Source organism: Cajanus cajan, chromosome 7 (assembly GCF_000230855.2).
Source record: "Cajanus cajan strain Asha chromosome 7, NIPB_CcT2T_4, whole genome shotgun sequence".
Lineage (NCBI taxonomy): Eukaryota > Viridiplantae > Streptophyta > Magnoliopsida > Fabales > Fabaceae > Cajanus > Cajanus cajan.
In genome coordinates this window covers 56,120,406-56,177,750 of record NC_138523.1, presented here as the reverse complement: position 1 = coordinate 56,177,750, position 57,345 = coordinate 56,120,406, and the positions used below count along the sequence as shown (strand labels likewise).

The window sequence follows — 57,345 nt, the reverse complement described above, 5'->3', positions numbered from 1 at the left end:
GTGTGTTCTTAGAGAATTCAATCAATAACCTGGCGACTTGAATTCTCCTTATTAAGTGATGTGTAGTGTTCGGCCCAATCCTTGGTATGGAAAATACATTGCTAGAGCGAATGCATCATAGATGACTGGTTGTCAATGAATTATGTTTGAGCATTGATTCTAGACCCTTTTTTTAAGTTAGTATTGTGAATTTTGTGACAATTTTACTTGTTTAGTCTTTTGGTTATACATTTTGAATAAGATGATAGATTCCAAATATGTTGTCAGGACACAGTTGTTCTTCAATCTCTATGCATTGCCTTTGGTTCACATCTTCCCATTTATGCCAAGGGAAAACCAAAAATGTATGAACCTCTTGTTTTTTGTTTATATTTTGCAATATTAGTGTAGTGTAGTATGTAACTTTGTTGACTTGAAGGGATTTGGATCATTGTGATTACTTACCAAGTACTGACATAGCCCATTGACCTTATGACAATGGTATGAATGCCTTAAAGAACAATCTTGCTTACGCATGATTCCTCCCGTTGGAAAACATTGGCACGCGCACATCTTTGATGAAAATTCTCTCCTGCATGTTTTTGTCTCCAGCACATTTGAAACTATTGGATTAATCTAACCGTCGAGGTAAAAGTTGCCAATTTTTTAGGACAAAATTCCCTCCAGCATATTTGTACACCCTTGATTGGATCAATCTAATGGTCAAACATTAAAACTCAACTCTTCTTTCCCTGTTGTGCACTGCTTCCCCCGTCGCCGGAACAACTTGACCAGTGTATGTGCCAACGGGTGTGAGGTCCAAAAACTTGAATTCTATTTTTATGCAGATTATTACCATCCATTTGGTCTGTGTCTGTTTTCCCTTCGGTTTTTCATTTCCTTTTCTCGTTAAAAATTTTCAATTTCGTTTTATTTTATTCTTAAGAATTGAAATTTGCAGATAGCTCATTTGGCGATTCAAAGGCCATTGTGTGCTTTTGAAAAACATCTAAGTGATGTTTTTTTAGCATGCAAGTCATAGTACTTGATGATTGCTTACTTGTATAATGCTTTGCATTTGACTGAGTTCTAATATTTAAGTCATTCTAAAAACTATGAAATACATAACTTAGTGATAGGAATGCAAATAGCTTAGGTGAAATTTTGAATATATAAGTTTGATTAAAGTTCAGCCTATTATTTATCATAGGTTTTTTATAAGTCTAGTCTTAAAAAGTCTGATATATTAATCTATTTAAATTATTAATATTAACTAGGTTAATGAACTTAATTTTTAAAAATTAATAAATATTTTTAAAATATTTTTTATTCAGTATTATTAAAATTTAAATTTAAAAAAAAAAATAAGAGAAAAATTGAATATTTTTTTTGTTGGAAGAACAATTCATGTGTTGTCTAAGGTACACTTATATATATATATATTGTAAGCTTATAAATCTATGATAAAAGAATTATATAAAAAATATTTTAAATATTGGTATTTTTTTGTTTTGAGTTTATTTATATTTTTAATAATATATATATATATATATATTATTGTATTATAAAAATAGATAAACTGACATATTAGACTTTTATAAGTCTAAACTTCACATTTTTATATAAATAATTTTTTTTAAAAATTTAAATTTGATCTTTTTATTAAATAAGTAAGACTTTAAGAAGGACAAGTTATAGGTCTTTATTTAATATCTCGCGTGTTCTCATTCCTACTTACTCACATGCATGTCCAAATAACATGAGTGTTTTACTTGTTTTTTCCAATAAAAAATTCCATCCAAACACAGAAGGAATCAAATCAACGACTAAAAAGGGTAATCAACGTTTAATTTGGCACTCCAATATGGGATTCAATGAATTTGCAATTCTGTCTTAAAAAGTTGGCAAATTTATTGGCCTTTTAATCTCAACCCTCAGTTTTTTACTAGGGCTGGGGAAAAAACATGCAGTAAAGGATCTAGTTCCAACTTTTATGTGTTCCGGGATAGTTTTACAACAATGGCACATTTGTGTCGCCTGCCTATAGAAATAGTTGAAGAACATTATTTTGAACCTGAAAAAGTACCATGTTTTGGTAAATGGAGAAACCATATTTATTAAAAGTGAGGCAAATTTAGTCAATGTTTATAGGTTGCATGCTGGATGTGTGATTTATATACAAATTTAAATTGATGGACAGACGCAATAGATAGATAGAAGACTCTTAATTGTAATCTGAGAGGAGTAATGGAGCGTTAAGTGCATGGACTTCGTGGTTACATTATATCCCTGTATTATTTGTTGGCTAGGAGAAATCAACAAATGGTTAATCACACTGATCATAAACTCGCGGTTCTTGGAATTTCTTTCAAAACCTTACAAACATTGGCTGAAATTAGTTAGTTGTAGTATGAGAGTTGTTTCTCGCAATATCATTTCAGTTTTTCTTACTGTTTAAACTACATAATTATATATTTCAGCTAAAGGACATAATAATTAGTTAGTCATCTAGAGCCATGTGATTCTACGGTTGTTTTTACCTTTTAAGGTTATTTAATGTAATTATTTCACAAAAATGAAAATATAGGAAAACTCCGTTTAATGAATTTTGATTTGAACATTGTTTGGTAGCACGGAACTTGTGTGGAGAGAGAAGAGAGGTGTAAAACATCGTTGTTGTGTTTGGAAGTGTAAAAATAATGCGGAAAAATACAGGATTTTTGTGGGACTCACGTCAAAAAAACTTTTGCATTGAAAATGCTAGATTTGTGCAGAAGTTATTGTGCAAAGAGTATTATAAAATGATAATAGACATAAAATAATAATAAACATAGTTTTAAAACTCAAACCGTGACCAACACAATTAATATTACACTAGTGAGCCGTTGATTGAATTGTATAAATTAATATATAATTTCAAATTAAAGATATGCTATAAAAATTATTTAAATAAATTATATAATTAAGCATGTTAATGGTCATTAAGCTTTCGATACCCCACTCATTTGAGTGAGTTTCATCTTACTCTAAAATTCTTAATTTTTAAAGAAGTAATACATGGGAAAACAACATTGCATATGCGAGTAAGATATTTTGGGCACGAATAAGGCAAATTTTGAGAGGCACATGATATTTTGGACATTGATGAGAGTAGAAAGTGACGGATGGTACATAAGACATGAACCACAAATTAAAAGGGGGGACTCTTAGTAGACATTTAATGGGAAAGGCACATGGATGAGACTTTATAGTTGATGATTATTTAACGAAATTGATTAGTCCTATTTAATACATGTGGTAACACTACGCATTTAGTTTTTTTATATGAATTATTTTTATAATGAATTTAAAAATTAATTTATTATTTTAAATTTTATTTTACATGTGGATTAAGATTGCTAAAATAGTCTTTTTATAATAAATTAAAAATATTGGAGATTGTTTCATCAATCCAAATCAACCTCTCATATCCTTAATGTAGATTAATAAACATTCGACAAATACTAACCCTTTGTGGTTAGGATAGAAAGTAGTGTCACTAACAATGTTTGAAGACTGAATCTAGTTGTTTGGATTTGAAATTCATTTGATTTTGCTAGTAGATAGTGTTGGGCATTACTATGTTGTGTTTGTGTTTTGTCAAAACTTAGAGAAGATTGAGCCAAAAATTGTGTGTTCTCTTGTTGGAGAATTCTCATATAAATACAAAGTAATTACAATCTGTCAAGCTGATTTTCAGCCCACTAAATAAGCTAAACTGCCATATATACATTTACTACAACTAGTTATCCTAATTAAGAGAATAATCGTTACAAATAAATGTATAATTGCATATCTTTTGCCATTCATTCTGTTGACATCTCCCCTCATATTGATGCTGGTGAATCTACAAGCATCAATTTGCCAAGTAGAAAATTGTGACGTTATAATGGCAACATTTTAGTGAAAATGTCAGCGATTTGAATAGATGTTGAAACATGTGGTAGATTGATGACTACGATCATACGCATCTTGGATAGAGTGACAATCGACCTCGATGTGTTTCGTCCGTTCATGGTAAACCGGATTTGCTGCAATTTGTATGGCACTGGTGTTATCAGCATGCAATGGAGTGGGTTGTGCTTGAGACAATCCAAGCTTTGTAAGAAGACCACGTAGCCATATTATTTCTGAACAAGCAATAGACATTGCGCGATATTCTGCTTTAGTGGATGACTTTGATACTGAATCTTGTTTCTTACATTTCCATGAAATAGGAGCATTCCCAAGGAACATACACCAGCTAGTAGTTGATCTCCTAGTGTTTGGACAGCCAGCCCAATCAGCATCACTATATGCTTGGAGTTGAAGAGATGAATTTTTAGGAAAGAATAAACCACGCCTTGAGGTGCCAAGGAGATATTTAATGATATGCTGCATTGCTGAAAAATGGAAGTGTCATGGAGATTGCATGAACTTACTAACGATGTGTACAACAAAAGAAATATCCGGGCGAGTGATAGTCACATAGATGAGACTACCAACTAGTTTTCGATATTGAGTGGGATCGTCAAGAAGCTCTCCTTCATGTCGTCTATATTTAACATTAACTTCCATTGGAGTGTCAACAAGGGTAGCATTTGTGGGTCCAACTAGTTGGACTAAATCTTGAATATATTTGTGCTGATTTACGAAAATGCCTTCAAGATGGTAATGCACCTCTAAACCTAAGAAATAATTGAGATGACCTAACTCTTTCATGTGAAAAGTTGAATGCAGCATTTGTTTGATTCTAGAAATAGCATCTGGATCAGAACCAGTGACCACAATGTCATCCACATAAACAAAAAGGACGACGATGCCTTTAGGAGTCCTTTGTAGGAAAAGTGATGGATCATACTGACTTTGAGTGAATGAAAAACCAAGTAGAGTGGAGCGAAATTTCTCAAACCATGCTCTAGCGGTCTGCTTTAATCCATATAGAGAGCGTTTCAATTTGCAAACATTAGGTGGGGAGAGAGTCGACATATCACCAGGAAGTGTGATGTAAACGTCCACCTTAAGGTCACCGTGGAGGAAAGCATTTTTGACATCCATTTGATGTAGTGGCCAAGATTTGGATGCAACAAGAACAAGGATAGTACGTACAGTGGTCATCTTGGCAACTAGAGCAAAATTCTCGTCATAGTCTAGGCCATACTCTTGCTTATTTCCAAGCACAACTAGTCGCGCCTTGTAACGGTCGATGGATCCATCCGAACGCAGCTTGATAGAGAACACAAACTTGCTGCCTAAATGTTTAACAGATGGGGGACATGACACTATATCCCATGTCTGATTTTCTTCCAAGGCAAGAAGTTCACTTGTAATAGCTTTTTACCAACATTCATTCTCCATTGCATGTTTATAAGAAGAAGGAATAGGAATAGATGATAAAGTTAATGTCATGGAATTGATATACCTCTATAGGGGCTTACGAACGCGTGAACTGTGTCGTAAAGGAGCTGGTTCTGGTGCTGAAGCTTGTACTGGATCAACAACCACGAAATTATCTTGAAGGGGCCCATGGGTTTCTGCTGGTTGATGTTGAGGGGTAGTATTTCGCCTTTGATAGGTCAAGAGAGGTCTAGATGATGATTGACCGGCAGAAGAATTAGAAAACAACGACAAAACAAAAATTGGAGAAGAAAACAAGTCATGATGTTTTGTAAAAAAATATACATTTTCTAGAAAAATGACATTTCGAGAGACTCGAATCCGATGCTGTAACACCCCGAATTTTTCTACTAATACTACGAATAATTATTATTTATTTTTATATTTATGAAGATTATTTCCTTATAATTATTTTGATTAATTAAATGGATTTGATTGATTTTTTAAAGGTTTTTATTAATAATCATTTATGAAAATTATTTTGTATAATATTAATTATGATATTTTGTTATAATTATTATTTGAAGAAAATTATGTTTTAAATTGTATTGATATTTTATTTTAATTTGATATATATATATATATATTATTTATTTATTTATTTAATTATTAACTACTAATTCTGGATTCCATAGCCCCGGAACGGGTCGTTCCAGTTTGGGAACGGGCCGTTCCAACTCAAGCATTCATGAGTAAAATTTCAACCCAGAACGGGCCGTTCCACTTTGGGAACGGGCCGTTCCGGCTGTGATTTAAAAGAACGATGTATTGACTCAGAACGGGCCGTTCCACCTTGAAACGGGCCGTTCCGAAAACCCCAAAACGGGCCGTTCTGGTTTTGGAACGGGCCGTTCTTGGAGAGGCTTTTGTACGTGTTCTACGAGCTCAGAACGGGCCGTTTCGGATTCGGAACAGGCCGTTCTGGCCGCGGCCTGATGCCTATAAATGCGTTCCGGCACTCCAGAAAAACGCATTTTTCACTTTTGACCTTTTTCCTCCTTCCTTTCTGAAGACGAAGGGGAACCTAGAGGGGGCGACCAACAAGATTCAGCTTCTGCTTATCGAGGTAAGGGGGGGAGTAAGAAATCTTGCTCTGGGTGTGGGAATATATGTTGGGTAGTGGGATTGGCCCCAATCTTGTGTATTGCTGTATTTTTGTATGCTCATGTATGAGGAGTTTCTCCCAATTGTTTCTGTTTTGCTTATTATTTTTCTTATATGCAATTAATTATATGATTTTAGATTTCTATAAGTTCCTATGGGAAACCTTATGAAAAATAGGCAAAATATGAATATTTTCTGTTTTGATTTCTGATTGCTCTATTGTATTCCTTGTTAAATGTAATGTGTAAGTATGTGATTAATTTTGAAAATAAATATGTTTTGATATGATTTAGAGTGCTCTATGGGTTCCTGCGGGAAACCCTATGAGAAATAGGCAAAATATGAATATTTTCTGTTTTGATTTCTGATTGTTCTGTTATATTCCTTGTTTGATGATATGTAAAAATATGTATTTAATTTTATAAATAAACGAGTTTTGATATAAATTAAAGTGCTATGTGGAGGCTTTGTGAATATGATAAGATAATGTGAAATGTGATTGAGATATGAGATATGAAATGTGATAATGAAATATGATGACGAAATGTGATGATGTGAAATGACCATGGGAAATGATAATGTGATATGAGAATGCATAGAGTCTTGATTGACATGCATCATTTGCATAAGTGTTTTAAGGGTACGATATGGAATACACCGCCAGAGAAGGCCCCCTAGTGTAAAAGCTTTGGGGATTAGTCCTTGGGGATAGCTCGGTTTGGAAGTCCCAGTCTCGCCCATTGTGTGCATGGGATGTATCTTGCGCGGCTTAGCTATCCTGACGAGACTCTGGTAGTATATCCTTCTAGTAAGAATGCGCAGAGGGTGTGACCCGGCATGTACTCCTAGACTACTCTTCGTGTATTGCTAGCGGCAATATGCCATGTGATGTTTTACTGGCGCCACATGCATGATAATATGTAGTCCGTGTCCATACATGTGCATTTTCAATGTTATATGATAAAGTGATGGTTTATGTCTTGGATGAGTGAGATGAAATATTGTTATTAATATATTTATGCTATATCTGTCTTGTTTGTGTTTGGCTATCTGGCGTATATTTCTACACCGTGAGCCAGAGTTTCTCGTGTTATTTTGTTTTGACTGTTATACAGGTGATCATCAGCGTGAGGCTGAAGATGTTCGTGATGAAGCTTAGGCTTCTATGTTGGGTTTTGCTCTGATAGGACATGTGACATCGGGACATAGATAAGATTAGTTTAAGATGTTCTTATTAAATTATTTTGGAAAATTCAGTTTTATTTCTTTGTAATTTTACCGGCATGTTATTTAGATTAAATTTATGAATGTGAACTCTTTACCTTTACGTGGTTGGAAATTTGATTTTTATTGATGAAAATTTTTATTTTTTTTATAATTACTGTATATGTATGTTGGGGTAGAGGGTGTCACAGATGCAGGTTAGGATCATATCATAGAAAGTCCTTTTGATGAGGAGAATAGCCAAGAAAAGCACATTCAACAGATTGTGCAGTGAGCTTGGTGCATTCTCGTGGAGGAAGATGGACATAACATGCACAACCGAAGATACGAAGAGTGGAGTAATCGGGTGGGTGACCAAATAATTGAGTGAAAGGGGATTCATTACTTATGGAAGAAGATGGCAATCTGTTTATAAGATGAACTGCAGTGGAAAGGGCTTCATACCAAAAACGTGATGGGACATGCGACTCCAGCAAAAGAGTGCGAACAACATCTAGCAAATGGCAATTTTTTCGTTTAGCTACCCCATTTTGTTGGGGGGTTGATGGGCATGATCGTTGAGATAAAGTGCCATTGGTTTGCAAGAATTCCTAAAATAAGTGCGAGGTGTATCCCCCATTAGCAGAGCGAAGAATCTTGATTTTGAAGGAGAATTGGCCTTGAACATAAGCATACAAAAATTTGAAAGTAGGAAAGACTTCATCTTTTGAGCACAGAAAATAGACCCAAGTGAAACGACTATAATCATCAATAAAAGTTACAAAATACTTGTAATGAGCATGAGATGTAACTGGTGCTACCCCCCAAACATCACTATGGATGATATCAAATGGTTGTGTGACATGCGACTGATGTGTTGGAAAATGTAAAATTTTACTTTTGCCAAGCTTACAAGGAAAGCAATCAAAATGAATATCATTAAGAGATGAGGTGTGTTTATTTCCAAGAAAACCAGATTTGAGCATGTCATGGAGTACATTTGAGTTGGGATGCCCAAGATGCCTATGCCATACTTGATAATCAACAATAGAAGAATTACAAGAGACTAAAGGTAAAGAAAGTCTTGGAGACAACGAGAAATGGATGGGAAAAAGACGTTAAACTTTAGGCCCCTTTGCGATTATCGTCCCCGAGTGTTGATCCTGCACAAGACAACCAGATTGTGAGAATTGAACTCGACAATCATTGTCGACTAATTCACTAATAGAAATGAGATTACTAGTGAGACCGACCAGGAGCGACAAAGACATTTGTTAGAGATGAAGAAATATCACCAGTTGCTGTTATAGGCAATTGATTTCCACCAGTAGTATGTATGTTGAGATTCCCCAAATATTTTTTTATATTAGTAAGGAATCGAGTATTGTTGGTCAGGTGGTTGGAAGCCCCATAATCAAAGTACCACAGTGAAGAGGATTTACCTGAGAATCCCAAAGAAGAAAATGCTGAAATGATCATTTGTTGAACCATTTCAAGTGTCAAAGTTGGAACAACAGTAGTAGCATTTTGTTGGACAGGTGATGGATTGGCAAAACTGTTGGGAATAGAAGAATCAGTGGTGGTTGTAAAAGCTGTTACAGTTCGCCTTAGTGGCCTTATTAGGCATTCCTTAATAATATGTCCATCCTTTTTGCAGTAGTTGTAGAATTTTTTTGGACAGGAGGAAGCATAGTGTCCAAATCGCTTGCAACTAAAACATTGAATAACACTCATGTCATGGCGTCGTGACTTCCCTTGTGCCACGTATGCTACGGTAACAATAGACAATCTCTATTCTTCAATGATGGACTGTGTAAGAAGACGTTGTTCTTCACGTAACAAATCGTTGAGACACGCATCCAATGATGGTACAGGATCTCTATGCATGAGATGGGACCGGATACCTTCAAAGTTAGATCGTAATTTCATAAGAAATTTGTCACGTTTAGTAGTTTCATGAATTGTTTGTACGGAACTTAGACCTTTAGAAGTCAAGTTTGCATGAACTATATCAGTGTATTCAATCCAAAGATTATGAATTGAGAGTACAAATCAGAGATGGAAAGACTATCCTGTTTAAAAATAGCTATGTCGTGCTTAAGTTGGAAACGACGAGCTGCATTCTTTTAACTATAAATTTTCTTCAAGTAAGACCACATTGTTGCTGCAGTATTGTAAGAGCGAATATTCAGGACAATGTTCGAATCAACGAAACCAAGGATCCAGGCCATGACTTGAGCATTTTTAACTGCCCATTTAGCATGAGCAACCATCTCTTGGTCTTTGTTAGGGGCAGGAATGCTGCCATCAACATGACCCCACGAATCTTTTCCGGTGACAAATATCTGAAATTGGAATGCCCAAGCTGAGTAGTTTTTTTTCAGTAAGGCGAACCAACAAGACATCATATTTTTCGGAAGCCATGGAGCTAGGGAAATAGAAATCAAGAAAAAATAACCAAGAAAGCAGGATTAGGAATCTAGGACGAGACTGAAAAACAAGGAAAAAAAACACAAACTAGGTTTTGGGATCGTAACCTAGTCTGATACCATGTCAAAACCTAGAGAAGATTAAGCCAAAAACTGTGTGTTCTCCTGCTGGAGAATTCTCATATAAATACAAAGTAATTACAATCTGTCAAGCTGATTTTCAGCCCACTAAATAAGCTAAACTGCCATATATACATTTACTACAACTAATTATCCTAATTAAGAGAATAACCGTTACAAATAAATGTATAATTGTATATCTTTTGCCATTCATCCTGTTAACATGTTTTGTCTTTTTTTTTTCTTTCTCTTTAATGTTGTATCTCCTTTGTCTCAAAATTGTAGCCCCACCCGTCGCCTCTCCTTACATGTTGTGATCACCAAAAATGAAATCATTCACTTGAATAACCTTATCTGTCAAGAGTATCCCAATCAAAAACTCTCCCTCAATAATAACATCACATTTTGATTTCATTTTCTATTATCCAAATAAAATCTATAATTTTTATGGGCGCCAAATTGTGAAAGACATTCTTGTTGTCAACATCTTAGTGAAATACATATGATATTAACAAGGGGCATTTGATGCATGAGTTTGATTTTTCCAAGGTTGTGGTGGGATGTTGCCAGGTTTTCGCAGTGCGAATTCACCAACAATGGACATTAACTCACCACAATGGATTGCGTCTTGGGCTTCTTCATTGAACTTCCCTGTCATGTCATTTTTTATGGTAGAAATGTAGACAAGTGTGACTACCTTGACCCTTAGAATGTCATTTGAGTATTGAGCAAGTTTTCCAAACTATATTTATTTTATTATGCAATGTAAGTTTTATCACTCAATGTTGTAACCTTATTTTACAAGATTTATGTGTTGCTTATTTTTAAGAACTAATTTGGTGCTTTTTTTAAACAAGAATAAAAATGTCAATTCAATTAAAAAATATATATATAAATATATAAATAAAATACATCTCGATCATATTATATATATATATATATATATATATATATATAATTAATGATTATATGTAATGGTTATAAATAATGATACATATGAATACCACTTAACTTCATACTTTAAATTGATTAAAAAATTTGATGGTTATAAATGTTTTATGTTAGAACTTCTCAAATTTCTAATGTATTTATTTATCTTTTTTATACTTTTTTTTAACATTGATTATCTTTTTTTTTTTTCTTTTGATCAAATACAGCGTAAATGAGCATTTGTGACTATTTGTGATTTGTGAGTAATGTAAAAAAAATAACTTGTTCTTCATTTTGATTATAAATTAAAAATGTTTTATTTATTTTATTTATTTTTAATAACTAAACTTACCGTTGTTCTCTTTTGCCATGTTGGCCATTTTGAAAATCAGAAAACGGCAGTTTGGACGGGCCTCGGGCGGCAAAAAATATTTTAAATTTCGAAAAAGAAAAGTAACCGTGGTTACCAAGTTGGGTTACATTAGATACAGACAGCTCAACTATTCCTGACGCACCGTGAACCAACCATGGTTAAAGAAAACGACAGCACAGCAACCTCATATATCTCCCTATAAAAAGTATCCCAACCCTGCAAACTCTCCTCACATCCAGATTTCTAAGAAGGCGTCTTCATAAACGCCTTTCTTTTAAATTTTCGTTCTCTCTCTCCTTCCCTTTCATCGTTCAAATTCGCTTTAACCTTTCTTTCTGCGAAAATGAGAGAGTGCATCTCAATCCACATTGGTCAGGCCGGTATCCAGGTCGGAAATGCTTGCTGGGAGCTCTACTGTCTCGAGCACGGCATCGGCGTAAGTCTCCGATCTGAATCTTATTTCGCTTCATTTTATTCATTTTCATTCAGATCTGTCACATGAGGCCTTGTTTCGTGCGTTTTCGTTGTTGATGTTTGTTTCATTTCTCAGATCTAAAGAAATCTGAACGTTATTTTTGTAGTTTGATCTGTTTATTGATTTTCTCTTCGATGTAATTCAAACTTATAGATATTGTGTCTGAAGCCTGATATTAATCCCTTTAGTTTTCCAGATCTGTTTTGTTTTATTATTGCTTTCTCGTGTTTTGAATTTTTATAATGTTCCGTTTATTGTACCAGATCTGTGTTGTTTAGTTATTGCATTCTGGAAGACGTTTACAGATCTGTGAATTTTGTTGTATGGCCGGTTTATGCATGTTATTTTCAACTAAAAAATGTGGTATCGATTTCGATGTTATGGTATGTATGTGAAGCTTGCGATGATTTTGAGTAGATTGTTCTGTTTAGCAGTTAGATATTAGATATAATGTCTTTTTAGTTAGATATTAGATATAACTGTTAAATTTATGTGATGTTAAGCATTGTTATGAATAACTATGTATTATTAGCACACTTCTACTTCATCTTGTAATTTTGAGGCATGTAAATCTCACTACGTGGTAGTTTTTTAAATGCGATTTTTAAAGATTGTATGGAATGTTGATATTTATAATTTGTACGCAGCCTGATGGACAAATGCCAAGTGACAAGACAGTTGGAGGCGGTGATGACGCTTTCAACACTTTCTTCAGCGAGACCGGTGCTGGAAAGCACGTGCCACGTGCTGTCTTTGTAGATCTTGAACCTACTGTCATCGATGAAGTGAGGACTGGAACCTACCGCCAGCTTTTCCACCCAGAGCAGCTCATCAGTGGCAAAGAAGATGCAGCCAACAACTTTGCCCGTGGTCATTACACCAGTAAGTCACATTACATTATATATATTGCTTTGCTTTGTATAATTTCGTATATGCTTTGCGTGGGTCCTGATGCTGTGTTTGTTGCTTTTGCAGTTGGGAAAGAGATCGTTGATCTGTGCTTGGACCGCATCAGAAAGCTAGCTGACAACTGCACTGGTCTCCAAGGGTTCTTGGTCTTCAATGCCGTTGGAGGAGGAACTGGTTCTGGACTTGGTTCTCTTCTGTTGGAGCGTCTCTCTGTTGATTATGGCAAAAAGTCAAAGCTAGGTTTCACCGTCTATCCCTCTCCTCAGGTGTCCACCTCTGTCGTTGAGCCATACAACAGTGTCCTCTCCACCCACTCTCTCTTGGAGCACACTGATGTTGCTGTGCTTTTGGACAATGAAGCCATTTATGACATCTGCAGGCGCTCTCTTGACATTGAGCGTCCCACCTACACCAATCTCAACCGTCTTGTCTCTCAGGTAGTTTTCTTTAGGTTAGCTACTTTGTTTATGTGCAACTAATGATTTGGTTCGGTGGATTAATTGTCGTTTCATTCTCCGCGGTTCAGGTGATTTCGTCTTTGACTGCCTCCCTGAGGTTCGATGGTGCCCTGAATGTGGATGTGACTGAATTTCAGACCAACTTGGTCCCATATCCTAGAATCCATTTCATGCTTTCCTCATATGCCCCGGTTATCTCTGCTGAGAAGGCCTACCATGAACAGCTTTCAGTGGCTGAAATTACCAACAGTGCTTTTGAGCCATCGTCCATGATGGCTAAGTGTGATCCTCGCCATGGAAAGTACATGGCCTGCTGCCTGATGTACCGCGGTGATGTTGTGCCCAAAGATGTGAATGCTGCTGTCGCAACCATAAAGACCAAGAGGACCATTCAGTTTGTGGATTGGTGCCCTACTGGTTTCAAGTGTGGTATTAACTACCAGCCACCTACCGTTGTTCCTGGAGGTGACCTTGCGAAGGTGCAGAGGGCAGTTTGCATGATTTCCAACTCCACCAGTGTTGCTGAGGTGTTTGGCCGCATTGATCACAAGTTTGATCTCATGTATTCCAAGCGTGCCTTTGTCCACTGGTACGTGGGTGAGGGTATGGAAGAAGGTGAGTTTTCCGAGGCTCGTGAGGATCTTGCCGCTCTAGAGAAAGATTATGAAGAAGTGGGTGCCGAGTCTGGTGAGGGTGGGGATGATGACTTGGAGGAATACTAGAATCTATCTGTGGCCCGTTCTCTGTTGTTGTGTGTATCGTGTTTAGATGGCCATGTGCCATTGTGGTTTGTTACTTTGGATGCATTGCTTTTATGCTTCGCTGTTTTTGTTACAGACCTAAATTTATTGGCAATATATCTTTATATTGCTTTTATCGATTGTTTTAATTGTGTTAAAGCTGATAATTTCGGTAAATCAATATTCAACGTTGGATTCAATTATGGTGAGGTTTCGCTAAAAGAGTGATATTGCCAGTAATTTATAGTAATATGTAAAATATTGTCATATTGTTTTAAGTAATTATAATTATTAAAAAAAGCAGTTTAAATTAAAAATAAATAATTTATCGTGTTTTCACTGTTTGGTATTGTTTAGTTAAATTTAAATATTATCTTTGTCATACTAATTAATAAGCTTTTCTTTTTTTATTTAAACTAAATAATTACCATGTCATGAATAAATTATTTTTGATAAGTTGTGTAATATAATATTTAATTTTTTATGATAATTGTTATATAAGAGCATCTGCGAGACTTGTTTATAAGTAATATTCATTATATTTTTATAATTTTTGTTTTAATAGAAATTGTTTATAAATACTTTTATTTTTTTACAATTCATACTAATTTTTTGACAATCCATACTACACTTTATAATAAATTTTTAAAAATTAATTATTATAGATAATATATAAATATAAATAACAAATAAAAGAAATTACATGATAAAAAAATTACAATAATAAAAAGAAATTATATAATAAAAAGAACTACATAATAAAAAGAATTACAAAAAATAACAACAAAATTAAATATAAAAAATTAAAAACGTACTAATTTACAATAATTAAAATTACAATAATATTTATTATCTTAATTTGTGCCTAATAAAATTTCAAGCCAATTTATGATTCGAGTTGCTTCTTAGTCATTCTAGATGTGTCTTTCATGAGAATGTCATACATTGCACTAAAGTTAGCCGCCTCCTTCGCTTCAACCAATTTCTATATTGTAGTACTTCTTTCTAACATTATTGCTTTTGTCATATATATTACCCAACTCCTTTTTGTCGGAAGATATTTTGTCAACCTTTGTTTTACTCTTTCTTTTAGTTGCTTTTCGACCTATTGGACGAGACATTGATGTTGTTGGATCATATTCTTGACAATCACTGGCTGCATCTGTGTTAGAAGACATTGAGTATTGTCCAGATTTAGAGATCTTTGATCTTTTAGACGAGCTCTCCATTGATTTAGATTTCCATTTTGGATCATCTCTTAATAACATGCATGCTCAAAATTGAATTTATCACCTACATCTTGTAAGTAAATTTTATATGCATTTGCCATGATATCTTTTTCTGAGTGGAGGTGGAGGTGGTGCTTAATTTTGTAAATAATTAAAATAACTTTGAAAATTATATTAATTGGGATTCATGTGTTATAACACAAAAATAATTTACAGATGAGTAACAATAAAAAAGGAAGGAGAATTTTTTTTGAAGTGAACAGTTATCGTAAAGAGTAAATTTTTTTAAAGTGAATAGTGAACGTGAACAGCGAATTTGAAGTGAATAGTGAATATTGAACGTCAATTTATACACACCGACACCATTCAATGTTCAATTTTCTTCCAACGTCTCTCAACTGCTACTTTTGCAACGTCTCTCTCTCTCTTTTCCTTTATTTTTCGGATGTCTCTCAACATCTCTTTTTCTCGATGTCTCACTTTTCTTTTGCTCATTCTCTCTCATCCCTCTTTCTATCTCAACGGACGGCCACACGGAGTGGATGGTTTGGGCCCTCCTCCTCAACCACCACCTCCCCCCAAACCTCACCCATCGCTCTGCCGTAACCATCTTCCACCACCAACATAACCCCTCCCACGCGATCAAGGTCTACACGTGGCTCTCACGTGTCAATCCCGCCATCGCAACGCACCACTCTGTGCAACACGCTTTCGCCTACATGCTACACTGCAAAGGCCCCGCGCCGCTATCCGTCAATCTCCTCCGCGATGTTAACAGCGTCACACCGAGGACTTGCTTTACATTTTGATGGCAAGTTGGGGGAGACGACGAGACGGTTTGGGGGCGGTGGATCTGATCGGCGCGAGGTTGGCGGCGAGCGCGTCCCTTCGTCGAAGGTGAGCAGTGTTTGTGCGAGTGGAGCTCCGCGACGACGCCTTGTGTGCACGTTTCACCTTGGATCCAGATGAACCAATCACAACTCTCTATTTGAAATTTCATAGTGCTAAGTACCATTTCTTGCTAAAGTAACGAAGCTAAAAAAATTAAAACTTTTCTTTCCACGTAGAATCACTCCAATAACAAATTCTTGTAAACTCTGTTGCTTATTTTTAGGACACATCTAAGCACCCCGTTAGAGGTGTTCTAAGATGATATATTTATATTGGATATGTTTAAAAATTATGATTAAAATAATATTATAATCTTTATAAATAATATTATAATTTAAAAGTTAATTTAATTTTACTAACACAAATTAAATTTGGTATTTTTTATTAAACAATACAACAATTGCGTATTTTTTAAAAAATAAAGTTAATGTAATTAATTCAAAACTTTATTGTAATTTTATGTGTAGCACTTGCTAGAGCGCTTTTACTATTTTTTTATAGTATTAGTATGGCATCATTGTATTGTTATATAAATTTTTTAAATAAATATGAATATAAGTATCATTTAATTTTAAATATTATTTTGTGCAGATACAAAATAATATTATTTTCTTTGACAATCATCTTAATCATTAATTAAATTTTAAGAAGTTGATCCTTAAAAATATTTAAAGATAATATAAAATTTTAGTAACATTATATATTCACTATTATGAAGGAGAAATATTTATTTTATTTAATTAAATTTAGATATGAAATTATGAAATTTTTTTCTTAAATTTCTCCAAAAACAAAATGTCTTGATTAATAATTAAATTTTCAAAAATCAGTCTTTAATTTTTTTTTTTAAGATAATGCTATAAAAAAAAGGTTTAAAGATGTTTTGAAAATGATAGTTAGTCTTTATATTTCATTATAACTAAAAAGAAATATTTTTCATATTTGATGTTAATTTAGATAATGTAACATTTTCTTAAATTATTCTCAAAATGTAACATTATATTTTCGTAGTTAAAAAGTTTGTTACATTTTCATTGTTGTTTTTTTTGTTTTTTTTCATTTTGTTGTTGATCTTAATGTATTTTGTTTCTTTATTAACTTGCAATGGATTGAATTGAATCATTTCTTTTAATTTTTGGTTCAATAAAAATAAGAATCATCAGTAAAAAATATTTGAAATTGATAATTTTTTTTTTAAAATTTTTATCGAGTCATCAAAGAATAAATTTATAATTTTTTATTATTATTTTAGAAAAGATGATAATAAATCTAAATACATAACCAAATATTATACATACCATCACTTGTTAGATTACATACTTATATTTTAACTTTTACAACATAGATTTAGTACTCTTGATATTCACAAAAAAAGGTCTTATATAAAAAAACAAAAAAAAATTATAGATCAATTTAAAAATATAAAATATGAGACATAAGATATCAGATAATAAAATAAAGAAAAATAGCAACTACAATACAATCGTACATTATGCTCAAATGTGAACAAAAGGAATGAAATATTAAAATAAATTTTTTCGACTAATAGAATATATAATTATATATATAGCCAAAGAAATGATACCATGCACATATGAATTTTGAGAAAAGAAGAGAGTGATTTTAAAATTACAAAACTAATCTTATCAATTGCTTTACTAATCCTACTATTATCCAATATCATCCCACTCATGCCGTCCTTTATGAATGAACAGTTGTGAAATTTTTTGAAAGATAAATGTGGTAACTTGTAGAAAAACGATATGTTTAATGTATGTTCCTAGTACTTCAAAATTATATAACTTTCTTTTTTATTTGGATGCTTACTATAATATGTCTTTACAAATTAAAATTATTTTCTTTCTCTTCACTTTTCTATTTAACCAAATAAGTTATAAGAAAATTTCTATTATTTTTATCTCTTATTTTTTTTCATCAAAACAACTTAAAATTCTATTTATTTTCTTATTTTTTTTTTCATATTTTTTTTATTTAAACACAAAGTGTTTCGACAACAAAACTGTTATATTTTTAAACATGACAAAAATTTAAAGTTATATAATTATAATGTTTGGAGGATCTAATATGCAATGGAAACAAAAAGTGTAGTTAATTTTTTTCTTCCTCTAATTATTTTCCATCTTAAGATTTTAGAAAAATATTTTAAATGAAGTTAATACATGTTTTATATATATAAAAAAAACTTAATTTTCAAAAGCTTTATAATACAAGAAAAAACAAAAGAAATGAAGAGAATCTTTTGCTCTATCTTTACGCATGCACTTTAAAAAAAAAAAAAATTAAAGCGAAATCACAATTAATTAGTCCGAGCAAAAAACGTGCAATAAGAATCACTTGGAATCCTCTACCCATTGTTTTTTTAATAGAGTTGTTTTCCAAAGATTTTATGATGGATTTTGCAAGGTTTACCTTAAATCAGTATTTCACAATTTATAATTTTTTGTTATATAAAATCAATATTAAATGTATACTATAATAAAGTTTATGAATTAAATCTTTTAAGTAATAACAGAATTAATTTTTCAGATTTTTTAACATATTAAACCAAATAGTATTTTATATTAATTTTGAATTTGAATTTTTTTACTATTGTTTCATTAAAGAAAATAATGCATAATTTTATAAATATTCAAATATCTTGAAAAACTTACCTTATTCCTTTTCAGAAAATTAATTATTTAAAGAAATATTTCGAATTCTATATTTATATTATATTTTAGCATTTTTAAGAGTTACATAATAAGTATTTTTAAATATATAAATTATAATTTAGATCTGTAATAAATAATTTGTTATAATAAATTTTTTGTATTTATTAATAATTGTATTTTAAATTTATTAAATTATTTTATAAATAAATATGATAAATAGAAATTAAATTAGATAAGAAGATAAAAAAATCTAAAAATCTATCTTGTCAAATTTACTTTAAAAAATATTAATTCTTATATATTTGTTCTAATAATAAGCTATAATGCATATCAATGAAGCATTCACTAGATTTCTGGTGTTTCTTCTTGATCTCTCTTTTTATACCCATTTTTCTTCGGATTAGGGTCTCTCATCATGGACTTTGTAACCTTCCAGACCCTTACATAGCTGACTTTAGGGGTGGTTACAATCTTGTCAGATAAAAAATTGGAGATCAAACAGGTCGGTTGAAGAGTGGAGATCCATCTTTTTATACTCCTCTTGCTAATACGTTATCCATCTTCTTGAGCCTATGATTTTGATAGAGTGGAGATCCGCAATATAATAAACTCTCTGGATGAAGATCAAACAGGTCGGTTGAGTATCATTTTAATTAATGACATAAGTGAATAAGCATTTGGAATATAAGACCTTGGTATGTCATCTGGAAACTAGGACGAATCGAATGCGAGAGTATTTTTATGAATTTTTGTTAAAGAGAGTTTGTAGGAATTTTTTAATTTTTTTATATAATTTAATTTTTATTTATCATAATTATTTATAAATTAAATATAAATATTTTAAATAAATTAATAATAAATATTTATTTTTTACAATATAAATTATTTATTATAAACTTAAAAAATATATATATATATATATATATTTAAAAATATTTATTTATATAAATTTTAAATATAACTTGTATATTTAAACACAATATTTATTTATATGTAAAATTTATTATAAAATTTAATTATATAGTAAACGTGTGTATTATACAAGTTAAACAATTAGTTGAAATTTAATTTATAGACAAATATGATAAATAAAATTGAATTTGATTAGAAATCAAAAGAAATTTTTTGAAACACTTTTATTAAGGAAATTTTTTTATAAACACTCTCATATAAGATATAAATTTATATTTAATATATAATAATTGATTTTTAAAAAGAGTAGTAACAAGATAATCTTTTTAACACTTTCTATTATTTGTTAAATTTATTTAATACAACAAACTCACAATAGATATTCATTAAATAAGATATAAGACTTATTAAATTTTATGATTTCAAATATTTTTCTGTTAATAAAAAGAAAATAATTAGACAAAAAATTCAAAAAAAAAATAATGTGTCAAAATATCTTTTATTTTTTTAATCATAATATTAATATAAAATATCTATAATTAAAAGTAATAATTAATATTTATCGAAATAAGTGCATACAAGTGTTTCCTTTTAATATAGTATATTTCATATTAAAAATAAAAAAATAAAATCTTGAATAATTTAATAAAAAAAACTATTATCATTTAGTTTGCTTAATATTAATGTCTATATAATATTATTTAATTTATAAATGAAAATTATTCATTTATATAAAAAATAATATATGAATAGTTAATATATTTTTTTTAAATTTAAGTGATTAAAATATAATTTAATTATTTATTTTGACATTTTTGATTAATTAACTCTTACAACTCAAAAAAAATATTTTTTCTCCATAACAAAATTCTCTAGTAAATATGTAAGTTGACCACATGCACCCTCTCTCTCTTTTTAACTGTGATGCAATAACTGATGGACGGCTGAAATTTGAAAGGTCGGTGGTTAGTAGATATCCCGTTATAAGAAAAAGTAATGCCTTTATAAAAATTAATGTCTTGATTCAGAGAAATTATTAAATGTTCTAAGATAAGGTGATGAAACAATATTTTTGAAACATAATTATATTTTTCAAAAAACTTAATGTGGGACATTAAAATTAGTCGGGTCGAAACGAGAGCGTTTTAGCCAGCCTCATATTTAATTAATACTCCTATGATAGTGCCTTTACTTCTTAAGAGGACCAGAAATAAATACCAAATTGGGTTGGGTTTCCTTGTTCATTCATGAGTGTTACATTATAAGATAAGGCAAAGGTTGTGGTATAAGCAAATAACTTAGGAAAAGTAGCGAGAATTTTAAGGTGACAGAAGAAACGGCCATGGAATTTCAAGGTGCCAGAAACTTTTCCATAGAGTCTCCAGGAAATGATGTGTTTAGCTCTAAATATGATGATGATGGTCACGTGAAACGAACAGGTAATGCATCATGTTCATGTCTATGGATAAATTAATTTGTTTCACAGATTATTCATGTATGTCATTTAATTTTTGTGTATGTATGTATGTATGGGCATGAAGGAACATGGGTAACCGCGAGTGCGCACATAGTGACGGCTGTTATTGGGTCTGGGGTGCTTTCGCTCGCATGGGCCGTTGCTCAGTTGGGCTGGATTGTAGGGCCCACAATTCTGACAGTGTTCTCAGCCATTACTCTCGTCACCTCCTTTATGCTCAGCGATTGCTATAGGTACCCTGACCCTGTTCATGGATCCAGAAACCCCCGCTATATGGAGATGGTCAAAAATGTTTTAGGTATTCAGATTCTCATTTCTCAACGCATATGTCTTTCAATTTTTTTTTTCTTATTTCCCTCCATTCAAAGTGAGAGACTAATTTCCTCTACTGAGAACAAGCGACCAACATAAGTTCCGTTTGTTTAAACATAAAATAAAAGCGTTTTTAAATAAGTATTTTTTTTTAAAAAAAATAAATTTTAAGAAGTAGATAGAAATTGTTTCTTAAAAAAAACATAAAAGTGCTTATTTAAAAAAAAAGTTTAGAGAAGCATATCAAAAAGTAAAAACATGTTTATTTTTATTAAAAAAGAGCTTTTATAAAAAAAATTATAAACAAACATACACATAATTTTTTTAATAATATCTTCTAACAATGTTTCAAAATAAAATTAATAAATTAACAAAAAAATTAATGTCTTTATTAATGATTTTTATAAATATTATGTAATTGTTTTAATTTGGGTCTATTAAATTCATGTTTTGTAACTGACTGGTGTTTTGACCAAGAAGAAAATAAATTTACGCGGTTCCAAGGTCTAAATAAATGAATATAATTCTATTTTTTCAACTATGTTAGCAGTGTGAAAAATACTTTGTTAATGGCTATCTTTTTAATTTTTCATGTTCAAAAATCAAATCTTACAAAAACTAGTTTCACTCATACTAATAATTTGTTGATAAATATAGGGTTCTATTTAAATAATTTTTTCATAAAGTTTATCAAAAAAATTAAACAAATTAATAAGTTTAAACTATTTTAAATTTGATATATATTAAGTATCACAAATCACATTTCCCGATTATAGATTAATCTTTAGTTATTAATTTTAAAATACTTCGCAGATTATTCCATCCAAAAAAAAAAAAAGAAAACTTGACATACATAAGTTAATTTTAATTTAAAAAAAAAAATCATTTATTTTTTAATTATTTATAGAAACGTTTATCAAAACAAGAACTTTGTTTTTCATGAATCATGTCATGCCCATAAAAAAAGAAAACAAGACATTTTTTTTACGGTTATCAAAACAAGACTTGAGAAACGTGTATAATACAAATATAAAATATTAAAAATAAGAAAAATTATATTTATAATTTTATATTTAAAAATAAAGTACTTAATTTCTTAAGTTTAAAATACAAAATTTGAGTGATATGATCCATTTAAGATGTATGAGTATTGTTCTCCAGGAGGAATTCAATGCCAGCTTTGTGGATGGGCTCAGTACATAATTCTTTTTGGAACAAGCATTGGATACACCATCACTGCATCCATTAGCATGGTGTAAGAACCTAACTAACATTATAGTATGTTTATGCAAGTGGTATCATCATTTATATATATTCTAATACTCCAAATTGTTAATAAGCAGAGCCATCAAAAGATCGAATTGCTTTCACAAACATGGGCACGAAGCCAAGTGTCATGCAGCAAATTACCCATTTATGATAATCTTTGCAGTTGTTGAGATTTTGATAAGCCAAATCCCTGATTTCCATGAACTTTCCGGCCTCTCTATTCTTGCTGCCATCATGTCTTTCGGTTATGCTACCATTGGCGTTGGTCTATCCATTGCTAAAATTGCAGGTTTCCCTTTCAGATACTATTTTTTATTACATACAATAATATTATGTTTCAATTTTTTATTATCAATAAATGGTAAACACATTGATATTCTACGATTTGTTCTATAAGTATTGTTTCTCTCTATTATTTTTCAATAATGTAACTAGTGTTATCAATAGAAAATAAATACATCCATTTATTTAATTAAAATAAAAGATATACAAAAATTTAATAATTAATATTATATCTTAAAGTAGACTTACATTTCTTATAATTAAGTCAAAAAAGTATTAATTTGTTTTTTTACGAGTAATTAATTTGTTTCAAACATTTTTGCGAGAAAAAAAAAATCTTATAAATAGTAGTGTTGCCATGTTAGAATGCATATTCATGTCAAACAATAAAAAAATGTTTCTATTTTTATTTTTTTTTATATTCATAGCCATATATATATATATATTAATTATCTTTTCAAACAATAAAAATGCATATATTTTTTATATTCATAGCCATATATATATATATATATATATATATATTAGTTATTGTAATTAAAAATATTATATTTTATTATATATATATATTCTTTTAATTAAGAATTAAAATGTAAAGTTTATGAAATTATTGAGCTAAAAGAATAATGAAACTAAATTAAAATTTTATAATAATTAAATAATTTTTAATGTTTGTAATGATTCGTGCTCTGCTCGCTTCTAAATTATGAATTATTTCTTTTGTTTTATGAATTTTATTTAACATTAAAATTGAATTAGTTTTAAATGTTACTATCTATGTTATTTATTATAATTAATGAATTAATTTTCTTTCTTAATTATATAAGCAACACTTATTAGTTTTTAAATTTATTCAAGATTAATTTTTTTATACTCTTAATTAGTTACTAATTCAATTCTTATACACTCATTTATAATTGACATTAAGTATAACAACCACTTAAAGATGAAATTAAATTAAAATTTATGAAAGAATTAATTAAAAAAATTAACTTAATTATTTTTCTTGACCTTAACAGTTTATCTAATGTTATTTATAATTAGAATCGGAGGTAATATATTATAACTACATTTTATTTTATATTATTTAAAAGAAAAATTATAATCATACATAATGTTTTTCTTTCAACTCACCTTCACCCGAATTTTCTTCTTCTTCTCTCTCTTATTTTTTCATCACATTAACTATCACTTTCTCTCTCTACATTTTTTTCTGTATCTCTCCTATTTCAATCTCAATTCACCCCTAAAATGCGCTGATGATGATGAATATTACTTACTAAAACTTTTGTCATATCTTTTATATGATAAATGTGTCGAGTAATAACATTGTGTACGTGACTATATATAACGAGTTAATAAGCATGGCTTTGTTATGTGATGCATAAATAATTAAATAACATAAAACTAATCCATGCATATTGGATCATAGAGGGAGGAAACCATGCGACAAGTCTTACAGGGGTGATCGTTGGAGAAGACGTGACAAGCCAGCAGAAGCTATGGAACACTTTCCAAGCCATTGGAAACATAGCTTTTGCATATGGCTTCAGTATGGTAATCGTTGAGATACAGGCAAGTTATCTATCTTACCCAATATTATATTATTCCACTTTTGTGAGCTAGCTTCTTCTCATCACATAGTCATAATCATAAATTATTATTTTTCTTCAACAGGACACATTAAAATCAAGCCCTCCAGAAAATCAAGCCATGAAGAAGGCAACCGCCACTGGAATCTCAATCACCACATTGTTCTATATGTTATGTGGCCTTCTAGGCTATGAAGCATTTGGGAACAAGGCACCCGGAAACTTCTTAACAGGATTTGGTTTTTATGAACCATATTGGCTTGTTGACATTGGCAATGTCTTCATAGTTATTCATTTAGTTGGCGCCTACCAGGTAAAGTTGCTAAGTCAACATTATGTTTATATTAATTTCATCATTCTAATTATCATTCACCAATTAAAGGAATGATATCAACATTTTCTTTTTTCACACTTTTTTTTTATCGGTTGAAATTTATTTGTGAGATTCGTATTTTATTTAACGAAGCTTTTATACTAAGTAATAAAACACTAAAATTTTTAATTAATAGTTGAGAGAGTTATAGAGTGAGTGTTGTTTTAGGATAATTTTGTCGGCATTTATTTGAAATAATGTATTTATATTAAAATGATGTTATGTCTTGTTATTTTTATTGGGTTATTTCATACATAATTTCTCAACTATTGAAGTATGTATGTATTTTATAAATTCTTATTTTTTCTCATATTTTATCGACCTAAGACATTATTAATATCCCAACAATTTTTCTTTCAAACAAGGAACATAACTTCTCATTCAATAGAATTTATTTTTGTATTTCATTAATATCTTTTTCAGTATAATCTTTGTATATCATTTTATCACTTATCACTTTTTGTTATAATTTATTGGTTGTCACTTAATCTAACATGTCAACTTGTAGGTCTGGTAGGATTATTTTTTCATATTTACTTGAAAGAATATATTTATATTTAGAGAAGGTTATGTCTTATTATTTTTATTAAGTTATTTCCCACACAAGTATTAAAGTATATGTATATTTTATAAATTCTTATTTATTCTCTTGTTTTATTGATGTAAGACTTTATTTATATTCCATACATGTTACTTGTTAGCATTACTCAACTAGGATATCCTAACAATTAATTTACAAATTTGATTGTTTTTGTGTGCAGGTATTTTCACAGCCAATTTTTACGCTTGTGGAAGGTTGGTGTGCGAAGCGTTGGCCTGAAAGCAACTTCATGGCAAAAGAATATCATGTGAGGATTCCATTGGTTGGCACATACAGAGTGAATGCGTTCAGGGTGATATGGAGGACACTGTATGTGATACTCACCTCTGTCGTTGCTATCCTATTGCCCTTCTTCAACAGCATTGTGGGTTTGCTTGGGGCTGTTTCCTTTTGGCCCTTGACAGTGTACTTTCCAACTGAGATGTACCTAGTGCGGGCCAAAGTGCCCAAGTTTTCTGTCATTTGGATTGGGGTCAAATTGCTTAGTGGCTTCTGTTTGATTGTCACTCTTGTTGCTGCAGCTGGATCAATTGAAGGAATCATTACAGACCTTAAAACCTATGACCCCTTCAACTAAATCCTATGTATGTGTCGTTAATTAGCTCTTGGGATGGACAATTGTTTTATAATGACGATAATCATGCTTTAAATTAGCTATCCATGTAAACTATCTAAAGTCTAAAGCCCGTTATTACTAGGCTGCTCATAGTGAATTATGGGATGAACATTGTTTTAGTAATATTGTTTCGGTGAATGGGTGGTCATTATTGATCGGTTGTCTGGATAAATTTTTGTTCAAGTATTTTTATGATATATTGTTTTCATTATAATGAATTAATTGATTTTTAGTTTTCAAAAATATTCAAATTTTAGTTTTTGTTTATAACTTTTATAGCTTTTGTCTGTTTTTTAAAATATACAAATTTTAGTCCCTAAAGATAATGTTTCCCCCCTACAAGCCTAGTATTTGGATATTTCAAAAAAAGGGGTTAAGTTCATGTTTTGAAGTTAGATAAAAATCAAATTTTAAACTTTTTAGAGAGTAAAAAAATCATTAGCTCAACTCTTTTTATAAATGTTTGTCTGTTTCTTAGAAGATATTTTTTTCTCCGATAATCACTACTATGTAGGACGAAAATTTCGCGACAAAAATAGTATATTTTACTTTATTCTTTAACATATTATTCATCAGCTATAATATAGACAAGTGTCTATGTTGTTTAGTACGAAAATTTTTTGGTACTAAATGATAGTGCTCCTTCAATATTTAAAAAGCCTTTTACTTTAAAAAATCCAAACAATCCACCTTTCCGTCATTGCGCACAAACTGAGGTATGATACTTCTTGAGTTTCTTTGTTCAAATAATATATACGTATTTACATAAATTCCTTTGTAATAACAGCTATATGATTTTTTATACTGTAACCAAATCAACATATCACCATTTAATGGTCCCTTCTTTCTTTTTAACATTTGAATTTTTAATTAATGTTCCAAAAAGTATAAAACCTTCATTTCATCAGCAAATTTGTCTAGAGGAGAGCCATTAAACTTGTAACAGGAAAATAAAGTATCACAAGCAATGCTTCTTCTGATGGAGCTTTCTTTTAGATTTAAATTATACGTAGCACCTATGCAAAACGCAAAAGGCGGATATAAAGAATTGAGTCAATGATGAACGCAAAACAGATAACAAGTTCATTGGGAACGATATTTTACAATGGAACTAAATCAACAAAGACAAAGTAAACAGAAATTTGATATATGCAACTAGATTCCTAAGAGGTAAGTATGTATAGTGTTGCCTTTAGTTTAGGCGAGGTGCTATCTGAGATATCCTTTCATCTTCTAGGAGTGCGTAAGGGTCCACATATTGTGGAGGTGATATAGCCATCTTGCTTGCATCATGGACAAAAGCTGGTCCAAAATACTGCAAAAGTAATCATTTCAAACCATCAAATTCAAAGCCATCAATCACTCTTATGTATCCACTAAGAGACTCCATCCAAGAGTGAGGCTTCAAGTGTAAATCATTAAAAAAAAAAAAATGCTGTATTGAACCTTGTTGCTAATGTTAAATATAAAACCACAGGATAATCAGAAGATGTAGCAAAAATCACAAGGTTCGGCAGTATGAAATGAAGTGGCTGCTCCCAACAATTATATATATATATATATATATACAAAAACAACTGTACTCACAAATATGACCAAGATACTAACATGCACTACTTAACATGCAAAGAGTATAGTGAAGGGATATATAAAAAATTGATGCATTCATCACATCAGTTGTCAGGCCAGCTTACCAAATAAAGAGCAGAAAAGGATGCAACAATTATGAGGATCAATGGCCCAAATCCCAAGAAGAATGTTCCTCCAATTGTTAAAAGAAGTTTAGCACGAGGTATCAAGCCCTGAAATGGATAAATACATATTGATTTTTTCAGATTTCACACAAAAAAGGAAATTCCATTTTACCTAAGCATCAAAGCTCTCATCAATATAATATATATTATCAGTTCTTATTCAATGGCAATTTATTTTGCAGAATAGGATAGATTTATGTTCATATCAATCAGCCAAAAAACTCTTCATATTTTAGGCAGCGCAGTAATATTAGATGTAAAAGAAAGTGCACCAATATCTACACTGATCTAGCAGAAGGCCTTTGCATGCAATAGACCTCATTTTAATTTCTTAATACATATTCTGTTATACATACTACAACAGAGTACCTTATTATTGTTTTCTCTAAGTTATTAATGCAATGCCCATTTCAAGCTTGTCACAAATTTAGGGTGTATTTGAGTAAACAACTTAATTAAGCAGTTATTCAATAAGCTCTTATTAATTTAGAGTTTATTCATAAGCTTGATCCTGAAGCTTATAGGAATAAGCTAAAAACATATTATTTTGATAAATTTCCTTATGAAGCTTTTTGAAATAATCTAAAAATAACTGATAAAAAGTTATAAGGCACCTCCATAAGCCCAAATAAGCTCTTCCAGAGATCCCATTAGTCTCAAGCAATTACTATAAGTCATCATAAAAACCATGGAAGCTGTATTTCTATATGGGGATAAAGAAATGAAAACTTCATAAAAAGCATGTTAGCTGTATTTCTATATGGAGTTGGAGAAATGAAAACTTCAACAGCTTATTACTCTCTAAAGTCATTCAATAATCATTATTTACTACAGAGCAGATAAAGTACATACTTTTATTTTGAAATTATTTAAAACACTCCAACTCTTTCTCTCGACCAAGAATATATGGATAAATACATAGTATTTATGGTGTGACAAGAATATATGATTGTTAGAATTTAACTTAAGAAATCGTATCCCCAAAAACTATGGAAGTAGAGTTATTTATTGGAAAACTTGTGACATACAAACTTTATTTTAAAAATTATTTTAATTTCTTACTGATTCTCCGCAAAAACCATTTGAATTTTTTAAGTTCCAAACAGAACAAAGATGTGATGTTCCAAAAGTGTTCCAGCTAATATTTGAAGTTCAAAATATAACAGCCAGATCAAGTTCGATTATTTGAGTTACTAAACCAAAAACTTATAGTAGTAAAAAATGCCCGCAAAATAAAAGGCTACTTCTTTACATTCATCCCTCCGGTCTTTCTTGGTCCTCCCCATTCTTCACTCTCTGGTTTCTAGTTAATAAAAAGCTTTGACTTAGTATTCTTTCATCAACACCAGCTATTAACATAGACAAACTACGGGAACAAAACCTTTGAAACAACATAACCGATTGTCTATAAATTATTCAAGGAAAAAGATGTTGACAATGAATCAACCTCAAGACCTTCACTGTTCAGTGCCATAGATCGTTCCCTCTGATTGTCTAGACTCCTCTCAACATTGGTTGAGACAGCATTTCTTTTTGGTAAACCTCTATCTTCTTCATTCAAATACAACTCTTCATCAAGTCCATAGTTGCTTTGTTTGTAATCATCAAGCAATGATGTAGGAGTCATACCTCTCCTCTTCAATTCCTTCATAAATAATGACTCCGGAGGCTCTTCACCTGAAAACACAAAAGAGGCAATATGAAGCCACAAAAAGGCAACGATAGTCACCTGATGTTTCTGTTTAATCACTTGTAAATTATAATCTGAACCTCTCCGCCATAATATCTACTTACTTATCTTGCCAAAACATAATAAAATACAGTTTTTCTTGCTAACCAACACAAATGAACACGTTGAAGACACAGAAAAGAAAATGTTTTTGTATTCTGCTAAGGAAACATAGTGAATATCACAAATACCCATCATAGCAGAGCTAGAAAATTTTAGTAATCTTCTGTATTATTTCAATTTAGCAATAATTCTATATATATTTTTTTTAACAATTTCGAAGAAACAATCATTCTTCCCACTAAATGAGACATGAAAATATAGATTTCATAAGAATAAAAAAAAACTTGCCATTCTTTTGGTTATTGTTCTCTTGAGAACTACAGCAGACCCTGAACGTGGAAGAATTGGAAGCGGTGAAAGATTCCAACTTTGCGATCCTTTTGTTGAAATAGCACGGTAGGTGATTGTTCCACGCATATTTTCTGGGAAAATTGGATTGGGAGAGGGAAAGTTGAGAAAGGGTAGGTCTCAAAGAAGCCATAACTAACTAAGACACCAAACTTGGAAGAGAGAGACCCAAATGGACGAAAAGGGATTTGAAAAGGCTTATTCTAGTCTCTAGAGCAAGTGGTGCAGAGCCTGCAGCAGCTGGAGAAGCGCAGTTTAGACTGAGACAAGGGCGGTGGCTAATGTGCGCCGTGGGTTGATCTGCTTTTGTGGCTAGAAAGAACTAACAAGTGGTGGATTTGCGGTCAGAGGCTGCTGACAACGTAGACAAAATAATCATGATTTTTGTTTAGCAAATAGATTTTCTTCAACATTTATTTATTCTCACAAAATCCAACCATTCTGTTCCTTCCACGAAAATATGGCAAACTATTTCGACTCTGATGTTATGCACTTTGTCTTTTTTCGGGCAAAATGTACAAACATGTCTATCAACTTTACCAAGAATAGAATATGACTTAATCACGTAAAGTTATTTTTACATTCAATCAATTATATCACTTGATTATGTCATATCACTATTAAAAATAAAATAAATATATTTATAATAATATAAGAAATATAATTAATTACTAATATAATTTTTTTTTATATTAATAGTGTATAAATAATTAACTCTAAAAATATAATATTATTTTAATATGTTAGTTGCATATAATAATGTTTACTTTTTATAGATAAAGTTTATAATAAACTAAATTTTAAATGTATAAATTGTAATTTAAAATTTGTATTGTAAAGATATCTTTAAATATATAAAATACATTCTATATTTTAACATGAACGGTTTAAATTATAACAAAAGGTTATTTTTTTAACTATTAACATTTTAAAAAAATTATTAAACTTCAATTTAAAATATGTATGTATATAATATATATATATATATATATATATATATGTTATTTTATTTTTATTTACTTTAAGTGGCTTTCAAATTTTGTAAAATTTATAAATTTATTTATTCACGATGAAATTCAATATCCAGGAGAAACCCCTTTCCTAAGAATATCATGGAAAGACGAAACTGAGAATTAGATTTGCGTGTAAGCTGAGATTCTGAGAAGCTTGCTACTGTAGTACTTTGTTGGTGCTCAAGGCAAGCCACTCCATATCGTAATCAATCAAAGTTGATAAATCAAGTATAATTACGATATAATCGTACGGTCTTTTTATTAAACACAAATTAATAATATTATCTGTTTTTTTTTATAAAATCTAAAAATATTAAATTAAATTATTTCTCTTAATTCAATAAGTAGTTGATAAAAAAATTTATATTAAGAATAATGTTGGGATAAAATATAATTTGGGACAAATTTAATACTATCAACTAAATTAATTCAAAAAAATTAGATAATGAAGTGTCATTAAAAAAATAAAAAAAAGATCAAAAGGAGTATTAATGCAACTGAAGCAGTGACTTATAATGGGTAATTCACGAAGTGTAATTCACAAGCATCTTTTGAAATGGGTTTCAGAACTTGCTAGAGTTCTACAAATGAGTATTTATAAACTTTGTTGTTTTACATAAGGACAAGAAATCCACAATACAATATTACTTGCCCTATCCCAAGCTTAGAAAATACAGAGACACGTGTCATTCAAATTTTTGCAACCTTGCGTTTTAGATAACAGTCTTCACCTGAATTGACTGGAAAGCCGTAGGAGTGGAGCGTGTGGGAGCAACATCTGAGACAACTAGAACAACATCCCCTTGGCTGATCAATCCTTTAGATTTCATAAGTTGGACAGACTTTGAGATGTTAGATTCAGCATCATCTGACAAATCAACAAGAAGGGGTACAACACCCCATTGCAAATTCAGAGCCATGCGAGTACTCTCATCATTGGTGAAAGCAAAGATAGGAGGATTCGGGCGGTTGCGCGATAGAAGTGATGCCATGTGTCCATGCTTTGTGTACACAAAGATGGCATCCACACCAAGGTTGTTGGCTGCACCAATTGGTAAATTTTATGATTACACTCCTGCTACTATGCAGAGAATTCATAATGGCATCACTCATATATGCTTGTTTATATAAATTTCTTTAGAAGTTATTCTAGAAAAAAAAAATGAATTGAAATAAAAAAAATTTATAAGCTAAAATCAATGTATAAGTTAAAAATAAGATTATAGAAAAACTAATAGAAAGGACCTTTACAAATTAAATTATGCTTAAGCTAATTTTAATTTATAGAAGAGTTTATTTCATTTTTTTCTTTTTATTTTTCTCTCTTAAAAATAAAAGTTTCAACCATGATTAATCACAAGTTGTAAGAAAAACAAGAAGTACCCATATCAACAGCACAATTGCATATTTGCTCAGTGATGCATTCGGGCAATGATGCTCCAAGTTGATGGTGGTTGAGAAGACTTTGTCTGTTTTCCTCCCGACTCCATGATTCCATTCTACTGCTAGTCATATCCAAGACTGCCAAAGCTTTGCGTCCATATGATCCAATAGCAGACTCACCAGACAACATCAAAGCATCAGCATACTGCCGAACTGCCTCAGAAACATCTGCTACCTATTGCATAAAAGCAAATATTCGTAAGAAGTAAGTTCAGCAATCCAATAAGGAAACTGGAACCAGGTCATCATAGATGGGAATTCTGTTGTAGTTTCCTAGTAACATTTCTTCTCAATCAAGTTGATAATAATCATCCTGGATGTATGAGTTGATTTTACCTCAGCGCGTGTTGGTGTTGGATACTCAACCATTGACTCAAGGAGCTGAGAAGCAACAATTACTGGCTTGTTTAGTTGTCTGCATACGTAAATTATATCCTCTTGGACTGTAGGAATCTGTTCAAGTGGTATTTCGACCCCTAGGTCACCTCGAGCCACCATGATTCCATCAGAAGCTCGCACTATTTCCTCTAGTTTATGAAGGGATTCTAAACTTTCTATCTTTGCCAAAACTTTAATGGATCTGAAACAATCATATAATATGTGGTTAACATCAGTATTCTCGGACAACAATGACAGAGAGGAAGCTGAAAACCGAAACTAAAAATTATACCAACATCTTTTCAGAGGAGTTAAAGATTACATTCTATTGTTAAAACTTAAAAAACCATATAAATGGTTCTTTTGTGAACTTGTGCTTCCTTACTTGGTTGACTTCGTAGAGAGGTACTTCTTTAGATCCTTTACAGAATCAGCGTGATTGACAAAGGATAAGGCAAAAAAATCGACTCCCTCAGCTATACCAAAATCAATGTCAGCCCAATCCTGTGGATAAATACAATATGAATTCAGAATGAAAAAATATAAGGGAAATATACTCAATTCATTGATATTATTCAATGAATATGAAAAAAAAGGTTCGTGCAGAAAAGAAAAAAAAATCATTATCAGTCTTAGTAAATTGAGAATACGATAAATTCAATTCTGAAGAACGTAGCTTCTCTGTATGCTCACTACACTGCCACTGAAACTTGTAGAAATATAGCTTTGTCTGAGGAGAATTTAACAAACTTATTGCATTTATGTTAGTTAAAGGAACATCAGACAAACTTCCTGATTCTGAATGTTCCAAGGAGCAAAACATGGGACTATGGAAGGAATAATATATTAAGCTATTCATCCATATATCGACAAATACAAGAGCATGAATTCTTGAGGCATTGTGTTATTTCATCATATTTATAAATTAAAAAAAAAAATACCAAACATTATTTCTGGCAACAATTGGCATTGTTAGCTACTTTGCTTAAGGAGGATGCTTCCAGAAATTAAGTTATATAAAGTACTTGCAAAACTCTAAATTTATTATTCATGATCTCCATTAAATGAGCTTGGGGGAAGAAAAAGCTGCAATATGTATACCTTAGTTGATAGAGTAGGAAGCTTGTTTTTCCCCCTTACAAGCTTTCCCTCTCTCCAGAAACTAAATTTCGCTCCAGGCAGGAAAAGACCAGCATCTATGCACTTACAATGCAAATCATTACCAGTCTTTTCAGTGACTTCAAAGCATGCCATTCCACCATCAATAACAAGTTCATCACCCACTTCAATACCTGACAACCATTAACTAAATTCAGTATTCACTAATGCATAACACATCAAGCTGTCAAGAGATAAATACATTACAAAAAAAAAAAGGTTGACTCTTCACTCATTTAGTAAAACAACGTTATCACCTTCAGAAAAACCTCTGTTGTTTGTTTGAACAGTGAATGGGCGAGAACCCTCAAAATGCTCAGCAGTAAATTGCCAAATCGAACCTTCCTGAGATTGAAACAAAAAATACACAACTTTCAATCGTGCATGGTTCCAAATCCAATTCAGCTAACTAGGGGTGACCATGGGTCTGGGTCAACCTGAACCACCAGAACCAAACCCAAGGAGAAAATTAGGATTGGTTCAGATTTTAAAATTGTAGACTTTATGAGATTGGTTTGGTTATTAGGTCTTGGTGCATGGAACCCAAATGATTTATTTCAGGTTGTTAATTTTTTGTTTAAATATTCATTTGGTCCCTTTAATTTTATGAACTTTACTTTTTAGTCATTATAGTTAAAAACATTCAATTTAAGTCCCTATATATTTTTGTTACCTTCTAGTCTTTGTAGCAAATAGACGACAGAGACTAATAGGAAACAAAAATGGTACATATAGGCACAAAAATTGAATGTTTTAACTGTAAGAATAAAAATGTACAGTTTATGAAATTAAAGGGACCCAATGGGTATTTAAACATAATTTTGTTGGCTAAAAACACAGTTTAGCCTCTATACCTGTCAGTGTCACATATTCTCAATTTAGTCCTTATAGGTAAAAACTTATTTAACCAGTCTCTATAAGAGCAAATGTTACTAATTTGGTTGTCTTGACGCCATCTCTAATGGTATTATGTTGATCATTAACCCCATAACCTATCCTTAATATGGTCCCTATATATGTAATACATTTTTAATTGGACCCTTGTGCCTGTGGCACATTCTTAATTTGGTCCCAATAATACGGTCCAATACATAAAAGCTTATTAAACCGGTCCCTATATGTATAAATGTTAATGGTATTGATCCATGCCGTCATGACACCGTCATCTCAAACGAATTGCGCATTCTTAATTTGGTCTAAATATTAACGGGACCAAATTAAGAATGCATAAACAGTTAGATACGGCTTCATGATGGCAAGGACCAATCCAACAACGCTTTCACATATAAGATTTAATAAGATTTTATATACAGGACAAAATTGAGAATCGGCAACATAATTTAGATTTTAGTAAGCTATTATATACAGGACCAAAAGTACTAAATTGTGTGTTTAACTTTTTTACCTAACTGAACTGATTAAACCAACTAACATACTAATTGATGTTAATACATGGATAACTCACTAAGTTTTGATCTTACCGGTGCCTACAGCCAAGTGAGCCCACCCTTACAGCTAACTCCAATAAGTGTGATCACACAGGACTAGCTAGCACAAGACTTCGACAATAACAGAAACATAAGGCATTACCTCTACTTTAACCGAGGAAGGAGCTCCATGATCAACAACATGAACCTGACTACCCTCAGTGTCAATCATCAGAGAAACAGAGAACCCTTTCTCCTCATTCAGCTTCTTGATCTTCCTAATGACGTCACGGTGCCACTCCCTAGTGCCATGGCACATGTTGAGCCTGGCAACGCTCATGCCTCCCAAGGCCAAGTGCTCGAGATCCTCCAATGAGCTGCAAGCAGGGCCAATAGTGCAAACGAGCTTGGTCTTCCTCAACCCTGCAAACCCCTTCACCGTTAAATCTCCCTCGGAAACCACGTCCAACCCAAAAGCACCCTCCAAAGCCTCTCCCTTATTTGACCCCTCCACACCCACTTCCACCGCTGCACGAACCTTCAAGTTGAACCTTTCGTTTCCTTTCCATTTCTCTCTGTTGAAACGAAAACCGAGGCTAGTGACTTGGCCACCGCCGAAAACCCGATTGTTGAAATGGAGGGGAGGGTTCCCTGCAACACTCACCACACTTAGATCGCTCGCTGAAGCAACCATTGACTTCAAAACCATCGCCTTCTTGTTGGAAATGTGGTACCGAAGATTTGAACTTTACCACGATTTCGATGTGGGGTTTTAAGGGTTTTGTTGTGAACTCCGCCAATGTTCGGACTTGGATTTTGGCTGCGGAAGGGGTAGTTTACCCAAAGCCTGAAACACAATATTTATATTTAATGGAAGACAAATGGGTATTTTTTTTTTTTTTTTTTTTTTGAGAAATTCTATGGTACCCATCTTATTTAAGAAGGTACCGGTACAGTTTTATATTTTATATTTTTAGTAATTTATTTAAATAATACTTATGATATTTTATTCTTTCAAATTTTAAATTATTTAGTCATTTTATTTTTATTTTATATATTCTAATTTATTTATAATAATATTATTATATATTTAAATAGTTTAATTTTAATAATTTTTTAACTATATTTTTATTTTTTTACTTAAAATTTTTGAATTTCTATATTTTAATTTTAATAATTTTTTAAGTATATTTTTTTTGTCTTTTTATCTTAAATTTTTGAATTTCTATATTGTAATTTTAATAACTTTTTATTTCTACTATTTATTAATTTTCTATTTTTTTTAATATTTTATAATATTATTGAAATCTTATAATTTTAATCTCTATAATTTTATCTTACTTTTATTTTATAAGTATAATTTGGATTATTTATTTTATAATTAAATTAATTTTTTTTAAATCTTTTATAAATTTACATAGAAAAATATATTAAAACTCCTCTATTTTTTAGGGTACCATAGTAATTCCTTTTTTTTTCTACATTTTTTACGTAAGGACATAAAATTATTTAATATCCATTTTTAAATAGTATTAAACATCGAATAAAATATATAAATGTTTTTTTTATTTAAGCACGAGGTGGTCCTGACCAGGAATAGCAGGTTCTTTATGTTTTCATTATTTGTCGCATAGTAATATTATTGTACGCCGCGTTAATTAGTGTCTTTATAAGTTTTTAAATTAAATATGGGATTTTAATATATATATATATATATATATATATATATGTAATTTAAATGATTTTAATTTTTATTCATCAAAATAAAAATTTATTACAATTTTAAAAAAATTATGTTAAATATTTTAAATTAATTTATATTATTTAAATTTTCTTAATAAATAAATAAAATAAAAAGTAAAAACACAGGATGGCTCCAAGTTTTCACTTTGTATCAAAAATAAAATTTAAAATTTATAAAGTTCATATAAATAATTAAATATGGAATAATAAATATATAGTTTTAAAAATTCTAGAAATTATTTTAGTTTAATTTATTATAATTTTTCTGTGTTTTCTGACAAACACATAACTTAATTGTGTTTTTCACGTGTAAGGTTAACTATTAAAAATTATTAAAAAGAAAATATACGTGGCACTAAAAAATGTAGAATTTATCAAACTGGGCCGGTGGATGAACAGCCCAACTAAAAGGAAAGAAGTTGTCAGTTATTTTCTTGTATGAAGCAAAACACGAGGTTTCTGCTCAATGTCGTGTGCCCCTCTGATAGTACTGAAACGAATACAGCATATACTATCCAACCAGACAAGCGGTCTCTACAATTTAAATTTATAATTTTCGCTGAATCTAATATTAATTGTACATTTTAATAAATTATTGTCGATTTTATTAAATGTATGTTGTTATCTTCATTGTTATTTTTATATTTAGAAATTTTAGAATTAAAACATTTCTTATAAATTTTTAGTTATTTCAAAAATTTCTTTGAATAAAAGTTTAGTCTGACCTGTATAAAAAATGATTCTTTTTGTAAATATAAAGTTTAGCATTATTTTTTAATTGTTTTAAGAAAAATATTAACATTCAAAATATTTTGTCAATATTGTTTCAACCATTCATGTTTTGTTTTATTTTTCGCAAGAATAGTACAACTAATTAAATCTCACTACTCTTATTAAGTTTTTTCTTTATTGTCAAATATCAATGGGGTATAAAGAATTTTTTCAAAACTTAAAAATTTTGTGAATTATTCGTAATCATTACTCAAAATTATATATTTTATAAATTAAAATAACAATTTTAAAATTTTAAAAAATACTACCTTTCCACCACGCCAGACATTATTAAAAGTAATATATTAGAACACATAACAGCACGTGAATTAAGAAAGTTTAGTTCAATCTATTAAACAATATGGATGAGTGGTTGCAACTCCTTATATTGTGTTGGATTTTTATTTATTTTAAGAAAAGATAGCAGCAGCATGTGAGTCTGGTGCACGAAGTGGGTGTGGTTAGCAACAGTGAGCATCTCCATTCTCCAAGCATTTGAACTTTCAGCAAAGGTCCCCCAACTTGGCCACATGATAAACGACAAGCCAAAATAATGAATATATATATATATATATATATATATATATATATATATATATATTATACTGCAGTACCCTTCTAAGGAAGTCTTGCTCCTACGTGTTAGATAGATTTTTTTATATATACATATAGATATTGATACATACCAACACATGTGAATAAGATACTACTATCATATGCAATTTAGTAAAGAATTGTTACGTACGATATATAGAGAATGAAGCTTTAATTTCACAAACCAAACTGTTGACATTGTCAAGTTTTATTTCTATTTACAAAAAGACAGTGCCATATGTGACATCAACAAATACACATCGACATGAATTATAATTAAGCACAAATTATACATGAGAATCATATTATAGTTAAGAAAATTAATTTGCGTACCGACTTTGTTTTTTTACTTTTTGTCTTGTAGCATCCAATGTCTTGTGTGAAGACAGTTGTGGCCTAAATTCTTCAAAGACCTTTTAGCAGATAAAAATGCTATCTATCTACCTATGTTTTGGATTAGCAACATGCAGTTTCAAACTATATTTTTTGAGAAGTAACGATCTTAGTGTTACTTTCTTAAAAAACTTTCTATTATGAATATGCCGGTGTTGTCTTAGTCACTCTTATATTTGTCATTATATTCATCAAATTATTTGTTATAACACAAATTCTAATATAGTCAATAAATAATTGAGTTTTTTTATATAAGGTTTTAAAGTCTCATGTCAGGTAGTTTATTAAAAGATTAACAAATAAATAATTAAGAATTAAGAATAAAATTATAATTGAATTAAATAGAATAGTTTCTAAGTATAATTGTTATTTGATGGAGATAATAATTTTAAAAGATTATAAATATTTACAAATATAAAATAAAGTTTCTTGATAAAAGAAAATATTTTTTCAAACTTTAGTTATCACAAAAGATTGAGAGTAAAAAAGAGAGTAAAAGGTAGAGAGAGTAAAATCTTGATTTTCTTTTCTCTAAAGAAAAATCTCACTACAAAAGAAAGGTTATATAAAAGTTTGAGAATCTATATTTCAAAGATTCTAATAATTTTCTGTATTGATAGTGTTAAAATATCAGGACATATGTCTTTAACATATAGCGCTGCTTGATTATTGAGTGTATCTCTGCATCGAAAATTTTAATTTCTGACTATAACCACGAAGTATCTTAATACAAACTAAAAAAAAAAAAAAAATTAGCCATAAGTATCGTTACGATGAAAGGCATTAAAATCAATATAAATTGTGATATAAGAAGTGAGGTGAATATTCTTTTTCGTCACTTCAAAACCCATTTCATCACGCAGCCATGATTATTTGCAATTTCACGAAACTAGTCATTTAGCCAAACTACTTACACTTCATGCATACCAAACTTTCGGAGATTTCAAATTCGTTTACTCAAATTAATTTTGTTTCATTTTGTTAATTGAAAAAAAAACTATATAATACTTGTTTTTCTCATAATTGAAGATAGAATTCTGCAGAAGTTTATGTGGATAATTTGGGGGGTAAATAGAATCCAATGCCCCAATTACTTAATATTATTCTGAGCGATGATTCATCGCATCTCAACCAAGACAAACGACAAGGGTGTACGACTAGGAAGAGCAGGTTCCAAAAATGTTTTCAACTGTGCTGCTCCTTGGACTCATGTAAGGTCACGAGGGATTTAAGCTCATCCAAAAGCCAGAGTTAATTATATATATCACTGATGTCACATGCCATGCAACAGTTTCGTATAATACTATATTCTAAAATTTGAATCATGAAAAGAAAGTGGATGACGGAATTTGAAGAAAAAAACAGATGCTATATTAAGTCAACTGATAAATAGGATAATTTGGAGCATGTGACGAATATGGATCACGTTGCTGCTTCTATCTTTCATTCAAAAAGAACAACAGTGTTTATAATATGAACCTATTTTACCATGCATATATGTCTCTAGAAGACTAAAACTGAGTATATATATATAGAAAAATATTAGATTATTATGTCTCTTTCAAGAGGAAAGGGAAGGAAATTAATGTCAGTGGGTCAGACATCTCTTAGCTCAAACTAGCTACAATATTTGAGAGCATATACAAGATCAAGAAGATTGCAAATCTCTAGTTTTGTCCTAAGTTACCCAATATTATCTACAAACGTTGGTTGGTTTTAAGTCTAACTTGGATTTTTTAAGAAATCCTAAAATAAAACAAATTAAAAAAAGGAAATCAATGTCAATGAATTGACTTGATGTTGAACTTAATAAGCACACATATTTAGGAGAGGGTTTTATAAGGCCCAATTTCCCGTTGAATGTCAAATTGGGGTGGTAATGAAGAGTTTGGCCCCCAAATCACGCATTTACCTGCTCTAACTTTAAGCATATTCCGAGACTATTCTGCAAATATTCTTATTGCTTGCATGTGAAAAGTTAACATTGACCACAGAGGTATGAGTTGTTTTTACTTGGTTAATGATCTTAAATTTTAGTAGTTAAAAAGTATTTATGCTATAATAATCCTATTTAACTCAAATTAAATAGGTAACCTAATGTCTCTCTCTATATTTATTGTTACAAGAGATAAAAAGCAAAAAAGAAGAAGAAAAGGAAACTAAAACGCAGGAACGACTTACTCAATTTCCCATGATACCAGCTAAACAGCAAATCCCGCATGGCCGCATATACCTGGAGGGGTGTCCAAGAACGTCTAAATATTAATATCATAAGGACGCTTTTTTTTTTTTTTTTGCTATCTTTCTCTATTTCTAGAATTATGATGGTGAAATATTTATTCTCACGATTATTAAAAAATCACATAACAATAGTTTTAATTATGTTTTATTCTAAGAAAAATCACATTTTCATAATTAAGAAGTCCCATGATGGAGGGATGGGAATAAGAAAAGTTTTACATGACACTTGTCAATTCTATTTTATGTAAACTATTTTAAGTTTTAAAAAGAATATTCTTTGAAATATTAAAATCTAATAAAACATTTTTTTTTAGTATACATAAGAATAACCTTCCAATTTATGGTGTAAAAAAAACGAACAAACTTCTAACCTACAATATAAGTATTGTAGACATAATATTTTAAAATTTTATTTTCTCATAATTAATTTTAAAATTTTGAATACAAATATAAAAATTTTGACAAAATTTCACACAAACAAATAAGGTAATACATAGTTAATTATAAATTTACAATTCAATGATTATACCAATAAAAAAACTTAATTTTATATAAAATGACATGAATAATAAAAATTGCATATAACGATATATTGTTATTATAGTAATAATAATAACAATGAATTTTTTTTGAAAATATCACTTAAAGACAAAAGGCTTTTAAATAAACAAGAGAATATTATAATAAATTATTTAAGTCAAAATACATAAATTTTAATACATAATATATGTGTAAGATGTGATCCGAATGGTGATCATGTGAACCAAGGTAGCAAACGGCAGAGACGGAGGAGTGGTATCGTCAGCCATGAGAGAGGACCGCAAATAGAATTGGACGATCGCACGGTTGGGGGAGAATGCACGACCGTGGTGGCAGATGACGACACAAGGGTTTGGAACCGTAACCTGATACCATGTAAGATGTGATAAATCTCACCACAATTTGTGTGAGGCAATCAATATGATTTAAAGAAAAAGATTACAATGTAAAACAGGAAATTACATCATAATAATGAGAGAATAAATAATAGGATATTAGTCCTGATAACTAACTCTTAACAATATGAAATTAAAATTTCATAAATTCAATTAAAAAATTAGACTTATTAAGATTAAAATAATCTTAAAATTCAAATTATCTAGAATAAAAAAGATATATAAGAAATATATTTAAAATGATAATAAAAACATTGATTAATATTTATAATATAAAGATATATAAATATTAATGTATAGAAATAATTTATTAATATTTATAATATAAAGATATATAAATTTAAATTTAATGTATTGATTCACTATGATCACTACACTTATGGATCACAATTAGTAGTAGTAAAACTATATCATACTTGAGGATTTATACTCGAAATACCTAGATATGCATGTTATAATATATATACAAATATAAACAACTAAAAATAACTCTAATTATATAGAGTATATGTATAATCATCTAATATAAAATCTCAAGGGTTGGTCGAATGCAACTATATATACCATCTAAAGGTAGCATTTGACTACATTGCCAACAAAATGGTCCACAACAGCTCCACAAGCCCAAGTCCTACTAACCATGCTTTGCTAACATGAAAAATATGACCACTGCAGTCCAAATCACATGAAAAATATGTAAAAGTAAGTTAGATTTCAAATGAATACAAGTATAGAGAGAGAATATTTATGCTTCCATCAACACTTACATGTAAACCATTTATAAACACATCATGACATATAACAATCACCAAATCAACCTATTTGAAAGAAATACACAAAGTAATAGGGATTTTCCAAATACACTTGAGCAGTCTAAGTAGCTTAATCCTATTGAATCAACACTGATCGCTTTCATGCCATACGTGTTTTTTGGGTCCTTAACTAAAATAAGATATCAATCCCTACTTCTTATTTCTTAGGTGTTTCCATTTACACTATGAAAAGATAGTTTCATTGTCAAGAGTAATATAATTGGGTATAGACATACCATGATTTTGATATGCATTACCAAATTATATATGTAGTTAGCCTACTAACTATCATTAAGGAACCACACAACCTTTATAGCAATTAGTTAAGGGTTGTAGCTCTTAACCTCGTGCTTTATTTTACACTAAGGACTTAGAGGAGAATCAACAAAATTCACTCTAAGAGTTTTACACCTACTCAAGGAGGATTTTTTTAACAATTGGCTTCCTAGAGTGTCATAACAAGATTCCTTATATGGAATCTTCAACTTTCAAAACAATATATTCTCCTCTGGTCCTAAGTCAATCAACATACTTTATTGCCTACAATATTCTCGGCATCATACCTTAACATAAATCATTTATATACGTTACCCCATATCAATGTATATAGAGATCAAGTCATACCAACATACTTAGCATACCAAATGCTTATCAAGAGTTCAACCATACAAGAATAACACCCCAATATCATACATAACACATAAAATGTTTATCACCAATTTCAACTATGCAAGTATAGCATACATGTTTATCATTATCACCATACATCATACAACATGAAATAGGCACAAGTATTTTATTCATGTTCATTGATTTCATCCATCATACAACATGTGTCAACATACAATTTATCAAAATTAACTATTGTATAACGACAACTTCCACATAAAAATATCACACAAAAACTTATACTACTCTTATTAGGCTCATTCTTATCTCATATGAAAGAGAATAAAATCATCTATAACTCTTATGAAGACCTTAAGTTTTATTTCCATCATATACTATACTAAAAATTATAAAAATTGCACCATTTTAGACTAATGTTGACAACTTTACCTTTACTTACCGAAAATGTCATAACTTGAGTTCTTGACCTCATTTTTAGGTGATTCCAAAGTTATTGGAAAGTTAATATCTAAGGCTACAACTTTTATGAAGATCTCAATAGCTATTTCAATTCATATAGGGACTCTTAAGTCAATCACAGTCATGACAATTTCATCATGCCCATGAAAGACTTTGTTCTTATACATATATTAATTTGAACTAATTATTAAGGTTACTAATATTTATATTATTATGGATAATAAATAGAAAATATACTTAAATATTATCATGAGATCCCTAGTATCTAGATTTAAAAATATTTATGGGAATAGACATTTAATTTCATTCACGTCACACACAAATAAATCACACAACTATATGAGATTCATACAAATTATTAATAAATACACTATAAGATAATTAATTCATCATTGCTAACAATTTAAAATATGCAATATGCTTATGAAATGCATATTTTGACTCAAAATATGTTTCAAAATCATTTTAACTTAGTACTTTATAGATATTTTTTCCTTTTGAGTATTTAATAAAACTAAAGCTTAACATTATTATATTCAATGATTCGATAATGTTTAACTAAATACAAACAAGTAGATGTTAGTCATAGTATTAGTACACCCAATAATATTAGTTTAACACTATATTTGTATGATGATAATTATAAACGAGATGAACATATATATATATATAATTATAAATTGTAAAAATATGTTTGCAGAATTTATTTTTTTAGTACAGACATTGCAGAATATAAATTATTAGAGTAAATTTATAATTATAATTATTATGCATATAATCTTTGATTGAATATCAATATAAAAAATATTTAAATTGTAAGCACATATTAATTAAATTTTAAAAAAATGTCAATCCAATTATTTTCGTGTTACGTAAAACTGTTTTCAACAACTTATAATCTACGTATTTTATTAAGAGCATCTAGATTTTATGTTAATTCATATACTTTTAGTTATGCACATAATTATATCAATCTTATTATAATTAATGAGATGAAATAATGATTTTGAAAAGTTAACCTTTGACATACGAGTAAAAAAATGATTTAAAATAAATAGGAATATAGAATTAAGATATAGTTAATCCGAATAGTTAAGACTTAAGATTAGGTTATATGTTAGCGTAAAAGAATTTATTATGAATAATTAGGAAATATTGGCTTGACTTGCAGTGAGGAGGTGGCAATTGGCAAAGCAACAAATGAAGAAGTAAATAAAGCTGACAGACAAAAAAGGGTAAAAATGAGAAAAGGATAAGAGCAGAGTTTGATTTCAACAACCTTGGCTTGGCTTGGCACCATCACACCACTCTATTCTATTCTTATAAATTCTTCTCATTCCACTCATTTCTTCCTTCATAATTACACCCAAACCCAATCCTCTTCTTCTGCAAACTCAATATTCCTCTTCCCACATTTCTCTCTTCCCCTCTTGCGCGATTCGCAAATTCCGTTTCCAAATTTCAAACAGACAAGGCCTAAAGATTTGATCTTTGAATCCACCATGAGGCTCAACGGGGAAATCTCAAGCGGAGAAGAAGAACCAGAAGACGAGAAACAAGCGCCAACCACCACCACCTCTTCGCCGCACAAAGTGGTCGTTGGCTACGCCTTAACGTCCAAGAAAAAAAAGAGCTTTATGCAGCCAACTTTCACCGCCCTTGCACGGTATTCACCTGCATGCGTATTCATTCTTCTTTTCCATTTCCTCAAGAAAAATAACTTTTTTAAAAAAAAAATTTTGTTTCATTTTTTTTTTTTGTTTTTATCTTTTTACTTCTTTCGTGTTTGGCGTTAAAGCGGCTTTTGGTTGCGGTGGTGGGGTTCACAGCCACACGTCGTGTCTTTGTCTGTGTAGTATGTAATGGTGGAGCAATTTTTGCACCATGCCTAATGGCTATCACTTTCGTCACTCGAACCCGGGCAACTATGTTTTTTTCTTCTTCTTTATTTCTTTCTTTTTTTTGGTTATTTCTAAATTCATTTTAAACTTGCCAATTTTGTTTATACGTATCTCATATTTCATGGTCTTTTCTCAATTCTATTTTAAATGAGAATATTCCAACATTTATGCCCTACTTTCCTTTGGATTTGTCCACATGGACAACCCCAAGGTCAAATCTTCCTACTGGTTTTGTATTCTTAATTTAAATTAATTCACATTGCTTGATTCTCTGGAATGTTAAATTTACATTATTGTCCACAAATGTTCTAATCTGTTGTCTGTTCACTGAAAAGACTGCTGCCAACTGGGTAACTGAATTACAAGAAATATAGTTTGTGTATATTATTCAATACCCGAGTTCTGTAAAATTTAAACACTAAAAATATATTTTAATGATTATTATTTTCATATATTTTAAAAGAGTGTTAATCTTGTCATATATCAGTGAAGTACTAACTAATTAGTGGATGATCTTCTTGATAAAATAATCCTGTAAAAATTTATGTAATGGTGTAAGAGTAATTTTGGCTTACACCTGTATAAACAGATCATTTCTCATAATAGAAAGTTTCTATCATGCAGATTTTTTTAAGAAGTTTACATTGATGTAATATTATTGATCAATCATTGATTTACTTTTAAGATTAGCCTGATAAATACTTTCTGAATATCTGAAAATGAAATCAATTTGATTATATTCTATTTTTTGTTCAATTTTCGCAAGGTTTTTCCCAAAATAGGTAGTTATAATCCAATGATTCGGTCAATAAAAATCCCACATTCCATATAAACCTATTTAATGGTTCAATATTGTTAGTCTCTATACTGGTGTAAACTAGTCTATCCTTATTATATATGGGCGATGTGTCAATAGTGTTTTTGAATTGGCTTCATGGTGAGAAACAGATAATTATTTTTTCATGGTGAAGGCAAAGCAGCAAATAGTTGTTTCTTCTTTTTCATGGTGTCATACCATGATTTTGGGGAGTAGAATTACTTCTTGGGTTTATCCTAACTCACTATAAGTGAGATTTTAAGGGTGTGATTGGAGTTTATCTTGACCATTTAATCTTGCTTGGATATGTATGGTGCATGTATTATTAGTATGTAACATATTTTGCTGGCAGTATATCTGAAAAAAACCTGGTCGTCAACTCTTTTGCTACTATCTTAGCACTTTCAATAGTGATGTGTAAAAATTATGTATAATGCAGGAACAAGGGAATATACTTTGTTGCTGTTGATGTAAACAAGCCACTTCCAGAACAAGGTCCTTTTGATATCATCTTGCATAAGGTCCGTGGCATTTCTTTCAGCCTTTTATCATTATTGATGTTCAAAGTTCTACATACGCGACTTTCTTTTTATTTTTGAGATTTCATTTATGGTTTTGCTGAATTTGTGTTTCAATAACAGGCTATTGGCTTTTTAAGATGCACTTCTGTTTCCCTCTTCTCTATATTATATATTATCTGACTGTATTGTTTTTTTTTAATTTCCAGTTGTCAGGGGAGGAATGGAGTGAAATTATTGAGGTTTGTGAACTCCAACACTACTCTCACATTGTGATAGCAATCTTTCATTGCTTTATTATTTTTTGACATGCATTCATGGCATTGCTGATTGCATGAAAATCGTTAGTATCATTAGTCTGGAAATTAAGCATGAAATGGCGGTGATGGACTGGACCACCAAATCTTCTGGATTCTTTAAAGCTTATTATTGTCTGACATAATTTGCAGAGTTCATGCTCTCCTCATCATGAATCATGATCAGATAGTTGAAATCGGTCCCCAAGTTTTCAAACAAGTGAGGATTTACTTTTGTGATTAATCTGAATAATTTGGTTAGGTATGGCTGGAGTTTGTTGGCCAAAGAACAAATTATTATTTTTCTCTATTATTTGGTTCTCTGTTTCTCAAATGTTGTATTTTAATACTTTTGATAGTGACTATTACAGTAGTATGGCATGGAAGTCAATTTTCTTCTAGTTAAGAAGCCAATTATTCTACACACCAAATGCATCCATTTCATATAAAAGTTTTATCTTTTGTTTCTTTTGTCTCCTAAAAAGGTTTGCACGCCAGTTTAATGAGATGATAAATTACTATATTGGTCTTTTTCTGCTACCAGTTCATAGCTAAGTGATGATATGTAATTGGTGATTAATTCATTTTCTAAATAGTCTTTAAACTTTGTATTTTGATGGGGCTAATTGGACCTTTATTTTCCCCTTTTTAATTCTGAAGGATTATAGGCAAAAACATCCAGAGGTAACTGTCCTTGATCCTCCCGATGCAATCCAACATTTACACAATCGCCAATCCATGCTGCAAGATGTGGCGGATCTGAACTTATCTGACTGTCATGGTAACTTGTTTACTTCAATTTACTAGAATATCACAATTAAACTGTCATCCGAAAGTTTCAGGATAGTACATGAATCTTTAATGAGAAGTGCTAGAATTATCAGCAATGCAGCATACGTCTTGCTCTTGTATTGACGTACTACTTTTTAGTTTTTATTTTTTATTTTTTTATTTTTGGAGTGTAAGAAGTTTTTGTCTTTTCAACTTGAATCTGTATTTCATGTATTGTAAACTAGGTTTCTGCGATACTAGTATCCATGTTTATGTATTAACTACAGTTGCCTTTTCAGGCAAGGTTGGCATTCCACGTCAGCTAGTTATCACAAAAGATAAAGACCCCTCTACTATCCCTTATGAAGTCACTAAAGCAGGGATGAAGTTGCCATTAGGTATGTATATGTGTTTAATGTTCTTTTCCTGGTCATTATTCTTGGGATGGATCTGGTTATAACTTACTTTTTTAAACATGTGGTTGACATGCATTCAGTCAACCGCTGCATTGATGAATGATGGGTGTTGAATGAAAATGATTTGGAATATTTGAATGGACTTTAAAGAACTTGTTTGTATCTATTGGATATTCTGTTTTAGTGTTATTTTTACAAACTGAAGATTGTATGTGTTTGTTTCTACGTTCCATTCAACTGAATGTCAATTCATCCTCCCTCTTGCTTCTATGTTTTTGCTTTGGAAAGTGGAAAAACTCCGTTGAATGGTTTTGAAATGATAAAACAAACACACCTTGTATATAGTTAGTTGACTAATGGTTGTCATCTCTCATGTGTATCTTAAAAATGTTACAATTTTTTCCCCGTATTTTTCAGTTGCAAAACCACTAGTTGTGGATGGCAGTGCCAAGTCACACGAACTATTTCTTGCTTACGACGAGTTCTCTCTCTCAGAGCTTGAACCTCCACTGGTTCTACAAGAGTTTGTCAATCATGGTTTGTGAACTGACCTACACACCATGATTTTTTTGTTTTCAATTTACATTGTTATCTAATCTCTTAGTTTCCCTTTTTTTCAATTTCTATTTTGGGTTGGGGTTTGACAATACAGGTGGTCTTCTCTTTAAGATTTATATTGTCGGGGAAGCCATAAAGGTTGTGAGGCGTTTTTCTCTTCCTAATATCAGTAAGCGTGAGCTATCAAAAGTTGCTGGTGTATTCCGTTTCCCAAGAGTTTCATGTGCAGCAGCTTCTGCGGATGATGCTGATCTAGATCCTAATATTGCTGGTGAGACTTAGGAAACTCCCCTTTGTCCACAACCACCAAAAGATGGAACATTTTCTCAAAAGGAATACTATTGTTTTTTCTTGTAATTTTTTGGCTAATGTCAAAGGTGTGATTAGTTGTGTCTATTGTTTTATCTTTTCTGTCCCACATGGTTAGGATTTAGGACCCCCGTTAAGGTTTTACAAAAGGCCTTCTGAATGTTTGAGACCATTAAGTCATATATACTGGCTCATTCATTTCTACTGTGACACTTTTGTTACAGAACATCCACCATGGCCATTGTTGGAGAGGCTTGCAAGGGAGCTCCGTCATAGATTGGTATTATATCATTTCTTTTTTACTTCCTTTCGCAGTCATTTTTCATTTTCTGATGATATACTAAAACTAAATTGCACCACCGTCTCTAGGGACTCCGCTTGTTCAACATAGATATGATTCGGGAATATGGAACAAAGGATGTGTTTTATGTCATCGACATCAACTACTTTCCTGGCAAGTATAACTCTTTGCATTTAAGCACGTCCCATTAGTCTATGATTGTGTTAGTGCTTAAATATGACATGTTTGTCTGTGTTATTTTTAAATGACATGTTAATGATTGGATTACATGAAATCTAAACCTCTACGGTTTACTCACTGCAGGGTATGGGAAAATGCCAGAATATGAGCACGTATTTACAGATTTTCTACTTAGCCTAGTGCAGAGCAAGTGTAAGAAGAAACATACTACCTAAATTAGACCAAGTTAGTAGACCCATTGAGCAGGGTATTTTAGCTGGTTGGCTTTCTAAAAAATTTATGCAAACTGCTATGGAATGCAATGAAGCCACCAAATGTTGGAAAAGGTTGAAAATATGGCTGTGTCTTGATCTCTCTTAATAATGAGCGAAAATGTCTTTATTTAAGTTTTGTATGTTTATCCAAATTAATGCATTTTTTTGCTGATTCTAAATAACTACTGAGATTTAAATTTAAATTGCGTTCGCGAATTTCCGAATATAGCTTAAATAGTCTCTTTTCAGATTTTTTCTTTATTTTATTTTACTGGGTAAAAGGATAAAGAGTTAATCACCTATACACTGTCGGTGTAAATTTTTTTACACTGACAACTAATTATATCTTTTAATTGTGTTAAGTCATATTAACACATTTATTTTTAATAGTGATATGACATAATTAAAAGATATAATTAGTTGTCAGTGTAAAAAAGCTTTACACTTAACTCAAAGATAAAATGTTCTTAAATTTGGACGTTATTAATAGAGTTAATTATCTATATACTGTCAGTGTAAAATTTTTTTTCACTGATAACTAATTATATCTCTTAATTGTGTCATGTCATTATTAAAAGTAAATGCATTTATAGTGATATGGCACAATTAAGGGCATCTCTAATGGAAGCAACTCATTTGAGTTGCTTCATGCATTGAAAAATGAAATAAGTGGTCTCTAGTGTGCTATGTCAACATTAAGTAATTCAAACACAAATTTACTCCAATGGTAAGAAATTTTAAGAAATTTAACTTTTAGAAATTTTTTTTAATCATTATGAACCAAATTTAATTTTTTATCAAAAAGGATAATTGCATTACAACGAAAGAAAATAAATTATGAGAAAAAATACACAATAAGTAGATATTAAAAATAAAATAAAGTAATAGTAAATACAGAAATATTATACGAAATTAATTTTCATCATTATTACCTCTGAAATGTTCCAAAATATATTCAATAAAATCTGCTTGAAATCTTATAAGGAACGGTTGCTTGAAGAAACAACTCTCTCTCTTCTTCAAGCAACTCATGTTATCACGTCAGAGTCCTCTAATGACAAGAAATCAAGGATTGAGTTGTTTCATGGGACAAACAACTCCCATTGAAATTGCTCTAAAAAATATAATTAGTTATTAGTGTAAAATTTTTTTATACTGACAGTGTATAAGTGATTAACTCTTAATGATATTAAGCAATCGGATAACTATACAAGCATGTGTTAGTAATCCAATTTCAGATTTCATATATTGCCACCACTGTTTTCACCCTTTAAACGTTATCTACATTGCTGAAAAGTAAAAGTGGTGTATTCTTAAATTAGACTTAGAGGCACTAAACAGTATCTCAATTTTTTGGGGAATTAAAATTGAATTTCAAAAATTAGAGACAAAAAACAATTTACCCGTGATAAAATGAATGTTAATTGTTTGTGTAACATTCCCCCCTATTTTTTTTCGCTGGAACGCAAACTATACATATATAATTTGGATCTTGAAATTATAAAAAAGTCAATATATTCTCTAACATGACAGTAGTCAATTAAATTCCCCTTAAAATTTTGTAGTATGTGAAATTAACTACTGATTTTGAAAATTATATTATTTGAGTATGTGCAGTGAATAGATTAATATTTATTTTTTATAAATAAAATTTATAAGTATTGCTAAATTATAAATTATAATTAAATTTTAAATAAATAAATAAAGTATTGATATATATATATATATATATATATATATATATATATATATATATATATCGGAGTTAACTTTTTGGCTTCAATGTTTTTAATGCATAAAATGAGTGTCTTTTAACTTTTGTATTTGCAAAACATTTTTTTTTTGGTTTTCATTCTCTTGAAATTTAAAATCATTATTTTGGTTATTAATTTTAATTGTGTTATAAAATATTTTTCTTTCACCTCTGTCATCTCAAAATATGTAATTTTCATTTAAATACGATTTAGTTTTAGGGGTTCGGAAATTCTTAGATTCATTTAAAAAATTGAATTAGATTAAAAGTTAAAAAATATCTATAAATTCTTTTATCGAAATTTTTTTTTTAAAAATACTTTCGAGGCAAACTAATGGTTCATATATTTAATTTATAACAATAGATAAAATTGATATAATGTTTTTGTATACACATTTTGCTATGTTTTTTTTTTATCCTTTTTATCGAATTATTTTATATATATTTTTTTACTGGTATAGGACAATTTAGTAACTTTTATTTATTATATTAATTTAATAATTAATTATTATTAAGTTACTCCCTAACTCTCCCAATCGTCACTTCTAATATATACAATGTGGCTTTTCACCTCAATGGAACTATCAAAGTAAAAAATAAAGCATACTTTTTTATGCACAAAATTATAACTATCTTTACATTTAAATTTAAATAAAATATATAAAGAGATATGAAGTGTAACAACCTGTCAATAGTCTCTACACTATACAACATAATTACTAGTAACAAAAAATCATCTAATGACTCAAGATTGTATCTTTATCCTTATTATAATAAAAAGAAAGAAGTCTGTGATTCTTTTTTTCTCGCTCAAAATAAGTGTACTTATGTAATTTTATCTTATCATAATTATTTTGAATTTTATTTTTTTATTTTAATAAATTCTGAACATAAGAAAAATCCTTCCTCTTTCTCTTTGCTTTATATAAAAGAAAATTTTTTTCTCTTCCTCTCTACTTCATACGTTTTTCATCAAATTGCTTGCATTTTGTCTTCCACTCAGAGAAACAATTATGAATATCTATTTCCTATGTATTAGTTGCAGCTTTTCAATGCCAATTGATTTCAACTATCCTATAATTTTTTTAAAGCATTTTTCTTTTCAAAATTTCATTCTGATTGTCTAGTTTCATCATACTCCCTATTTCTAAAAATACTCTCTCCATATATACATTGTCCACTTTATGATTTGGGTACTTTTGTACTTCTAATATGAGGATTCACAGTTTCTCTATCAATCATTGGAAAATCATTTTTAGGTAAGCTTGTATAAAGTTTTAATTTTAAAGGTTTGTTATTTTAATGTTGATGTATAGTGAACACATTATTAAAAGTTTTATCATTTTTACTTTCATCTTCTTTTTAAAGGACATGACTAAGAGATTTACATTACTAAAGGACATTGTAGCAGGGATAATTGACTGGAAGATAAGAGTTCGTATAATAAGATTATATAGACTGTCAGAGTTTAAGAATTCATTGCAAACAAATTTCTTGGAGATGATTTTGGTGGATGAAGAGTTTTTTTTTCTTCCATAAATTATAACATTTATAAATTTCATTGTTGGATAGTGTAGTTTTTGTTTTTACTTATGTTTGAAATTTTAATCTTCACAAAAAAAAATGATTAGTGAAGATATTATTAAATTTTTTATCCTTTTTACTTTTCATCTTCATTTTAAAGGACATGATTTAGAGGTTTACATTACTAAAAGACATTGCGACGAGAGAATTGACTGAAAGATAAGAGTTCGTATAATAAGATTGTGGAGGCTGTCAGAGTTTAAGAATCCATTACCCATTGCAAACAAATTTCTTGGAGATAATTTTGGTAGATGAAGAGATTTTTTTTTTATTTTTTTATTTTTTTAAAATTATTTTTATTTATATAAATTATAATATGTTATTTATAAGATTTTGTGTGATGTTAACGTATTTTGACTTTCTATATATATATATATAGATATATTAAAAAAATTGTTCACATGATTTTAAGATTTTTGTTGTTGGAATAACTAATATTTTCTTTTTATATCCGACACATTTTCTTTAAATGTTGTATTCTTTTTATTGATGAAATATTAATTAATCGTATCACATTCGATTTACTATATTACGAATACCTTTTTAACTAATTCTTGTTTTTTGAAACTTTTTTTTCCAAAATAATAAAAAAGACATTCTTTCAATAAGTAAACATTTATATAGGAGAAGAACAAGAAGTTTTAGTTTTTATGAGAAAACTTATACGAACAAATTAAATATAAAATAGTTATATATATTGGTGAGAAAATTTTAATTTGTTTCACTTTCAATTTTTTATGTACGTCTTTATTCTAAAATTTATCTATTTTATGTTTTTTTTAATGTGTGTAGAGGTTAAATGTATCTTTTATTACAGATTATTATTCTTGAACAATGTAGGACCATTGTAAAGAAAAAAATTGACTCTATAAATATTTAATGAAATTGCAAACCGAAAGTTCAAATTCAAATCACTGGTTAAACTGAAATAATTTTAAGCCAGAAAATTCACTAGTTTGGTTGGTATAGCTAAAACTAAAATTAATATTATTAATGAGAGTTGGAAAATATCAAGTTATGCAAATGGGATTTCCAGAATCTTTGAATCCAGAAAGCACATGAATGCAAGGAAAATGGTGGTACATGTTTGAGTGTCAACAGATAACAGTGGCGCATTGATTGACTCAAAGTGTGCTATAAATTGAGTCCTTCACTGTGCCACTTTTATAGGTGGTTTATGTTATAACATTGTCCATAGGCTAATTGAGTTGTTATTGAAGCATGTCAAATTCAAAGACAAAAAAAAGTGGTGGGCGGCAAAAGATGGAGATGAAGAAAATGAGCAATGAGACGAACCTCCAAGTGACATTTTCGAAGGGTCGCAGTGGGCTATTCAAGAAAGCGAGTGAACTTTGCATTCTGTGTGGCGCTGACGTGGCACTGATTGTGTTCTCTCCTGGGGAGAAGGTCTTCTCCTTCGGCCATCCGAACGTGGATGTGGTGATAGATCGGTATCTGGCGCCAGGCCCACTGCCAAACTCAAGCACCATGCACTTCATTGAGGCCCACCGCATTGCCAATGTGCGTGGCGAGGACTTGGCCCATTTGAAGAAAGCCATACGGGCCCAACTTTGGTGGGCCTCCCCGATTGAGGAGATGACTAGGGCCCAATTGGAGCAGTACAAGGTAGCGTTGGAGGAGCTCAAGAAGCGCGTAGCATGCCTTGTTGATAGGGCTATGCTTCAGAGTATTCCAAACCCTACTCATCAGCTTTTCCTTTTTCCAGGGGCTTCTTCCTTTCCCAATCCCAACCTTGTGCATCAACCACCCATGCTTCACAACTATACGAATCGCCACCATCGCTTCAATAACATGGGATTCCCAGGATATGGATATGGATCTACCGCTGCTTTCTTTTGATTCCTTCTAGCTATATCATCATCATGCCCTTTTATTTTTACAAAATTCATGTTTTTTCAATTTCAACATAGCACATGCTTAGCATGTATGTCACATGGTTAGGACTATTTAGGATTCCAATATTCCATTATCAAGAATGATTTTTGGATACTCTTAGGTGATCTAAGCTTTCAAAAAGAAAAAAACAAAATAGATAAATTATTGATATATATAATTAGTGACATGATGTTAAAAATAAAAAAGAGAAATGATTTTTTAATGAAGTGTTTGTAATTTGTGAATATCTAGATATAAACCTTTCCATTGTCTTGATCCATCATCTTCAACATCATGTATTATTAGAATATTTTACATTTTTCTTTATATATATTTGCTCTTTTTTTTTTTTTTTTTTTTGTGTGCTATAAAATATATATCTTTTTAACTAGTGTATAAATCTTTTACTTCTCGATTTTTTTACATCATCCTTCGCGTACCTTTTTATATTTATCCATATTTTAACTTTCACATTTTTTTTTATAAATAATGGTTTTTTTTTTACCATATAATAAGAGAATATAATGCAACACAATAAAATGGTGGATAGGCAACCTGTTTGTCCATGTCCTTTCATTGCTCGTTGCAAATAATATTCTTTTATTAATATTAACATTATTAATTATCATTTTTTTAATTAGGTTATGAATGATAATTAAAAACACATCAAATATTGTAGTTTATATATTGAAGTGAATCACTAAGAACTTAATTAAAATGTGTCAACTTGGGTTGATATGAGGAGTTAGGGACTCTTGTTACTTATAATCAAATAACCGAGATTTGAATTTAATTCTTGCACATGTAAAAAATTTAAGTTGAAAAGAGATATTCACTTATTCAATACCTATCAAATCTTAAAAAAAAATTAATTTACGCATTCAACGAGAAATATATACTCCTTGGTAATGACAATAAAAAATGTATTTAATTCATGTAAAATTTTTACATTATCAAATGACATTAAGCATACATGGTGAGTGTTATGGTGAAATTCTTAATCAATTACCAATATTCTTATGAATTTGGTCTTACCATACTCTAACCAACCTCCTCGTGACCACTCAACAAAGTCGTGCAAAGACCAACTTAGTATCTATTAGCGTTTGCAAGTGTCCATTATTGTTAACCCTCATCACTTGGGTGTTGCTTTGCAGAGTTAGGAATTCATTGATATGGTTGACATTCGCCATTCAAACAAACAAACCGTTAAATATGTAATAATTATTTTAAAAATCATATATAATGTGATTTTAAATTAATAGTCAAAGTAAAAAAAATGCACCGAAAATATATGACAATGAAACTCATTTATTAATCAAAACTATGTTTTTAATATATATATGCACATTTCTTATTTTGCACCTCAATAAAAAAACAACTTGTTTGTGATGTAACCCTTGACAATACAATATATGGTTAACAATAACACAACAAAATAAAGATGTAATTTGTGATTGATAATATTTTGTAAATATGATATTATATTTTTAATAATATTATTTGTTTTAAAATATATTATCAAATATATCTTAATTT

General features: G+C 30.3%; 7 protein-coding genes across 9 annotated transcripts in view; 5 read left to right on the top strand and 2 right to left on the bottom strand.

Moving 5' to 3' along the window:
- The window catches only part of LOC109818745 (F-box protein SKIP22), a 1,902-nt gene extending 1,463 nt beyond the window's left edge, over positions 1-439 (top strand). Inside the window, exon 1 of the mRNA XM_020384274.3 lies at positions 1-439. This exon is cut by the window's left edge and continues 1,463 nt beyond it. Coding sequence (XP_020239863.1) covers positions 1-28 — 28 coding nt within the window. The 3' untranslated portion in view covers positions 29-439.
- An 11,334-nt stretch (positions 440-11,773) lies between these two features.
- On the top strand, positions 11,774-14,271 carry TUA2 (tubulin alpha-2 chain). The gene is made up of 4 exons (XM_020379714.3): positions 11,774-11,989; positions 12,676-12,910; positions 13,004-13,374; positions 13,464-14,271. Exons 1-4 carry the CDS (start codon positions 11,897-11,899, stop codon positions 14,115-14,117), a joined length of 1,353 nt encoding a protein of 450 aa, XP_020235303.1. The 5' UTR covers positions 11,774-11,896; the 3' UTR covers positions 14,118-14,271.
- Positions 14,272-21,086: 6,815 nt separating this feature from the next.
- Positions 21,087-26,593, top strand: LOC109793430 (amino acid permease 6). The gene is made up of 7 exons (XM_020352906.3): positions 21,087-21,278; positions 21,381-21,614; positions 22,790-22,883; positions 22,972-23,186; positions 24,612-24,754; positions 24,857-25,084; positions 25,906-26,593. Exons 1-7 carry the CDS (start codon positions 21,182-21,184, stop codon positions 26,320-26,322), a joined length of 1,428 nt encoding a protein of 475 aa, XP_020208495.1. The 5' UTR covers positions 21,087-21,181; the 3' UTR covers positions 26,323-26,593.
- An 828-nt stretch (positions 26,594-27,421) lies between these two features.
- On the bottom strand, positions 27,422-30,657 carry LOC109804542 (tubulin alpha-6 chain). Its single transcript, XM_020366395.3, has 4 exons — positions 30,196-30,657; positions 29,563-29,792; positions 28,056-28,163; positions 27,422-27,676 (listed from the first exon to the last, which is right to left on the bottom strand). The coding sequence occupies exons 1-4, from the start codon at positions 30,386-30,388 to the stop codon at positions 27,554-27,556; spliced, it is 654 nt and encodes a 217-aa protein (XP_020221984.1). The 5' UTR covers positions 30,389-30,657; the 3' UTR covers positions 27,422-27,553.
- Positions 30,658-31,756: 1,099 nt separating this feature from the next.
- Positions 31,757-36,526, bottom strand: LOC109795043 (pyruvate kinase isozyme A, chloroplastic). Its single transcript, XM_020354449.3, has 7 exons — positions 35,838-36,526; positions 34,505-34,592; positions 34,191-34,381; positions 33,475-33,593; positions 33,048-33,291; positions 32,652-32,886; positions 31,757-32,310 (listed from the first exon to the last, which is right to left on the bottom strand). Exons 1-7 carry the CDS (start codon positions 36,381-36,383, stop codon positions 31,982-31,984), a joined length of 1,752 nt encoding a protein of 583 aa, XP_020210038.1. The 5' UTR covers positions 36,384-36,526; the 3' UTR covers positions 31,757-31,981.
- An 8,980-nt stretch (positions 36,527-45,506) lies between these two features.
- Positions 45,507-50,776, top strand: LOC109817019 (inositol-tetrakisphosphate 1-kinase 4). Of its 3 annotated transcripts, none has more exons than XM_020382225.3 (10): positions 45,507-45,918; positions 47,410-47,491; positions 47,698-47,730; positions 48,445-48,565; positions 48,855-48,953; positions 49,389-49,508; positions 49,624-49,800; positions 50,063-50,118; positions 50,208-50,296; positions 50,443-50,776. In XM_020382225.3, exons 1-10 carry the CDS (start codon positions 45,755-45,757, stop codon positions 50,465-50,467), a joined length of 966 nt encoding a protein of 321 aa, XP_020237814.2. In that variant the 5' UTR covers positions 45,507-45,754; the 3' UTR covers positions 50,468-50,776. The 3 variants fall into 3 exon arrangements, with proteins under 3 accessions (XP_020237814.2, XP_020237806.2, XP_020237822.1); XM_020382217.3 differs by having other exon boundaries at positions 45,511-45,918; positions 50,208-50,292; XM_020382233.3 differs by lacking the exon at positions 45,507-45,918 and adding an exon at positions 47,938-48,004 and having other exon boundaries at positions 47,404-47,491; positions 50,208-50,292.
- A 4,283-nt stretch (positions 50,777-55,059) lies between these two features.
- LOC109813414 (agamous-like MADS-box protein AGL62) lies at positions 55,060-56,003 on the top strand. Its single transcript, XM_020377601.3, has one exon. It carries the CDS (start codon positions 55,132-55,134, stop codon positions 55,768-55,770), a length of 639 nt encoding a protein of 212 aa, XP_020233190.1. The 5' UTR covers positions 55,060-55,131; the 3' UTR covers positions 55,771-56,003.
- Positions 56,004-57,345: the final 1,342 nt, after the last annotated feature.

Coding starts and splice junctions, on each gene's coding strand:
- TUA2 (XM_020379714.3), top strand. CDS start 11,897: ATGAGAGAGTGCATCTCAATCCACATTGGTCAGGCCGGTATCCAGGTC. Junction 12,911..13,003: donor TGCCCGTGGTCATTACACCA/GTAAGTCACATT, acceptor TTGCTTTTGCAG/TTGGGAAAGAGATCGTTGAT. Junction 13,375..13,463: donor TCAACCGTCTTGTCTCTCAG/GTAGTTTTCTTT, acceptor TCCGCGGTTCAG/GTGATTTCGTCTTTGACTGC.
- LOC109804542 (XM_020366395.3), bottom strand. CDS start 30,388: ATGGCTTCTTTGAGACCTACCCTTTCTCAACTTTCCCTCTCCCAATCC. Junction 29,793..30,195: donor GAACAATAACCAAAAGAATG/GCAAGTTTTTTT, acceptor TTGTGTTTTCAG/GTGAAGAGCCTCCGGAGTCA. Junction 28,164..29,562: donor TGAACAGTGAAGGTCTTGAG/GTTGATTCATTG, acceptor TATCCATTTCAG/GGCTTGATACCTCGTGCTAA.
- LOC109817019 (XM_020382217.3), top strand. CDS start 45,755: ATGAGGCTCAACGGGGAAATCTCAAGCGGAGAAGAAGAACCAGAAGAC. Junction 45,919..47,409: donor ACTTTCACCGCCCTTGCACG/GTATTCACCTGC, acceptor TGTATAATGCAG/GAACAAGGGAATATACTTTG. Junction 47,492..47,697: donor TTGATATCATCTTGCATAAG/GTCCGTGGCATT, acceptor TTTAATTTCCAG/TTGTCAGGGGAGGAATGGAG.
- LOC109813414 (XM_020377601.3), top strand. CDS start 55,132: ATGTCAAATTCAAAGACAAAAAAAAGTGGTGGGCGGCAAAAGATGGAG.
- LOC109795043 (XM_020354449.3), bottom strand. CDS start 36,383: ATGGTTTTGAAGTCAATGGTTGCTTCAGCGAGCGATCTAAGTGTGGTG. Junction 33,594..34,190: donor TTCCTACTCTATCAACTAAG/GTATACATATTG, acceptor ATTTATCCACAG/GATTGGGCTGACATTGATTT. Junction 32,311..32,651: donor CAATTGTGCTGTTGATATGG/GTACTTCTTGTT, acceptor CAATTGGTGCAG/CCAACAACCTTGGTGTGGAT.
- LOC109793430 (XM_020352906.3), top strand. CDS start 21,182: ATGGAATTTCAAGGTGCCAGAAACTTTTCCATAGAGTCTCCAGGAAAT. Junction 21,615..22,789: donor GATGGTCAAAAATGTTTTAG/GTATTCAGATTC, acceptor ATTGTTCTCCAG/GAGGAATTCAATGCCAGCTT. Junction 23,187..24,611: donor ATCCATTGCTAAAATTGCAG/GTTTCCCTTTCA, acceptor ATTGGATCATAG/AGGGAGGAAACCATGCGACA.